General features: G+C 47.6%; 3 protein-coding genes across 10 annotated transcripts; 1 reads left to right on the plus strand and 2 right to left on the minus strand.

Moving 5' to 3' along the window:
* Positions 1 to 14935: 14935 nt before the first annotated feature.
* On the minus strand, positions 14936 to 15886 carry LOC127026520 (olfactory receptor 10A7-like). Its single transcript, XM_050911823.1, has one exon. The coding sequence runs from the start codon at positions 15884 to 15886 to the stop codon at positions 14936 to 14938; it is 951 nt and encodes a 316-aa protein (XP_050767780.1).
* Positions 15887 to 29078: 13192 nt separating this feature from the next.
* On the plus strand, positions 29079 to 55958 carry LOC127026598 (von Willebrand factor A domain-containing protein 5A-like). 8 transcript variants are annotated; one of them, XR_007767763.1, is made up of 19 exons: positions 29086 to 29200; positions 32476 to 32571; positions 32675 to 32743; positions 34140 to 34387; positions 34500 to 34722; positions 35098 to 35240; positions 35373 to 35487; positions 35653 to 35780; positions 35925 to 36013; positions 36271 to 36415; positions 36833 to 36915; positions 37402 to 37873; positions 38166 to 38269; positions 38538 to 38719; positions 38884 to 39090; positions 44363 to 44586; positions 44901 to 45024; positions 45208 to 45399; positions 54892 to 55958. XR_007767763.1 is itself a non-coding variant. In XM_050911933.1 (18 exons), exons 3-18 carry the CDS (start codon positions 32701 to 32703, stop codon positions 45285 to 45287), a joined length of 2610 nt encoding a protein of 869 aa, XP_050767890.1. In that variant the 5' UTR covers positions 29079 to 29115; positions 32476 to 32571; positions 32675 to 32700; the 3' UTR covers positions 45288 to 46726. The 8 variants fall into 8 exon arrangements, 5 of the variants coding, with proteins under 5 accessions (XP_050767890.1, XP_050767888.1, XP_050767887.1 ...); XM_050911933.1 differs by lacking the exon at positions 54892 to 55958 and having other exon boundaries at positions 29079 to 29115; positions 45208 to 46726; XM_050911931.1 differs by lacking the exon at positions 54892 to 55958 and having other exon boundaries at positions 29084 to 29129; positions 45208 to 46726.
* Positions 54632 to 55562, minus strand: LOC127026696 (olfactory receptor 14I1-like). The gene is given in 2 exon segments (XM_050912016.1): positions 54632 to 55406; positions 55408 to 55562. Coding segments are annotated over 2 exon segments (930 nt in total).
* Positions 55959 to 62621: the final 6663 nt, after the last annotated feature.

The raw sequence follows: 62621 nt of genomic DNA on the forward strand, positions 1-62621 counted from the left end.
GGGGAGAAGGAACGACCGTCGCCCTTACGCTCTGCTTTTAACACTGTGGACCGGCGTCGTAAGCAGCGGGTTACGGCTGTCCTAGATACTGGGGCAGACGTTGCCCTAATTCATGGAAATCCGCCTCAGGATTAAAAGTGATGACTGTTAACAAAATCGGGATGGGGGTGGGGGCGGAAGAACTGTCTCGAAAAGCCTGTCTAACCTTGCAGCCGGGAGATGCGGTGCATGATTATGCAGTGCCCTCCCAGGCATGATAACGGAACGCCTTGATAATAGAGCTAGGAGAGCTGTCAGCTCTTGATGATCCCGCTCGGGGTGGGATTGCCAAGGGAATGGCTCTCGGGAACCCTCCCTTTTGTTCCCAGGCGAAGAGGCATCTCCCGCTCCCCTGACTCAGCCAGCATTAACGCAGGCTCTTATTCTATTGCCAGCGCTGCCCCAGACAGACCTTCTGAGTTAATGCCCCTTTTTCTTAACACATGTAAATCTCAAACGACTCCACAAGCATCAGCGTAAGCTTTCGTGTAAGTCCAGGATCTGCGCAGAGCAAAAGCGGAGAGTGAGAAAAGTCAAAGAAAAAAAGAAAGGAAGGAAAGTCGGCAGGTCCAAACCCGACACCAGGACCTGGACTTCATTCACCAACCAAAACGTAAGGACAGGTATAATTCCTGTCGCTTTACTCATATGAGAAAGCACGCGCTCTCTTTCTCTGGTGCTCTCAGACACTTGTATCTTTAGTCAGCCGTCCTTGCCGTCAGTTTTTTAAACTGTACTTGGATAATCCTCCGGATTCTGGAGGACCCCTCGTCAGAGGAATTCCTGGGCAAATAGCCCCTATTTGATGAAACTGGGAGTTGCTAAATTGATAAAAGACTAAAGATATGATTCTTTGTTCGTAGTAGAAATCCTGGTTTACTGGCAACTGCTTTTAAGGATCCCAATAACAGAATTTGTGTGCTTGCACATCCATGTTCCTGTATTTTATTTTCTGTCAGGTAAGAGACCGAATTTACAAATATCATGATCTGTGCGCGTGCCTCATTGTGAATTTGGACTTAGCCTGTTCCTCGACCTTAGAGATCCCAAATGCGTAGGTACCATTTGAACGAAGCGGCCTGGCAGGATGGGGCAGCAAACACAGACAGACACACAGAAGCCTCCAAGCCTTTGCCAGGGTATGGCAAGCGCAGACAGACAAATGCACACATGCATGCAGAACAGGTCTGCAATCCTTCCACGTAGAGGGAAGGAAGGATGGATGCAGACAAACACACTCACCACGGAACGGCAGCCTGCAGCAGGAGCAACGAGCAGACAGACAGAGGGACGCAGACAGACAGAGGGACGACCTCGGGACTGAAACCTGTCAGCTGCAGCATGAAAGGATGTTCACAGACGCGCTCGGAGGAGGAGAAGGAGGAGGGCTGGTCTTTGCAGGAAGCGGCAGGGACGGATGGGAGCTGCGGTCACTGCCGCAGTGCCTGGGCGGATTCCAGGAAAAGGAATGCTGCCAAATGTGCACTCTGGGATATACGGTTGGGAACCAGGGGTGCTGCCAGCCCCGCCTGCTGGGATGAGCTAGGGGCACCGGAGATGCTGCCAGCCCTGCCTGCTGGGGTGGGTGGGAGGCACTGGGTGTACGGGTGCTCCAGGCCTCTGGGCAGCTCGGGGAGGTCAGTGGAGCCGTGAGGAAAGCAGGAGCGATGGGGAACCCGCATGGAGGGTGCTTTTTGGGCCCGGACTGGGGAGCCAGGCCGGAGGAGGGGAGGGGCACTAATAGAGAACATGCTGTGGCTGGCCCCGTCCTGGGGGCTCCGAGCTGGGGATGCTGCCTGGGAAAGGCCTCTTGTGTGTGGCAGGGCGTCCTGGGGAGCGAACTGTAGCAGTGCCGCACGGAGTGGGGAGGGGAGGGGGTGCTGCCCAGTAGTGCCTGCCCGCGGGGGGGTTGGAGGCGGCGGGGAGGGGGGGGAAGGTGGGGGAATCTCCCGTGTTCCCCTGGGAAGCCCCTCCCACCAGAAGCGAAAGTGGCTGCTGGGCAGGGAGCCATCCCATTCCTGCAGCCAAAGTGCACCCACACAGGCACTTCAGCCTGCCTTCCTGACACCCTCCCCTGACTTTTCCTTTTCCAGCGGGCCTCATCGGGTCCAAGAGGATACAGGCAGGAAGCCAGTTTTGGACCCAGTGAGGAAACCTTGGAAGAAGAGATGGGCATCTTGGGTCTTTATTCTAGACGTTACTGAGCTTGCTCGGAGTAATACACCTGAGGAAAAGTGAATGCCAAAGCTCAAGACCTGGAACGGGTGCTGCTATGGTGACCTCTGGAAGCCTACATCCAAAGACAGGGTCCCATTTTCTTGAGGGACACCCGAGACCTCCTTGTTCACCAGAGGACAAACTATTTAGGTCGAGAGCTGGAGTCACCAAAAGTGCACTAGGTAGCTTGTGCACAATCTTGTCAGAGGAGCAGCTGCGGGGTAGCCTGATGTCCATGCGCATGACTGTGGAGTAACAGACATGGTCAAATCCTGATTGCTTCTGGAACAGTGAAATTTTCTTTTCCTTACCTTGCAGCATTTCATTAAGCCAGGTTCATCAGTGTTGCTTTTCAGGAATTTTCTTCTCCCGTGTTGATATTAAAAATGTGCCTTGAAAAACTCTCAGGATTCTTTCGAAGCATCGCTGAGACTTCTGCTGAATATTGAGAGCTTGGTGGTCTGCTTCTGGATATAAACTGTGTTCAGTGCTTGAATGGATGAATGGATGAATTTGATCCTGGGCTCCCTCCTGAACTCAGCCACCTCTTTCCATTCATCAGAGAGACAGTATGGACACCACACTGAGTACGTTTCCATCAGTGCCCCAGCAGTCCCTGCATTTTGAAATGTTCCTTCACAGTGCCCCTCCAATCCTGCAGCGCCACACCCTCAGTGACGTGCTTAAAAAGAAAAAAAAAGAAAGACAGAAGTAGACCCTCTGGCACCCATTGCAACATGACTGTGTCTTAATTTCAGCCTCTTAAACTGGACAGTTCCTTCAAGAGAAAACACCCAGAGGCATGTAATGTTTAAGGGAGACGGTCCCGTGCTGCTATACACAGCTCAACTCATCTTCAAGTATGCCATTAAAAAGCATGTGTTCATCTAGGCTTTGGTCAGATGTCCCAAACAGGCCCTATGAATCCTGCCTCGTAGTTAGGGGAGAAGAATAGAGGCCCAGGCATGAATCCACCCAATTGTTTTAGTTCAGGAGAGTACAATGTTATCCAGCTTGGCCTTAAGAATGTGTTAATATTGACTTTCTTAGAAATTTATCTATTGACACCAACAACAAGAGCATCAAAAGAGGGCTATGATTGTTTGCTGTACCCAGCAATGAATATGCAGTCATTTCAGACACACTTTAATTCCTTTGAGAAAGTAAAAGGAAAATTATGATTAGATACTGGGGGGGGGGGGGGGGCGGTGGGGGGGGGGGGGGGGGGGGGGGGGGGGGGGGGGAGGGGAATAATCTTATGAGAAATGAGGGTGCCCAAACATTGCAAGAAGTTTCCAGAGTGGTGTGAGGAATCTCTGCCTCTGGAGATACTGAAAAATTCAGCTGGGCATTGAACCCCTAAGGCAACTCATTTAAGTTTGAAGTTGAAAGTTGGATCTAACTTGACAGTTGACCCTGTTATGAGCAGGAAGTTGGACCAGATGACCTCTGGATGCCTCTTTCAACCTAATTTATTCTATGATTTTAAAGTCCTCTTTTTTTTTTTTTTTTTTTTTTTAATTTGGAGAATCTGTTCAGACTATGATCCCTGCAGAACTTCCAGCCTGAGACACACCCAGGAGGGATTGCCTCATGTGGCTGCCTGCCTGTGTATGAATGTATTTATGCATGTCTATATGTCTTAGGGTACAGAGTGAAAGAGAAGAAACAGTGGGATTCACCTCACCTAATTTGTAGTATCTGCACAGTAGACCTTAAAAAACAGTTGGTGAAGTTTCACTTCATTTGGTTGCCATGTCAGTAGGCGTCCAATGCCATGAAGAAGCCATAGAGTATCCCAGATACATGTATAAGGTTTGAAGATATGACACAGGACTTGTTGGAGAGACCTACACCATCAGAAGTGGAAGAGGAAGGCCAGGGAGGCTGCTCTTTTGCCTAAAATGATCCTAAATGCTTATACCTGAGAGCTGAGCCTATCTAGTACCTTCCACTTGTTGCCAATATGGAGGAATAAACATGTCTAGACCTAGACAAGACATCTGTATTCAAAGGTGACTCCAACCTTAGAAGTATCCGTTCAGATTGTCTGTAAAGACAACTCAGGTGAGATTCACAGGTAGTTACCAAGAGGACAGACATTTATACCTAGATTAAAAAAAATTAGAAAAATCTCACCTGACTTGCCTCTCATTACCTCAGTTCCCCACATTCTCTTCACGGGCAAACACTTCTTTCCTCAGAATGTTTCTTCACTCAAACAGAAGAACCAAAGGAAAGTGAATTATACTTCTTCCACTGCTTAGAAACTTTTTTTTCTGAAACTTTTCAGAAAAAACAGGTTTTGTTCTGTACCACTGAAAGGGAATTTTACAGATGTGATGTGGCCAATTAGGAAACTTGGATCCTTTCTTCTTTGTTGTGTAATTCTGACCAATGTTCTTTAACTGCGCAAAGCCAGATTCAGTGAGAACATAACAAGAAATGTCTAACCACAGCATGGGGACCCAATTCCTTCTCCTGGATTCTCTGATAGTTGTGAATTGCAAATATTTCATTCTCTGGTGCTTCTCTTTTTTACCTGGCTGCCCTGACTGGGAGCCTTCTCATCATAAACAGTTGTAGTGCTGACCACCAGCTCCACAGCCCCATGTACTTCTTCCCGATGAAACCCCTCCATCTCTGACCTTGGTTCCATCTCTGTCCTGGTCCTCAAATCCATGGCCAACTCCACCCTAAACACAAGGTCTATTCTTACTCTGGATATGTTGCCCAAGTATTTTTCTTTCTTTTCTTCACTCCAGCTGACTTTGCTATCCTCACTGTCATGGTGTATGACCGCTATGTTACCGTAGGCAACCCCCTGCACTGTGAAACAAAAATGGAATAAGAGAGCTTGTCTTCAGATGGCAGTCAGTGTGTGGGCTACTGTGCTTTGTATTTCCACAATGTACACTGGCATCACTTTGCCAGTTAACCTTCTGCCGGGCAATGTCAATCAGTTCTTCTGTGATGTCTCCCAGCTTTTCTGCATGTCCTGCTCTGACAAGTATGTCCATGAGTTTGGGGCTGTTGGTCTTTAGCCTCATGCTTATTTTCCATCTGCTTTATGTCTCTATGGCCTCCTATGTTCAGATTTCACCTGGCAAGTGTTGAGAATCCCTTCTGAGGAAGGCCAACATAAAGCCTCCTCCACCTGCCTCCCCCACCTCACTGTGGCCTCTTTGTTTAGTTGTATGGGTAGTACTGCTTACATGAAGCCCATCTCCACCTTCTCATCAGCCTTGGCACCTGTAATAGCTGTGCTCTATTCTGTGTTGCCTCCAATGATAAGCCCTGCTATCTACAGCATGAAAAACAAGGACATTAAAGGAGCTATGAGGAAACTGATTAAAAGGAAACTTTGAAGGAGAAAGGAAGTGTCCCTCTTATTTGCATGACTGAGATTTTCACTTCTTCAGGCCTTCATCGAAAATAGCATGTGGGCACTTCAGGAGACCCTAAATATCTTTGCGAGCACTACTTGAGATGCTCTGGGTAATTCATTCAAGGCGTTGACGCTTGTTGCACTCTGCATTTTCCCTACGCTTTGAAATATTTCATGTGGCTGGCCCTGATCCTTTCTAGCCAGAGTTAAAACCTGAAGTGTTTTTGCGAGGCACCTTTAACCAGGCACTTTTGGTGACCATACTTAATCTCATGTTCGTGTCTACATTTCCATATCTCAACTGCACGTCTCATCAAAACTCATGAAAATCTTCATTTTTAGAGGTAAAACAAAGGGCATTTGAAAGATTCAGCTGGTTTCATCTTAAGATGTATGTGTAAATCATTTATCAGGAGTCCTGGCTAACCGGGGAGGTCCCAGTTGACTGGAGGTTAGCAAATGTGATGCCCATCTACAAGAAGGGCCAGAAGAGGATCCGAGGAACTACAGGCCTGTCAGTCTGCCCTCAGTGCCAGGGAAGGCTATGGAGCAGATCATCTTGAGTGCCATCACACGGCACGTACAGGATAAGCAGGTGATCAGGCCCAGTCAGCATGGGTTTATGAAAGGCAAGTCCTGCTTGACTAACCTGGTCATCTCCTTCTATGACAAGGTGACCACTTAGTGGATGAGGGAAAGGCTGTGGATGTTGTTTACCTGGACTTTAGTTAAAGCCTTTGACACCGTTTCCCACAGCACTCTCCTGGGGAAACTGGCTGCTCATTGGCGTGGACAGCGTACTCTTTGCTGAGTAAGAACAGGCCCAAAGAGTTGTGGTGAATGGAGTTAAATCCATTTGGCAGCCGTCACAAGTGGTGTTCCCCAGGGCTCAGTATTGGGGCCAGTTCTGTTTAATATCTTTATCATGCTCTGGATGAGGGGATCGAGTACATCCTCAGTAGGTTTGCAGATGACACCAAGCTGGGCGGGAGTGTTGATCTGCTGGAGGGTAGGAAGGCTCTACAGAGGGTTCTGGACAGGCTGGATTGATGGGCCGAGGCCAGCTGTACGAGATTCAACAAGGCAAAGTGCTGGGTCCTGCACTTGGGTCACAACAACCCCATGCAACGCTACAGGCTTGGGGAAGAGTGGCTGGAAAGCTGCCTGGCGGAAAAGGAGCTGGGGGTGTTGGTCGACAGCTGCCTAAATCTGAGCTGGCATGTGCCCAGGTGGCCAAGAAGGCAATAGTATCCTGGCTTGTATCAGAAACAGTGTGGGCCAGCAGGACTAGGGAAGTGATCGTCCCTTTGTACTCGGCACTGGTGAGGCCCGCACCTTGAATACTGTGTTCAGTTTTGGGCCCTCACTACAAGAAAGACATTGAGGTGCTGGAGCATGTCCAGAGAAGGGCAACAAAGCTGGTGAAGGGTCTAGAGAACAAGTCTTACGAGGAGCAGCTGAAGGAACTGAGGTTGTTTAGCCTGGAGAAAAGGAGGCTCAAGGGAGACCTTATCGCTCTCTACAACTGCCTGAAAGGAGGTTGTAGCGAGGTGGGTGTCGGTGATTGAGTCACCATCCCCGGAGGGATTTAAAAGACGTGTAGATGTGGTGCTTAGGGACACGGTTTAGTGATGGACTTGGTAGTGTTAGGTTTACGGTTGGAGTCGATGATCTTAAGGGTCTTTTCCAACCTAAATGATTCTGTGATTCTGTGATAAATGGGCAGACAAATTGCCTGATTCACAGAATCGCAGAATCACACAGAGTCACAGAACGATTGAGGTTGGAGGGACCTCTGGAGGTCATTTGGTCCAACTGCCCTGCTCAAGCAGGACCACCTAGAGCCAGTTGCCCAGGACAGTGTCCAGATGGCTTTTGAATACCTCTGAGGAGGGAGACTCCACGAACTCCCTGGAGAACCTGTTCTGGTGCTCAGTCACCCTCACAGTAAAAAAAGTGTTTCCAGATGTTCAGATAGAACCTCCCGTGTTTCAGTTTGTGCCCACTGCCTGTTGTCCTCTCACTGGGCACCACTGAAAAGAGCCTAGGTCAGGTTGCTCAAAGCTCCATCCAACCTGACCTTGAACACTTCCAGGGATGGGGCATCCACAACATCTCTGGCAACCTGTTCCAGTGTCTCACCACCCTCATCGTAAAAAAATTTCTTCCTTATGTCCAATTTAAATCTACCCTCTTTCAGTTTAAAACCGTTGCCCCTTGTCCTGTCACTACAGTTCCCTGGTAAAAAGTCTTTCTCCACCTTTCTTATAAGCCCCCTTTATATACTGAATGGATGCAAGAAGGTCTCCCCAGAGCCTTCTCTTCTCCAGGCTGAACAACCCCACCTCTCTCAGCCTTTCTTCATAGGAGAGGTGTTCCACCCCTCAGATCATTTTTGTGGCCCTCTTCTGGACCCACTCTAACGGATCTACGTCTTCTTTTACTGGGGACCTCAAAGCTGGACACAGTACTCCAGATGAGGTTGCACGAGAGCGGAGTAGAGGGGAGAAACACCTCCCTCAACCTGCTGGCCACGCTTCTTTTGAAGCAGCCCAGGATACGATTGGCTTTCTGGGCTGTGAGCACACATTACCGGCTCATGTCCAATTTCTCGTCCACCAGTATCCCTAAGTCCTTTTCCACAGGGCTGCTTTCAATCCATTCATTCCCAGTCTGCGCTGATTCTGGTGGTTGCCCCAACCCAGGTGCAGGACCTTGCACTTGGTCTTCTTGAACATCATGAGGTTCACATGAACCCACTGCTCCAGCCTGTCAAGGTCCCTCTGGATGGCATCCCTTCCCTCTAGCGAATCAGCTGCACCACTCAGCTGGGTGTCATCTGCAAACTTGCTGAGGGTGCACTCAATCCCACTGCCTATGTTGCTGATGAAGATATTAAATAGTATTGGTCCCAGTACGGACCCTTGAGGATACCACTCATTACTGGTTTCCACCTGGACATTGAGCCATTGACTGTAACTCTTTGGATGTGGCCATCGAGCGAATTCCTTATCCACCTAACAGTCCAACCATCAAACCCATACCTCTCCAACACAGCGGCAAGAATGTGGTGGGGACTGTACCAAAGGTCTTACAAGAAGTCCAGGTAGATGACATTGGTAGCACTCCCCTTTTCCACTGATGCAGTCACTCCATCGTAGAAGGCCACTAGATTAGTCAAGCACGACTTGCCCTTAGTGAAGCCGTAAGAATCAACATAAGTTTCTTGTGTAAGTCTGGGGTCTGCGCAGAGCAAAAGTAGGAAAAAGAAAAAAAGAAAGGAATAAAAGTCAGCAGGTCCAAAGCTGACACCAAGGATTTGGACTTCACTCACCACCAAACATAAGGACAGTTATAATTCTCCTTGCTTTACTCATATGAGAAAGTGAAGCATGCTGCCTCTCTCCACACCCCCCCTCTTCTCTCTCTCTAGTGCTCTCAGAGACTTCTATCTTTAGTCAGCCATTCTTGCTGTCAGTTTCTTTAACCTGTACTTGGATAATCTTCTGAATTCTGGGGGACCACCTCGTCAGAGGAATTCCTGGGGAGATAGCCCCTATTTGATGAAACTGAGAGTTGCTAAATTACTAAAAGACTAAAGGTATGATTCTTTGTTCGTAGTAGAAATCCTGGTATACCAGCAACTGCTGGCAAGGTACCCAATAACAAAATTCATATGCTTGCACGTCCATGTTCCTGTATTTTATTTTCTGTCAGGTAAGAGACTGAATTTACAAATATCATGATCTGTGCGCGTGCCTCATTGTGAATTTGGACCGTTTTATCTCAGCATCATTAGTGGCTCAGAGAAGACCTTGGCAGTATGCTATGCACAGTGCATGTAGGCTAGCCCGCAACAGGGACCGCAAGCTCTGAACAGAAGTCTGGCCATACACCTACCTCTGGTGGCCTGAAAACACTTCCCGCTGTGTCCCACAAAGACAGGAAAGATAAAAACTCAGTTTTGGCTCATTAGCTAAGGGATTTATAAAGGAGGGTTGCCTTGTGCTCCGACTGGCAATGAATAGGTAGGCTATATTTACAATTCTGTAAGTAACTAACTGTTACAGTGAGTGATCCCTGACACTCAGGCTAAGGGGCTGCAAAGCAGCTGGTGGGGGAGGAGGTAGAGGAATCGGGAGCAAAGCTGAGCCCAGGAAGAAGGGAGGGGTGGGGGGAAGGTGTGTTTTTAAGATAGGGTTCTATTTCTCATCATCCTACTCTGATTTGATTGGTAACAAATTAAATCGATCTATTTTTCCCTAAATCGAGTCTGTTTTGCCTGTGACCATAACTGGTGAGTGATCCCTCGCTGTCCTTGTCTCGAGTCACGAGCCCTTTTGTTGTGTTTTCTCCTCCCCATCCTGCCGGGGGAGGAGGAGTGAGCGAGCGGCTGCGTGGTGCCTTGTTGCCAGCTGGGCTTAAACCACGACAGTCCTCAATGTCTTCTTTGCTTTAGTTTTTGCCATCAGCGTCTGACGGGCCTTTGTGATGCCTCCCAGGGAATCCCTCATTGTAAGGTAGACCCTTAAAAGTCCACCAAGAGGACACTTAGCTTTTTATCAAATTTTTCCAACAGTTTTCTCTTTCTATGCATGTCTGCCTCAACAAAAAGGAACTTTGGGGTTTCCAGGATGACCTGAGTGCACTTAATGGTTTGTGTTGTTCTATCTGTTATCATTCAATGACTTTGGTTTTGTAGGTACGCTTCCTTCTCTATCAATCAGGTCAGCTTCAATGTCTAAAATTTGATGGTGGGAAACCCAGCAGGGACTCTGAAGTCCCCAACTATCTCACTTGGGAGTTTCTTTCATAGTGTACAAATAAGTATGTGTACATCTATACGTATGTATCTCTATATCCTAACTCCTCAATCCCTGGTGCTTTCAGGAGTGGTGCTTGATTCAGGCTGATGTTCCCAGAGCCTGCTACTTCAACCATTTGTGCCTGAAGGCCTACAGCTCCTGCGTGAGGCAGGCCTTCAGGCTCTATTGTGTTCCCTGGGGGACAGGTTACACGGCCCAGAAGTCAGTGGGAGAACTAGCACAAGTGAACTGCACAGAAGTGAGAGCTATAAACAACTATGGCATGCCAGATGCAGCGTGAGTCATTAAGGTCATCTTTCCACTTGCTGTGTGCACCTTCTGCCTGCAGGTCTGAGTCTCTTCCACAAGCATCTGGAAACTATGGAGAGGCTTCAGCACCCTTAGTGGCAGAGACTGAGAAGTGTGCCAACTATGGTCTTTCCAGAGACGGCGGGAGTGAACAGGCTCCTCCAGAGGCGTGGTCAGTCAAACGAGAGAATCCTCTCACATGGGGGAAAAAAAAGCCCTCTGGAAAGACCGTATCCCAGTACACCCCTCTCTCCCCTGCCCCTCATTGACTGTAAAGGGGGCTCACCACATCACGTTTGGATGCCTACACTGCAGGTGCCTAAGAACAGGGGATGGGTGAGCTTCACACGCACAGCTGTAAGTGCCATGGAAATTCATCTGGTCTGTCTTTTCCTTGCTTGCAGTGGATTTTATCTAATCCTAATGGATTTTATTTAATCCTAATAAACAGAGTGGACTTTTTGAACAGCTGCACTGATATTCCTCTCAATGGCAGTATTTGATTTGGTATGTGGTCCTTCCAAAGCCCAAGCAGCTGTGAGGTAGTTTATAATTTCCCTAGCTGGCCTTGTTGGGACAATCACAATCTAGCCCAATGGAAAGCTACACAGTTTAGCATTCTCACTAAGGTGTCTCATATTCCCACGTGAATGAGAGACCAATTTATAGCATAGATACAGCTGAGCAAAAGGACTGGAGGGAACAGAATGCGTTTTCTTTGGAACTGTATTTAGGGAGAAAATAATAGGTGGCCATTAATATTCATGAAAAGCCTTTGTGTTTTAACGGCAGGGGGGAAAGAAAAGAAGTTATAAATGTGTTTAACGTTACGGATGCTGGCGTTAAAGGGTGGGATGAGTGGGTGAAATGCACCTCCCTTATACTAGGGAGAGATTCCCATCATATAGGTTTAGGTGCCTGCTGTGTAGGTATCTGCAAGCAAGCTAGGTTTCTTGGTTTCCCCTGCAGGCAGAGGAGATCTAACTGATAACTCAGTGAAGTCTAGAGGACTGTTTGGCTCACCTTGTGGTCAGCAATGACTCACTTGTCAAGATGTCCATGAGTCCATGGAACCTCACGCAACTAGCTGTTGTGTTAAAACCTCCATGAGAAGACATCTCCATGGAAGGCAGTACAAATCCTATTAGCTTGTGTCCTTTCACAGGTGACAAGAGATCTATGCAGCAGTCCAGGGTAAAAGTGTCTCACCCTGAAGCAGACAGCAACTTCTGGCCTGAAGGATCATGCCCTGCATGTGCCAGGTTCTCTTCACTGAGCAGAGAGGGTCTCAGGAGACCAGCAGGGCTGTAGGCATCTGCACTACGGAGTTTAACTTCACACAGCTGGAGTTTGAGCTTGACAGTAGAGCTTGACCTTGTACCATAGTAAAACAATGCTCTTCAGTCTTCTGGTTACAGAAAGATTCACTATACCTGGAGAGGAACAGTGAAAATATTAATTGGAGGTGAAGCTGGAAAAACTGAAGTGCCATTTGATAATCAGAATTATGGTGAATGGTCTCGTTGGTGACCTTCAATACTGTGTTGACCTTGGCTGGCTGCCAGGTGCCCACCAAGCCGCTGTATCACTCCCCTTCCTCAGCAGGACGGGGGGAGAAAATAAGGACAGGGAGATCACTCACCAGATACCATCGTGGGTAAAAGAGACTCATCTTGGGAAAATTAATTTAATTTATTGCCAATTAATAACAGAGTAGGATACTGAGAAATAAAAACAAAACTAAAACCACCTTCCCACCACCTCTCTTCTTCCTAGGCTCAACTTCATTCCTCACTCTTTTACCTCCTCCCCCCTGAGCGGCCCAGGGAGAATGGGGAACAGGGGTTGCGGTCAGTTCGTAACAGCCTCTGCCGCTCCTTCCTCCTCATGCTCTTCCCCTGCTCCAGCATGGGGTCCTTCCCACAGGATACAGTCCTTCACAAACTTCTCCAATGTGAGTCCTTCCCACAGGCTGCAGTTCTTCAAGAACTGCTCCAGCATGGGTCCTTTCCCTGGGGCACAGTCCGTCAGGAACGGACTGCTCCAGCATTGGTCCCTGACAGGCCACAGTTCCTGCCAGGAGTCTGCTCCTGCATGGGCTCTCCATTGGCTGCAGCTTTCTTCAAGGCATGTCCGCCTGCTCCAGCATGGGGTCCTCGCTGGTCTGCGGTGTGGATATCTGTTCCACCGTGGTCCTCCATGGACTGCAGGGGGACAACCTGCTCCACCATGGTCTTCTCCATGGGCTGCAGGGGACTCTCTGCACCATCACCTGGAGCACCTCCTCCCCCTCCTTCTTCACTGACCTTGGTGTCTGCAGGGCTGTTTCTCTCACATTTTCTCACTCCTCACAGCTGCTGCGCAGCGTAAACATGTTATCAGGGAGGCACCACTAGCGTTGCTGATTGGCTCTGTTTTGGGCAGCGATTGGTCTGTGTTGGAGCCTTGGCTCTGTCTGACATGGGGGCAGCTCTTGGTCTCTTCTCCCTGCAGCTCTGCAGCTCTCCTCCCTGCACCTCTGCATCTCCCCTCCATCCTCAACCCTTGCCACATAAACCCAATACAAATACAATGCGGGACTTCATAGATCTTAAAGAGTGTAATGCAACCCTATCCCAACAGAAACCTGCGCTCATAGCAGGTCACTAAACTACATCCATAAAGAAGAATGCTATGGATTCCTTTCTCGCTTTGGAAAGTCTTGTTTACAATAAGCAGATGCTTCAAGACTGCCTCATTTGCAAAACCAAGCCATGGTGACAGAATTTATTCTCATGGGAGTCACAGATGTGTCGTCTCTGTAGATTCTACTATTCTTTTCCCTTCCCTGTTTCCTAACGATTTACCCTGTCCAGAAACCCCACGATCCCACACCAAGTGATCCGAGTTGAATGTAAGAAATGCAAAATTCAAAATTAAGACCCCATGGCATCTAGAGTGCTTTCACGCAGGGTGAGGTATCAGTGGAAAGGAGCATAAGTTTCCTGTATGCCATGGGTTATACCCGCAAGCCCCATAATTGTATCCAAAACAGCACTATCTTTAGGCAACTACAGAGAATGCTGAAGTTTAGCCCTAGGGGGTACAGCTGCATTAAACCAGTGCTTAGGTTTCTTAAGGTGTATGTTGATTTCTGACAGCCAAAGGCTTACCCTAGTGGAGATGACTCCCAAGAGAGGGCTTTTCTTGCTCCTTGTGGTCTTGTGGAAGCGGAAGCTTCCCCTGTGCCGCGCTGGAGAAGAAACAGAACATAGGAGCTACTTGGGAAATCTGGCCAGGTGCTGGGATTACCAGGTGATATGGCACATACAGAGTAATGCCACACTTTCACAGGGGCACTTATGGACCCACAACTTCCCTTGGCCATGCAGGAGACTAGTTTCAGTTTCCTTCTCTGCCAGAGAAAGCTAGCGCTGTTTTCCTACCCCCTCCCAAATGAATACTCCAAGGTCATAGCATCCCTTTTCTCTGTGTGCTTGTGGAGATCTCAGTACCCCTCTTGAAACTGTCCTGTTATCATGCCTGGATGAATTTCTCCAGCTGAGAGATGCAGAATACTAATTATCCCATGACTCAGACTCCAAGATGCTTGTGGACACTGTACTGTATGAAATCCTTAGTTCTTGCTGGAAACAAGGAATGAGCATTAGTTTCTCTTCCTTTCCTTTGCCTTCCCCACACCTTCAATAAAAAACATGAGTCTCTTAAAGAAATGAAGTAATTTCTTTATCACTTTCATTCAGTGGATCTCTTTTCTGCTGGAAGGAATGGAAACCATGTAACAAGGGAAAAAAAAGTCACAGCAACACGCCTACTCACTATCGATTTGGGTATGCTTAGCCTGTAAGAATATTTCTTAAGTGAGAGGGGCAACTGAGCTCCTGCAATGAAAGTGAGAACTTCTAACCTGAATACCTGAAGAAGATGTGGGAAGTGGGGTGGTCTTTGGCTGCTCTGTTTTAGAAGGAATGTCTGGTATACATTTCTTACTCCCAAGGAAGAAATGGAAATGGAAATTCCAAATAATTTGCTTCTGAAGCCAAGAATAAGGACAAAATATTCTCAAGTATGAAACATCTCTTTGTTTCTGGTGTTTGCAGTGAGCTAGTAAACCTTACACACTCACCAAAAATGGAAATAACATTTTTAAACTACATATTTATGGACAAGAAAAGATTTATTTCTTCATCAGCTCAGCCATCATTCTGATTAGTACTTCTTTCACATCTTTATTCCTCAGGCTGTAAATCAGGGGGTTTAATGTGGGAATTATGGTTGTGTATATGAGAGCTAGGACTTTCTTAGCGTCTTGAGAGTAATTGGCTTTGGGCTGTAAGTAAATCAAGGTCCCACTTCCACAGTACAATGTTACAACAATAAGGTGTGAGGAACAGGTGGAGAAGGTCTTGTGCCTGCCCTCTGCAGAGGAAATCTTCAGGATGCTGGAGATGATGCAGGCATAGGATACCAGGATGAGACAAAATGGTGCAAAGATGACCAGCACTGTGGCTGTAATGATCTGCTTTTCATATGAAGAGGTGTCGGTGCAGGAGAGCATGATGAGTGGGGGAATATCACAGAAGAAGTAGTTAATCTTCTTGGGTCCGCAAAACGGCAATGTGAACACCCAAGCTGTCTGCACCACAGACACAACATTACCACTGCAGCATGACAGCAGGACCAAGGAATGACAAACTCTGCAGTTCATGATGATTGCATATCTAAGGGGGTTGCATATGGCCACGTAACGGTCATAGGCCATGGCTGCCAAAATGTACCATTCAGTGGCTGCTAAGAAAATCACACAGTAGAGCTGCGTGGCACAGCCCATGTAGGAAATGCTCCTGTCCTCTGACAGGAAGTTTACCAGCATCTTGGGAACAACACTCGATGCTGTGGAAATATCCAGGAAGGACAAGACCTGGAGGAAGAAGTACATGGGCATGCGGAGGGTGGGGTGTACTGTGACCATGAAGATGAGAAGGTTCCCAATGATGGTGATGGTGTAAATCAAGCAGAATGTGAAGAACAGCAAGTGCTGCAGTGCTGGGTGGTTGGACAATCCAGAGAGGACAAATTCAGTCAGCAGAGTGTGGTTTCCTAGTTCTGGTCCTTCTGTTGGCTTCATCTGGGAGGAATCAAATGGACAGACTGTCAGACGGGTAGTCACTGCACCAAGGTCTCGGTGCTTCAGCCAGTTACACAAGTGAGGAGTCTCTTGGGAATCTCTGGAGAGCCACTGGATCGAAGGGTGTGACTCTAGAACTGGCTTAGCTGAACAAAGTAAGAAGGCAATGGCTATGCGTGCTGAAAGCGCATGATGTTAGTGCTCTCTAAGTTTCATAGTTTGGGATAGTGACCAAGCATACACTGTGAGGAGTTGGCATTAAAGGGTTGGCTCCGTTATGGGTGTAGGGTTAATTGCTGAGAACATGTGCTCCCCCCGAATGTCAGGCCTGTGGTCCCAACTGGTTCCATAGGAGCTTTCTGCACTGAAGGGAATGCCCAGCTGACAACCGAAACACCCACAGTCCAAAGAAAGCAAAAGCATTTTGCTACCTTGGGGTGCAGTGGGTCCTGCTCCTCTTAGAAGCACCTGCTTACGCTCTGCCAGGACCTAGTTTTTTCTACTGAGTGGACTGGCAGGGCAGACAGCCTTCCTCCAAGACATCTGACGTTAGCTTTAGAGGAACGCAACCTTAGATGAAAGCCAAGGCAGCTCAGGCTGTGGGAGGCTTTGGCTCATATGCACAGCCTTCCTCAGCTGCCAGTGGGACAGAAAGACTTCAAAGAGCCCAACTACAGGGAAAGCACCCCCAAATGGAGCAAGCAGAAGCTAGGAAGGGAAGACCTAAACCAACTCCTGTCACTGGAGGAAAGCCCAGCTGGCAACTGAAACACCCACAGACCAAAGAAAGCAGCAGCAGACTAAGCCAAAACAAAACTCTGTCTGTAGACAGGCAAAGGAAGAAGGAATAATCAGAGAACACTGTGTTATTTGAAGCTCCAGATTTTGAGAGATAGCTCAATACAACCTGTGCATAACAGAATAGAGAATGACATTAAAAATTCCCTGCAGTTTGTAATGGCACACATTCACACTAGTTTTCTTAACTTGTTAGATCCATGTAGCTGAAGTAGAATCTACCTAATTCTGCTCTTTGATCCCTTGTGAAAGTTTTAGACTATTGCTTTGGTCATTAGCTGTTAATTAAAGTCAATAAAACTCACAGCAGTCATTGTTTTACTGCTAGATTAGCATTTTACTCCCTAATGCAGAACACCTCTCAGAAACAACTCTCACTTTGTGTAATTCTTGTTTAGTGGCTATGAGGACCTTTAAGTTCTGGTCTTAGTTCTTCCTTGGATTTGCTTTATGTATTCACAACAAGCATTTTGAAGTAAGTGTCCTACCTTCAGCAGTTCTGCCATCCAGTGCCTCCAAAATGCATCATGTAAATTTCACTACAAGAATTTCCTTTGTTTTCTTACATTAGGGACAGTGTTGGGCTGATGACTCCTACAGTCAGCTTACACTGCAGATTTTAAATTGTAATTTAAATGCAGATGCTCTCCTGCCACAGCTTGAATAATCTGTGACATTAGCACATGAAATATTCCATGGAACGTCAGGCATGTTTTCTCCGAAGCATCATAAATGGAATTTACTTGCCCTTCACACAGATATCATAAATGCCAGTTGCCAAAGACTAGCCTCACAGAGAAGAAGAAAAGGATTCGTTAAAGTTGTTTCAATTTAGTTGAATTGGATACAACTGAAAAGGTAGAGACCTCAATGCATCTTTTTTTTTTTTAGCCAAGAAGAGAACAGCTGAGCTACCTCTGACACACGACTTACTCCAGGTTTAAGTAGTCTCTTGAAATCCCTGTTTCCCCTATGGGTGGGATTGATTTCAGCTGATTTTAGAAATGTCATAGTTGGTTGTTCAGAACTTAATGCTCCCTCTATGGGCAATGGGAGGTAACAAGCTAATTATATACTTACAGCAGATGAAATGCTATTTTGAATGTCAACTTTCCCTCCATTGTCTGTAAAGTGGGAACAGAGTGACTCCTTCAGACTTAGACATGTCTTAGATGTCTAACACTATGAATTGTGCATCCTGAGCCAGCTGATGATCAATTGTTAACCAAAAAGGTCTGAAAAATAGCTGAAAGCATCAAGGGATGTGTGATTCAAAGGACAGAATTAGTCTGATCTAGCCTACTGCCTGTGTCTAATTGGACTGATTGCCTTTAGGGGCAGTGCTGTCTCTTGTAGCAGAGGTTTCATTCAATTCTAGCTACTCACATTTGAATCTTCAGTCTTAACTGACTACTTGTTAACTTTGAATCTTTCATCCCCTTCCCTTCCCTTCCCTTCCCTTCCCTTCCCTTCCCTCATTTCCTTTTTCCCCCTCCTTTTTCCCTTTCCTTCCTTCTTTCCTTGCTTCCTTCCTTTCTTTCATACAACAACAAAAAATCAATACAATTACTGGACATTTCCTATCAATTACAGTAGGAAAACAAACAAAAATCAGATTTGATTGGAATTACTGGAATTAAATTTGTACTTAGTACCAACCTAAAAAAAGTTCTGAGTAGCTATTCCATAGTTATGTTTCACTTAAATTTAGTCAATCTCTCTTTTCCAGATGAGAAGCAAATTCTGTGAAATTAAAAGATTTGGTCATTGAGTACAAAAACTTCTTTTCTTCCCCATTTGAATTGCTTTCATTTCACTTTTCTTGCCTTTGTACCTTATTTTCACAGTTAAAAGATCTGGTTTTCCATTTTTGGCTTTGATTATTTCACATGATCTTTCCCGTCTATTTCCATGAAGAAGATATCAGTTTCAACCAATCGTTGATGGTCCCTTTGGAACAGACTGACAACAAGAAATGTTTAAACACCTCAATTTTTGCTGTCTTAAGGCAAGGTTTCCTCTGAAATGTCCCCCGCTTGCGATGCATGTTCTTTCTCAGTAATTCAGTCGCTAAGGAAGACCAGCCAAAATTTGTTATTCTCTAAGTACACTAAATGCAGTTTCTTCAGCACATGAGTACATGCTTCAGTTGTGCTTTTACATATTTTAGAAACACACAATCAACATTATCATCAATACTGACATCCCATACCTAGAAGACAGAAGAGATCAGAAGGCTATTAGTTTAACACTATTTAGTTTAGACATTTTACTCAGTGTTCAGTATCTGCTTGTCTACGTAGAATAGAAGACAATGACTGCTTTTATCACAGTTATTTTGCCATCTCAGTGTTTTTATGTTCCACACGGCAGTTCAAAACACGGGCAGCCTCTCTCCATAGTTTCCAGATGCTTGCGGAAGAGACTCAGACCTACAGGCAGAAGGTGCACACAGCAAGTGGAAAGATGACTGTCGTGGTTTAACCCCAGCCGGCAGCTAAGCACCACGCAGCCGCTCGCTCACTGCCCCCCCACCCCTGGGATGGGGGAGAGAATCAGGAAAAAAAAAACTCGTGAGTTGAGATAAAGACAGTTTAATAGGACAGAAAGGAATGAAAAACAATGATAATGATAATAATAATAATATGACAATAGCAATACTAAAAGAATTAAACTATACAAAGTAAGTGGTGCACAATGCAATTGCTCACCACTCGTTGACCGATGCCCAGTTAGTTCCCGAGCCGCGATCCCCCCTCCCAGTTAACTCCCCCCAGTTTATATACTGGGCATGATGTCATATGGTATGGAATAGCTCTTTGGCCAGTTTGGGTCAGCTGTCCTGATGGTGTCCCCTCCCAGCTTCTTGTGCCCCTCCAGCCTTCTTGCTGGCTGGGCACGAGAAGCTGAAAAATCCTTGACTTAGTATAAACACTACTTAGCAACAACTAAAAACATCAGTGTGTTATCAACATTCTTCTCCTACTAAATCCAAAACACAGCACTATACCAGCTACTAGGAAGAAAATTAACTCTGTCCTAGCCGAAACCAGGACAATGACCTTAATGACTCACGCTGCATCTGGCATGCCATAGTTGTTTATAGCTCTCACTTCTGTGCAGTTCACTTGTGCTAGTTCTCCCACTGACTTCTGGGCCGTGTAACCTGTCCCCCAGGGAACACAATAGAGCCTGAAGGCCTGCCTCACGCAGGAGCTGTAGGCCTTCAGGCACAAATGGTTGAAGTAGCAGGCTCTGGGAACATCAGCCTGAATCAAGCACCACTCCTGAAAGCACCAGGGATTGAGGAGTTAGGATATAGAGATACATACGTATAGATGTACACATACTTATTTGTACACTATGAAAGAAACTCCCAAGTGAGATAGTTGGGGACTTCAGAGTCCCTGCTGGGTTTCCCACCATCAAATTTTAGACATTGAAGCTGACCTGATTGATAGAGAAGGAAGCGTACCTACAAAACCAAAGTCATTGAATGATAACAGATAGAACAACACAAACCATTAAGTGCACTCAGGTCATCCTGGAAACCCCAAAGTTCCTTTTTGTTGAGGCAGACATGCATAGAAAGAGAAAACTGTTGGAAAAATTTGATAAAAAGCTAAGTGTCCTCTTGGTGGACTTTTAAGGGTCTACCTTACAATGAGGGATTCCCTGGGAGGCATCACAAAGGCCCGTCAGACGCTGATGGCAAAAACTAAAGCAAAGAAGACATTGAGGACTGTCGTGGTTTAAGCCCAGCTGGCAACAAGGCACCACGCAGCCGCTCGCTCACTCCTCCTCCCCCGGCAGGATGGGGAGGAGAAAACACAACAAAAGGGCTCGTGACTCGAGACAAGGACAGCGAGGGATCACTCACCAGTTATGGTCACAGGCAAAACAGACTCGATTTAGGGAAAAATAGATCGATTTAATTTGTTACCAATCAAATCAGAGTAGGATGATGAGAAATAGAACCCTATCTTAAAAACACACCTTCCCCCCACCCCTCCCTTCTTCCTGGGCTCAGCTTTGCTCCCGATTCCTCTACCTCCTCCCCCACCAGCTGCTTTGCAGCCCCTTAGCCTGAGTGTCAGGGATCACTCACTGTAACAGTTAGTTACTTACAGAATTGTAAATATAGCCTACCTATTCATTGCCAGTCGGAGCACAAGGCAACCCTCCTTTATAAATCCCTTAGCTAATGAGCCAAAACTGAGTTTTTATCTTTCCTGTCTTTGTGGGACACAGCGGGAAGTGTTTTCAGGCCACCAGAGGTAGGTGTATGGCCAGACTTCTGTTCAGAGCTTGCGGTCCCTGTTGCGGGCTAGCCTACATGCACTGTGCATAGCATACTGCCAAGGTCTTCTCTGAGCCACTAATGATGCTGAGATAAAACGGTCCAAATTCACAATGAGGCACGCGCACAGATCATGATATTTGTAAATTCAGTCTCTTACCTGACAGAAAATAAAATACAGGAACATGGACGTGCAAGCATATGAATTTTGTTATTGGGTACCTTGCCAGCAGTTGCTGGTATACCAGGATTTCTACTACGAACAAAGAATCATACCTTTAGTCTTTTAGTAATTTAGCAACTCTCAGTTTCATCAAATAGGGGCTATCTCCCCAGGAATTCCTCTGACGAGGTGGTCCCCCAGAATTCAGAAGATTATCCAAGTACAGGTTAAAGAAACTGACAGCAAGAATGGCTGACTAAAGATAGAAGTCTCTGAGAGCACTAGAGAGAGAGAAGAGGGGGGGTGTGGAGAGAGGCAGCATGCTTCACTTTCTCATATGAGTAAAGCAAGGAGAATTATAACTGTCCTTATGTTTGGTGGTGAGTGAAGTCCAAATCCTTGGTGTCAGCTTTGGACCTGCTGACTTTTATTCCTTTCTTTTTTTCTTTTTCCTACTTTTGCTCTGCGCAGACCCCAGACTTACACAAGAAACTTATGTTGATTCTTACGGCTTCACTAAGGGCAAGTCGTGCTTGACTAATCTAGTGGCCTTCTACGATGGAGTGACTGCATCAGTGGAAAAGGGGAGTGCTACCAATGTCATCTACCTGGACTTCTTGTAAGACCTTTGGTACAGTCCCCCACCACATTCTTGCCGCTGTGTTGGAGAGGTATGGGTTTGATGGTTGGACTGTTAGGTGGATAAGGAATTCGCTCGATGGCCACATCCAAAGAGTTACAGTCAATGGCTCAATGTCCAGGTGGAAACCAGTAATGAGTGGTATCCCTCAAGGGTCCGTACTGGGACCAATACTATTTAATATCTTCATCAGCAACATAGGCAGTGGGATTGAGTGCACCCTCAGCAAGTTTGCAGATGACACCCAGCTGAGTGGTGCAGCTGATTCGCTAGAGGGAAGGGATGCCATCCAGAGGGACCTTGACAGGCTGGAGCAGTGGGTTCATGTGAACCTCATGATGTTCAAGAAGACCAAGTGCAAGGTCCTGCACCTGGGTTGGGGCAACCACCAGAATCAGCGCAGACTGGGAATGAATGGATTGAAAGCAGCCCTGTGGAAAAGGACTTAGGGATACTGGTGGACGAGAAATTGGACATGAGCCGGTAATGTGTGCTCACAGCCCAGAAAGCCAATCGTATCCTGGGCTGCTTCAAAAGAAGCGTGGCCAGCAGGTTGAGGGAGGTGTTTCTCCCCCTCTACTCCGCTCTCGTGCAACCTCATCTGGAGTACTGTGTCCAGCTTTGAGGTCCCCAGTAAAAGAAGGACGTAGATCCGTTAGAGTGGGTCCAGAAGAGGGCCACAAAAATGATCTGAGGGGTGGAACACCTCTCCTATGAAGAAAGGCTGAGAGAGGTGGGGTTGTTCAGCCTGGAGAAGAGAAGGCTCTGGGGAGACCTTCTTGCATCCATTCAGTATATAAAGGGGGCTTATAAGAAAGGTGGAGAAAGACTTTTTACCAGGGAACTGTAGTGACAGGACAAGGGGCAACGGTTTTAAACTGAAAGAGGGTAGATTTAAATTGGACATAAGGAAGAAATTTTTTACGATGAGGGTGGTGAGACACTGGAACAGGTTGCCCAGAGATGTTGTGGATGCCCCATCCCTGGAAGTGTTCAAGGTCAGGTTGGATGGAGCTTTGAGCAACCTGACCTAGGCTCTTTTCAGTGGTGCCCAGTGAGAGGACAACAGGCAGTGGGCACAAACTGAAACACGGGAGGTTCTATCTGAACATCTGGAAACACTTTTTTTACTGTGAGGGTGACTGAGCACCAGAACAGGTTCTCCAGGGAGTTCGTGGAGTCTCCCTCCTCAGAGGTATTCAAAAGCCATCTGGACACTGTCCTGGGCAACTGGCTCTAGGTGGTCCTGCTTGAGCAGGGCAGTTGGACCAAATGACCTCCAGAGGTCCCTTCCAACCTCAATCGTTCTGTGACTCTGTGTGATTCTGCGATTCTGTGAATCAGGCAATTTGTCTGCCCATTTATCACAGAATCACAGAATCATTTAGGTTGGAAAAGACCCTTAAGATCATCGACTCCAACCGTAAACCTAACACTACCAAGTCCATCACTAAACCGTGTCCCTAAGCACCACATCTACACGTCTTTTAAATCCCTCCGGGGATGGTGACTCAATCACCGACACCCACCTCGCTACAACCTCCTTTCAGGCAGTTGTAGAGAGCGATAAGGTCTCCCTTGAGCCTCCTTTTCTCCAGGCTAAACAACCTCAGTTCCTTCAGCTGCTCCTCGTAAGACTTGTTCTCTAGACCCTTCACCAGCTTTGTTGCCCTTCTCTGGACATGCTCCAGCACCTCAATGTCTTTCTTGTAGTGAGGGGCCCAAAACTGAACACAGTATTCAAGGTGCGGCCTCACCAGTGCCGAGTACAAAGGGACGATCACTTCCCTAGTCCTGCTGGCCACACTGTTTCTGATACAAGCCAGGATACTATTGGCCTTCTTGGCCACCTGGGCACAATGCCAGCTCAGATTTAGGCAGCTGTCGACCAACACCCCCAGCTCCTTTTCCGCCAGGCAGCTTTCCAGCCACTCTTCCCCAAGCCTGTAGCGTTGCATGGGGTTGTTGTGACCCAAGTGCAGGACCCAGCACTTTGCCTTGTTGAATCTCGTACAGCTGGCCTCGGCCCATCAATCCAGCCTGTCCAGAACCCTCTGTAGAGCCTTCCTACCCTCCAGCAGATCAACACTCCCGCCCAGCTTGGTGTCATCTGCAAACCTACTGAGGATGTACTCGATCCCCTCATCCAGAGCAATGATAAAGATATTAAACAGAACTGGCCCCAATACTGAGCCCTGGGGAACACCACTTGTGACCGGCTGCCAAATGGATTTAACTCCATTCACCACAACTCTTTGGGCCTGTTTCTTACTCAGCAAAGAGTACGCCTGTCCACGCCATGAGCAGCCAGTTTCCCCAGGAGAGTGCTGTGGGAAACGGTGTCAAAGGCTTTACTAAAGTCCAGGTAAACAACATCCACAGCCTTTCCCTCATCCACTAAGTGGGTCACCTTGTCATAGAAGGAGATGACCAGGTTAGTCAAGCAGGACTTGCCTTTCATAAACCCATGCTGACTGGGCCTGATCACCTGCTTATCCTGTACGTGCCGTGTGATGGCACTCAAGATGATCTGCTCCATAGCCTTCCCTGGCACTGAGGGCAGACTGACAGGCCTGTAGTTCCTCGGATCCTCCTTCTGGCCCTTCTTGTAGATGGGCATCACATTTGCTAACCTCCAGTCAACTGGGACCTCCCCGGTTAGCCAGGACTCCTGATAAATGATTTACACATACATCTTAAGATGAAACCAGCTGAATCTTTCAAATGCCCTTTGTTTTACCTCTAAAAATGAAGATTTTCATGAGTTTTGATGAGACGTGCAGTTGAGATATGGAAATGTAGACACGAAACATGAGATTAAGTATGGTCACCAAAAGTGCCTGGTTAAAGGTGCCTCGCAAAAACACTTCAGGTTTTAACTCTGGCTAGAAAGGATCAGGGCCAGCCACATGAAATATTTCAAAGCGTAGGGAAAATGCAGAGTGCAACAAGCGTCAACGCCTTGAATGAATTACCCAGAGCATCTCAAGTAGTGCTCGGCAAAGATATTTAGGGTCTCCTGAAGTGCCCACATGCTATTTTCGATGAAGGCCTGAAGAAGTGAAAATCTCAGTCATGCAAATAAGAGGGACACTTCCTTTCTCCTTCAAAGTTTCCTTTTAATCAGTTTCCTCATAGCTCCTTTAATGTCCTTGTTTTTCATGCTGTAGATAGCAGGGCTTATCATTGGAGGCAACACAGAATAGAGCACAGCTATTACAGGTGCCAAGGCTGATGAGAAGGTGGAGATGGGCTTCATGTAAGCAGTACTACCCATACAACTAAACAAAGAGGCCACAGTGAGGTGGGGGAGGCAGGTGGAGGAGGCTTTATGTTGGCCTTCCTCAGAAGGGATTCTCAACACTGCCAGTGAAATCTGAACATAGGAGGCCAATAGAGACATAAAGCAGATGGAAAATAAGCAGAGGCTAAAGACCACAGCCCCAAACTCATGGACATACTTGTCAGAGCAGGACATGCAGAAAAGCTGGGAGACATCACAGAAGAACTGATTGACATTGCACCGGCAGAAGGTTAACTGGAAAGTGATGCCAGTGTACATTGTGGAATACAAAGCACAGTAGCCCACACACTGACTGCCATCTGAAGACAAGCTCTCTTATTCATTTTTGTTTCACAGTGCAGGGGGTTGCCTACGGTAACATAGCGGTCATACACCATGACAGTGAGGATAGCAAAGTCAGCTGGAGTGAAGAAAAGAAAGAAAAATACTTGGGCAACATATCCAGAGTAAGAAATAGACCTTGTGTTTAGGGTGGAGTTGGCCATGGATTTGAGGACCAGGACAGAGATGGAACCAAGGTCAGAGATGGAGGGGTTCATCGGGAAGAAGTACATGGGGCTGTGGAGCTGGTGGTCAAGCACTACAACTGTTATGATGAGAAGGCTCCCAGTCAGGGCAGCCAGGTAAAAAAGGAGAAGCACCAGAGAATGAAATATTTGCAATTCACAACTATCAGAGAATCCCAGGAGAAGGAATTGGGTCCCCATGCTGTGGTTAGACATTTCTTGTTATGTTCTCACTGAATCTGGCTTGCGCAGTTAAAGAACATTGGTCAGAATTACACACAAAGAAGAAAGGATCCAAGTTTCCTAATTGGCCACATCACATCTGTAAAATTCCCTTTCAGTGGTACAGAACAAAACCTGTTTTTCTGAAAAGTTTCAGAAAAAAAAGTTTCTAAGCAGTGGAAGAAGTATAATTCACTTTCCTTTGGTTCTTCTGTTGAGTGAAGAAACATTCTGAGGAAAGAAGTGTTTGCCCGTGAAGAGAATGTGGGGAAACTGAGGTAATGAGAGGCAAGTCAGGTGAGATTTTCTAATTTTTTTTAATCTAGGTATAAATGTCTGTCCTCTTGGTAACTACCTGTGAATCTCACCTGAGTTGTCTTTACAGACAATCTGAACGGATACTTCTAAGGTTGGAGTCACCTTTGAATACAGATGTCTTGTCTAGGTCTAGACATGTTTATTCCTCCATATTGGCAACAAGTGGAAGGTACTAGATAGGCTCAGCTCTCAGGTATAAGCATTTAGGATCATTTTAGGCAAAAGAGCAGCCTCCCTGGCCTTCCTCTTCCACTTCTGATGGTGTAGGTCTCCCACAAGTCCTGTGTCATATCTTCAAACCTATACATGTATCTGGGATACTCTATGGCTTCTTTCATGGCATTGGACGCCTACTGACAGGCAACCAAATGAAGTGAAACTTCACCAACTGTTTTTAGGTCTACTGTGCAGATACACAAATTAGGTGAGGTGAATCCCACTGTTTCTTCTCTTTCACTCTGTACCCTAAGACATATAGACATGCATAAATACATTCATACACAGGCAGGCAGCCACATGAGGCAAATCCCTCCTGGTGTGTCTCAGGCTGGAAGTTCTGCAGGGATCATAGTCTGACAGATTCTCCAAATTAAAAAAAAAAAAAAAAAAAAAAAAGAGGACTTAAAATCATAGAATAAATTAGGTTGAAAGAGGCATCCAGAGGTCATCTGGTCCAACTTCCTGCTCATAACAGGGTCAACTGTCAAGTTAGATCCAACTTCAACTTCAAACTTAAATGAAGTTGCTTAGGGTCATGCCCAGCTGAATTTTCAGTATCTCCAGAGGCAGAGATTCCTCAACCACTCTGGAAAACCTCTTGCAATGTTTGGGCACCCTCATTTCTCATAAGATTATTCCCCTCCCCCCCCCCCCCCCCCCCCCCCCCCCCAGTATCTAATCATAATTTTCCTTTTTTACTTTCTCAAAGGAAATTAAAGTGTGTCTGAAATGACTGCATATTCATTGCTGGGTACAGCAAACATCATAGCCCTCTTTTGATGCTCTTGTTGTTGGTGTCAATAGATAAATTTCTAAGAAAGTCAATATTAACACCAATTCTTAAGGCCAAGCTGGATACATTGTACTCTCCTGAACTAAAACAATTGGGTGGGATTCATGCCTGGGCCTCTATTCTTCTCCCCTAACTACGAGGCAGGATTCATAGGGCCTGTTTGGGACATCTGACCAAAGCCTAGATGAAACATGCTTTTTAATGGCATACTTGAAGATGAGTTGAGCTGTGTATAGCAGCACGGGACCGTCTCCCTTAAACATACATGCCTCTGGGTGTTTTCTCTTGAAGGAACTGTCCAGTTTAAAGAGGCTGAAATTAAGACACAGTCATGTTGCAAGGTGCCAGAGGGTCTACTTCTGTCTTTCTTTTTTTTCTTTTTAAGCACGTCACTGAGGGTGTGCGCTGCAGGATTGGAGGGGCACTGTGAAGGAACATTTCAAAATGCAGGGACTGCTGGGGCACTGATGGAAACGTACTCAGTGTGGTGTCCATACTGTCTCTCTGATGAATGGAAAGAGGTGGCTGAGTTCAGGAGGGAGCCCAGGATCAAATTCATCCATTCATCCATTCAAGCACTGAACACAGTTTATATCCAGAAGCAGACCACCAAGCTCTCAATATTCAGCAGAAGTCTCAGCGATGCTTCGAAAGAATCCTGAGAGTTTTTCAAGGCACATTTTTAATAATCAACACGGGAGAAGAAAATTCCTGAAAAGCAACACTGATGAAACCTGGCTTAATGAAATGCTGCAAGGTAAGGAAAAGAAAATTTCACTGTTCCAGAAGCAAATCAGGATTTGACCATGTCTGTTACTCCACAGTCATGCGCATGGACATCAGGCTACCCCGCAGCTGCTCCTCTGACAAGATTGTGCACAAGCTACCTAGTGCACTTTGGTGACTCCAGCTCTCGACCTAAATAGTCTGTCCTCTGGTGAACAAGGAGGTCTCGGTGTCCCTCAAGAAAATGGGACCCTGTCTTTGGATGTAGGCTTCCAGAGGTCACCCATAGCAGCACCCGTTCCAGGTCTGGAGCTTTGGCATTCACTTTTCCTCAGGTGTATTACTCCGAGCAAGCTCAGTAACGTCTAGAATAAAGACCCAAGATGCCCATCTCTTCTTCCAAGGTTTCCTCACTGGTCCAAAACTGGCTTCCTGCCTGTATCCTCTTGGACCCGATGAGGCCCGCTGGAAAAGGAAAAGTCAGGGGAGGGTGTCAGGAAGGCAGGCTGAAGTGCCTGTGTGGGTGCACTTTGGCTGCAGGAATGGGATGGCTCCCTGCCCAGCAGCCACTTTCGCTTCTGGTGGGAGGGGCTTCCCTCAGGGGAACACGGGAGATTTCCCCCACCTTCCCCCCCCCCCTCCCCGCCGCCTCCAACCCCCCCGCGGGCAGGCACTACTGGGCAGCACCCCCTCCCCTCCCCACTCCGTGCGGCACTGCTACAGTTCGCTCCCCAGGACGCCCCTGCCACACACAAGAGGCCTTTCCCAGGCAGCATCCCCAGCTCGGAGCCCCCAGGACGGGGCCAGCCCACAGCATGTTCTCTATTAGTGCCCCTCCCCTCCCTCCGGCCTGGCTCCCCAGTCCGGGCCCAAAAAGCACCCTCCATGCGGGTTCCCCATCGCTCCTGCTTTCCTCACGGCTCCACTGACCTCCCCGAGCTGCCCAGAGGCCTGGAGCACCCGTACACCCAGTGCCTCCCACCCACCCCAGCAGGCAGGGCTGGCAGCATCTCCGGTGCCCCTAGCTCATCCCAGCAGGCGGGGCTGGCAGCACCCCTGGTTCCCAACCGTATATCCCAGAGTGCACATTTGGCAGCATTCCTTTTCCTGGAATCCGCCCAGGCACTGCGGCAGTGACCGCAGCTCCCATCCGTCCCTGCCGCTTCCTGCAAAGACCAGCCCTCCTCCTTCTCCTCCTCCGAGCGCGTCTGTGAACATCCTTTCATGCTGCAGCTGACAGGTTTCAGTCCCGAGGTCGTCCCTCTGTCTGTCTGCGTCCCTCTGTCTGTCTGCTCGTTGCTCCTGCTGCAGGCTGCCGTTCCGTGGTGAGTGTGTTTGTCTGCATCCATCCTTCCTTCCCTCTACGTGGAAGGATTGCAGACCTGTTCTGCATGCATGTGTGCATTTGTCTGTCTGCGCTTGCCATACCCTGGCAAAGGCTTGGAGGCTTCTGTGTGTCTGTCTGTGTTTGCTGCCCCATCCTGCCAGGCCGCTTCGTTCAAATGGTACCTACGCATTTGGGATCTCTAAGGTCGAGGATAGCAGGCTAAGGTCCAAATTCACAATGAGGCACGCGCACAGATCATGATATTTGTAAATTCGGTCTCTTACCTGACAGAAAATAAAATACAGGAACATGGATGTGCAAGCACACAAATTCTGTTATTGGGATCCTTAAAAGCAGTTGCCAGTAAACCAGGATTTCTACTACGAACAAAGAATCATATCTTTAGTCTTTTATCAATTTAGCAACTCCCAGTTTCATCAAATAGGGGCTATTTGCCCAGGAATTCCTCTGACGAGGGGGTCCTCCAGAATCCGGAGGATTATCCAAGTACAGTTTAAAGAAACTGACGGCAAGGACGGCTGACTAAAGATACAAGTGTCTGAGAGCACCAGAGAAAGAGAGCGCGTGCTTTCTCATATGAGTAAAGCGACAGGAATTATACCTGTCCTTACGTTTGGTGGTGAATGAAGTCCAGGTCCCTGGTGTCGGGTTTGGACCTGCCGACTTTCCTTCCTTTCTTTTTTTCTTTGACTTTTCTCACTCTCCGCTTTTGCTCTGCGCAGATCCTGGACTTACACGAAAAGCTTACGCTGATGCTTGTGGAGTCGTTTGAGATTTACATGTGTTAAGAAAAAGGGGCCATTAACTCAGAAGGTCTGTCTGGGGCAGCGCTGGCATAGAATAAGAGCCTGCTGTTAATGCTGGGCTGAGTCAGGGGAGCGGGAGATGCCTCTTCGCCTGGGAACAAAAGGGAGGTTCCCGAGAGCCATTCCCTTGGCAATCCCACCCCGAGCGGGATCATCAAGAGCTGACAGCTCCTCCTAGCTCTATTATCAAGGCGTTCCGTTATCATGCCTGGGAGGGCACTGCATAATCATGCACCGCATCCTCCCGGCTGCAAGGTTAGACAGGCTTTTCGAGACAGTTCTTCCGCCCCCCACCCCCATCCCGATTTTGTTAACAGTCATCACTTTAATCCTGAGGCGGATTTCCATGAATTAGGGCAACGTCTGCCCCAGTATCTAGGACAGCCGTAACCCGCTGCTTACGACGCCGGCTCCACAGTGTTAAAAGCAGAGCGTAAGGGCGACGGTCGTTCCTTCCCGTCCCCTTAGCCCCCAGCCTCCCTGGTGAGCCGCCCTGGAGAGGGGCCGCCCCTTCCCTGGGCTTGTCTGCAGGGAGGGGGGCGCAATTAAGGAAGGCGCCTCTTCCCTGTGCCCGAGGGAAGGGGCGGCCGGGGCCGATGCCCCGGGGCTCCGCGCTTCCCTTCGCGCCCTCTCCTTCGCCGCCTCCATCGCCGGCGGCCGCAGAGAGGTGCTGTTGCTGCACTCGTGCCCCATCCCCGCCGGGGTCCCCGAGGTCTCCCACCCGCGTTCCCCCCTCACAAGCGGCTCGTGTCTCAGAGGTGCCCGGGCCGGGCCGGGCCGGCCCGTGCGCCCCCCGCCCCGTGCCCCCGCCCCACCGTTTGCTGCCCGGGACCCCCTTGCGCTGCTGCGCCTGCAGCTCACGTGGGGCCGCTGCTTCAGCTCCAAACGTGCCCGTGACCGCTCCAAGCACGGTAGTAACAACCAAACACAGCACGAGTTTTCCTTGCCTTTCCCTTGCCCTACCCCGTGTTTCTTGAGTCACGTTAATACTTCAGGTGGGCTGGGACATTCAGCTAATTCCTCCTCACTTTCCCAATTCACCGGGAAAACCACCTGGGCCAAGTTTCTTGTGACTGTGTCCCACGGCTGTGCGCAGGGCCAGCCAGGCTCTCGGGCTGTATCTTCCTCATTATCCTTTTTCCAGAAAAGTATTTCTCACTGGGACCCGCCGCCTGTGCCAAATGTTTTGCCCCAGGAGGAAGGTGCTGGTTCGTTATGATCCCAGTAAGAAAGACATTCAGATTCTGCAAAGTATCATCTGAAACGTCATTTCTTAGAGCTGACCCTATAAAGAAAGAGAATAGCACAGATAATCTTACGCCCCCGCAGATGCTGGGAGCCCCGCGTTGTGCAGCATCGAACAGGCCTCTGATCAGCACGCAGCATATTACAATGCGCATGTTCCAGAGCCGGCTCTGTTACAATGAGCTGGCTGAGGTTAATCTGAGGGCATGGGATTTGTGCAGCCCAGCACAGGCCTGAAGGCCAAGCCCTATGTGCAAGCATAACCCCTTGCAGGGGTTTAGAAGTTAATCTGAATGTATCTATTTTAAATACCTACATTTATACATAATAATCCTGCACTGAATCCCGCTATTGAGCTAAGAGGAAGAGGCTCTTCCTCTTACTTAAACTGAGGGGTGAGATTTAGCTGTTGAAACACGGGTGTCTAGTACCATTTTAGATGTCCTGTCATTTCCAAGATAGACACATGATGCCAATATATATAGCGCAGGACCTATGGGAGGCGGCTGGATTGGATTTCCTCACCGTTGCAAGGACCACTCACCCATGCTAGGGCTCCTCGCTGCAAATGGCCCTCCTGTCCAATGTTTTGACAACTGAGTTACGGCTCTATTCAGTATTGGAAGAGTTCAGACCACCAACCTGTACACAGATCTGGTGGTTTTAGGTGCCTGATCGACAGATCAGTCACAAACCAGGCACTTTTTGTCATCCTCTCCCTCACATTCCACACAACTGCATTTGCTCATCGATTCCTCCAACACTCTCCTGCCCCCCACTTCCCTGGGTGTGCATCCATGCGTCCTAACTACAAATTCATTCATCTATTCCCCTCCCCAATTCCCCATACAGTCACCTTTTTCCTGCCATTCACTCCTACTGCCACTAAATACAGCCCTCTCCAACTACCCAACTACACCACTCTCCTCACACAAATCCACACATTCCTCCACCCATCCTCCCAGACAGTGCTTCGCCTGCTCTGTCTGTCCACCCTTCTGCCCATTTCTTCCTCTGTCAACATTGGTACCGGTGTCCTCCAGGTGCAGTTATCACTGCTCAGGCCCAAACTCATGCTGTGCCTTGTGTCGCAGGCTGTGACCCATCATTGCTCCCACCTTCCCCGTACTCTAATCTGAACTAAGCACCACCACCCTATTGAACCAATAGGCATTTTTGACACCTGCAATTCCCGTCCCAGGTCTGACTCCTACTAATCTGCTACCAAGCTGGTGAGAGAGCGGCAAAAAGGATCCTGACGTGGGATGTGAGGAAGCAAAGACTCATCTTGGCCCATGTATGTGGGGGGGAGCTCCATATCTTGGAGGAAGGGAGGATGGAGGTGCCCAGGTTTTTTTCACAAGGTCCTCACAGCTCACTTTATGCTCTTTCCCACACAGAAGCTGTCTTCAACCAAAGAGTCAAGATGAGGACAAGTGGCATCCTGAGCAAACGGTGTATCTATAGGGGTGAGTTGGGGCCAGAAGGGTGGCATCTGTGAGCAGTGGGGAGTATTTTAGCTGGGAGAGTAACGTGGGAAGGAACTGATTTCTTGGGTGGTGGACAGGGAGGCACATCTCACCATGTTCTGGGAACTGAGGGGCATGGCCTGTAGTCAGCCTTCACTTTTTCTGGTTGGCATAGCAAAATATGTTTTTGCAAGTGTGATCCATCTCACCCATAGTGCTGAAGGCTTTCCAGGGAAACCATCACAAAGTGGGAGGGTGATACAGAAGAGATGTCTGCTACTGTGGGATGGGGGGCAACACTCCTCAGTGCTATGATATTGCATCACCTCTACTGTGGTGCTAAATCATCCCCTACTGCGTTGTGATACCTAGGTACATCGCTTGATCGGTGAGTTGCATCATCCCCTCCAGGTGAACTATGCCATCTTCTGTACGCCATTCCCTTCCAAGACATTACAGCAACCCCTATGAAGGTCTTATACCTTCCTTTGCTAAGTGTCACTCTATTCCTACTACAGTGTTACACCGTTCTTGACTAAGACACTACTCCAATGCATTTTACCGTCAGGTTTGATGCACCATTGATGCCAAACCTTGCCCTAAAATGAGATGCTCTTCATCTCAAACCAAAGGCAAAGGTATGGAGAAGGTTGCCTTTCCATGGGCTGCTGTCAGAGCAGGCAGAGAGGTCACCAAAGCCATCTTCCAACCAAATTCAGGTCTACACATTGTTGGCCTCAGATAAACCATACGCTACAAGTATGACAGGTGAGAAAGGGAGGTCAGCGAGAAACATCTCCGCTGCCGACAATGAAAAGGAGATGAGGCGACTTTCCTGTGACTCTACCTTTGATGCCATGCCAAGTGCCCTTGGCATGGTCCCCCTTCCCTTCCAGTAGTCCAAAATGAGTAGTATATCTGCTTAAGTTGAAAATCAAGCTCAACTCTTTGGAGCATTAGTCTCAAAGCAGATGGTGGGACCTGCTCCTATCTCTGAGATACGGTCTGAAGGTTTGAGGAGCTGCAGGGCACCTCCTGCCATTTGCATGAAGCTCTATTGTGGGACTGTCTTACGCTACGTGCTGGGGGACAGACAGACTCCTCTGAATGCCATGGTAGGCCTGAACTAAGATGAACCATGGCGCAGTTAGGCGATCTGAGGGCACAGCTGCCATGTGTATCGGACAGAAAGGGGCTTAGAGAGATGAGGAACTGTGGTCTAAGGGAAACATGTTGGCAGCCTCAGGGAACTCTCATTGCTATTTGTCAGCTTCTGCAACTGGCATTTCTGTGGCAGGTTTGGACACACAACTGTTTCCCACTACAAGCAGACACCTCAAATTTAAAGTTTCCTACGGGCAACCAGGGAGTCTGATAGCCGTTGTGTCTTCCTCAGGCTTATTCCAGAGGGGAATACGGTTCTTTTCTTCCCATCCTGAAGTGGAGCTGGAAACTGTGACAGTCAATGTAACCATCCAGGACTTTGTGGCCAATGTGGTGTCTGAGCTGTTTTACCGCAACACGCAGCAAGTTTCTCAGGAGACCATGTTCATCTTTCCTGTGGACTCTGACACTGTTGTACACAGCTTCTGTGCTACCATGGGGGACACTCGTATTGAAGCAACGCTCTGGGAGAAGGAGGAGGTACTGGGATTGCGGTGGGAAGGGGTGGTCCTCGGATTGGGATGAAGGGTGGAGGTGAGAGAATGAAATCCTGTGGAGACCTCAGTGACACCTTTTTCTCCCTTTGTGGCAGGCCCAGCAGCTGTGCAAAGCCACTTCAGGCATGGAGAATTTAAGATACCTGCAGGATCAGTGGGATCTTTGGGGTCCTGTGTTCGCTTGTTTCTTGGGGACCCTGCCTCCTAACAGGGAGGTGGCCATCAGCCTGTGCTATGTCCAGGAGCTGCCACTGCAGCCTGATGGAGCTGCCCAGTTTTGCTGGCCACACAAGCTGTTCCCCCGGGAAAACTACCTCAGTGAGTGATCCCCCGGCTGCATCCCCCAGGAAGGAACACAGCGCTCCCCAGCATCCATCTTGGGGGGGGGCGGGCCTCGTGTCTGCACACGTGCCTCAGTGAGAGAATCTGAATATTCCCCCTTGCACCTCACAGTCAGGAACCCCACAAGTCTCCCCATATATCCCACAGCAAGAGATCCCCACAGATCCCTCTACAAATCACAGTGTGAGTCTACAGATTCCCCACCGCCGCCACCACTCCACTAAGAACCACAGTGAGGGACGTCTCAGATGCCACATTTCCCCTCTACCAATGAGAGACAGTGCCCCACCATAGCTGTCTGCTGCCCTAGGGTCTCTTCTTTCACTTTCTCACACCTCTTTCTCCCTGCAGGCTGGATCTCTTCTGAGGAGAAGATGTCCAAAAACCTGCACTTCAGCATCTGTCTGAAGTCAGCCCATGGTGTGTCCCATGTAGACATTAACAGCAGCCACACCCCTCTGCAATACACAGCTCCAGATCAGACATCTGCTGAGGTACGGCCCTGCCAGATGCCTGAGTCCCAAAGGGGGAGAGGAGGGAAGGGTCTGCAGCCTGCTGATGCTCCTTAGGACTCCTCAATCCTTTTTTTTGCTTCTCTTGCCTCCCCACACCCTACTTGTCCTCAGGTCTCCTTGAAATCGTCACCCTGGTTGCGGAATAATCTGAACTTGCTGGTGTATTACAGAGGGCCTCACACTCTCAGTGCTGTGGTGGAGGGGAGAGATCCGAAAGCCCCACCTGGTGAGCGAGGAGGGTGGAAGTGGGCATTAGGGAGAGGGTGTCAGGGAGACTAGGGGGATCTGAGGGGCTTTTCAGGCAATAGGTCAGAGCTGAGGACAAAAGCAAAGAGACAGGGAAGGGGGCTCCAATCTAAAAATCCTCCTTGTTTCCCCGCACACACTCCAGGCTCTCTGCTGGGAGACCCCGTGGTGATGGTGACACTGATGCCCAACATTCCTGAGGTGGTGCTCAATCCAGGCCAGCTTGGGGAATTCCTCTTTCTCATGGACCGCAGCCTCTTCCAGGATGCACAGGTACCACCAGACGAGGTCTTCAGGGGGGATTTTCCACACCGGTCGTGCCCAGCTGGTGGCGATAGAGGCACGCTGCTTCACGTGGGCAGATGTTCTGCCTAGCTTCGCCATCTGAGCTCTGCCCATCCCTCCATCTGTCCCCAGAACACACTGCTCTTCCTCCTCAAGAGTTTGCCCCTGGGCTGTTACTTCAACATCTACAGTTTTGGGGCCACTTTCAACGCCTTCTATCCGTGAGTTGGGGGTGATGATGAGGCAGGCCCAAGGGGTAAGTAGAGGACAACTTTTCTAAGCGGAACTATGGGACGAGCTCTTGCTGGAGGGCAGTTATGGGGCAGGATCTGTTGGGGGCAGTGAGAAGGTAAGTCCTCTTTTCAGGGCGCTTCTGCAGCACTGGTAGTGAGGTAGGGCTTTTCTAGGGAGTGGCCATGTAAGGGTAGCCGTGGGCCAGGTTCTCCCCCACTCTGACACTCTGGGTGCCCTCCCACAGGCAGAGTGTGGAATACACGCAGGAAAGCATGGACAACGCAGTGGGGCGCATCTCCTCCATCTGCCCTGATCTGGGGGGCTGTGACCTGTTGGGCCTCCTAAGGTCTATCTACAGCACTCCTCTCCTTCATGGGCACCCCCGCCAGGTATCAGGGGCCAAAGGGTTATGGGGAGGGGGATGGGTGTAAACAATGGCGTAAAGGTAGACTTCAGGGCTCAGGGTGAGATATTCTGCTGCTGTTTGCACTGGGAGTTGGCACGTGGGGGGCATCCTCGTGGCAGAAAGTGACACCATCTTTGGGGTGGGCAGCTTGGGAGGGCTTCTGTGGAACTTGCCTGCACTTGAAGAAGGTGGATCTTCCTTGTGGGGTGCCTCTTTGTGCTAAGAGGTGTCCTGGTGTTAATGAAAGGAGACACACAATCTCTTTTCCTGTTTCAAGGCCAGTGGGCGTGAGAGGGTAAGGCAGCAAACTGGGAAGGCTGCCTGCATTTTAGGAGGGAGCCTTTCCTCTATGGGGGTGCCCAGCCCTGGCAATCTTTGTTTCCCCTCCTCTCTCCCTCAGCTTTTCATCTTCATCCAAAGGAAGATCTCCAGTGAAGAGGAAGCTGTCATGGCTGAGGTCTACCGTTACCGGGACCAGCACCGGTAATGGGGGAGCCCTGTTCCTGTCCCCCAACATGCTAACTCACAACTTTCCTCTCCCCCTGACTGTCAGAGTCCTTCAAACATTCTTCCAGATCCTAGTCTGTCCCAGACCTTCTCTTTACCTCGATGGAACTTCAGTAACAACACCCACACACACTTTCCTTACCTCGCTAAGACTGCCTATACTCTTCATCCAGCGGACCTCCTCTCCCAATCTTTCCCTGCTCTTCTCAGCACTCTTCCTCTTCACCCTCACCATGCAATACCTCAATGCACTCTGCGGGCCCAAAACCCATTCTCTTGGTCTCCCTGCCCATCAGGCAACATCTCCCACCCCAGAGTGAACGGGAAAACTCTTGAGTCACAGTTTCATTTCTGCGGTTAGAAGCATCCTTACCTCTCCAGACTTTGTCCTTTGTACCACTCTTGTCCTTCGTGCCTCTCAGCTTTGTCCCATCTCTAACCTCCCCCTCTTTTCCTGTACAGGTGTTTCTGTTTTCCTACTAACAGATGTGACAACTTCAACCTTTCCCAGGCCATGGCCCTGGAGACAAAAGGTGAATGTGTGTGCATCCACTCTAGGATGGACATGACATCCGAGGTAATGACTCAGGTGCCTGGGCTTCCAGCACCCCCCCTGCTCTATTCAATACCTCCCATGGCTCTCCTAAACATGCAAGGCAATCCAAATACCACCATCCATTCCAATCCAGAGACCCCCCCCAACTTCCCCCCCCGCCCAGAACTGGCAGGGAACCCAAGTGGTCTGTGCTCTCTGCTTCCCCCTCACCAGGCAGTGAAATGCCTGCAGCGGGCTCTGCAACCTGTGGCTAGTGGGATCTCACTACATTGGGACCTTCCACCTGGCCTGGAGGTGTCAACGATCAGAAAAGCTCCTGAGATGATCTTCCAGGGACATCAGAGCTCCATCTATGCCCAGATCCATGGGCAAGCACAGGTGAGAGCGATCCAGGAACCGTATGCACCGGGGCAGGGCTTTCTGGAAGGTAAGGGACCCAATCCCTGTTTCACCTTCCCAGCACTGGGAAGGTGCTTCACCTCCATTAGACCTGGGAGAGACCACTATCAGGGCTCTGTGAACCCTCTTCTTTCCCCCAGAGACACCACTGCCTCTGCTCCAACCATGGACATCTACTACCTTAGTAGAGCAGGGAAGGAATCTAGGTAGCCAGGCTGCCTGTGCCCAGCAGATGAACTTTTCTGTCTGACTCTTTCCCTTGTGTCACCAGGATGCAGAGGTGGATGAGGGAGCCGTGACCCTTCAGTACCATGTGGGCAGCCAGTCTTTCAATTACACACTCAGGTTCTCACTGTCCCCGTCATCAGACGACAGGTGAGAGGGTAACACGCTTGCCCACGAGGCAGAGTGGCATTGGCAGGGTCTGGAGGAGGGACAGCAGGTGTCCTTCGCTTGCATCCTTGCCACTGTAGCCTGAGGTGGGAAGAGAATCTGGGCATCCAGTGCTCCCCCCTTGTCCCCTCTGCCCTGACCTTGGGAGAGGGCCTGGGTGACCATTACCCCGCTGCCCCCTCCTCTTTACTCCATGTGTCCCATGCCCCTGCCCGAGGTGGAACCAAGGACTAACTCCCTGCCCCTGCAGGCTGCCTGTGCACCGCATGGCCATGATGCACCTGCTGTGGAAACTGGCCTGGGAGGGGACAAGCAGGGCAGAGAAGGACATCCGGCACAGCGCAGTTAAGGCCAGCCTCAGCCTGGGGGTTCCATCTCCCTTCGCATCCAGTGTGGCAGTACGCATGAAACAGAGGGATGCCTGGCACCGTGGTAAGGCCTGAAACGGTGGGGACTGGACTGGCAGGGGAAAGCGGGACTTGTTGGTCTGATGCCCCCTCACCATCTGCAGCCCCCTACCCTGCGGGCCTGACCACCCTTTTGCCTATTTCTAATACCCATGTGTCTAACCCCCATCTCCCTGCCTCTCTCGCCAGATTCTTTGCCTCCAGACTCCTCCATGTTGTTCTCTCCCTCTTGCAACCTGGTTCCCTGCCAGCTGCTCTGGTTGCGTGGCTTCAGGCCTGTGTGGTTCAAGTCCACCAAGTTTTGGATGGTCCAGAAGTGCCAGTTCTGCCTTGAGATGCTTGGTCGCAAAGCCCCTGACACTGAGGCACTCGCCCAGCTTTCAGCATCCTGTAAAGGTAAGGAGAAACTTCTTAGCTGAGCATTCTCAAAATGCGTTGGACTCAGGTTGAACTCTCCTTTCAGCGTTTATCTTCTCACCAGGCTTCCTGACTGTCATTGTGCTGGGGATGGATGGAGTGACAGACAAAGCAAACTCCTACCTCTCCACTCTGGGCTGGAAACTAAGAATCAAATGCCTTAATACTTCCCTGAAGTAACCTTATCCTTGTCTCCAACTATCCTTAACTCCATACCCAAACACTGAGTTGGTCACACAATATCTGCACGAATCTTTAGCTTTACCCTCTTACAGTTCAGCAGCAAAGAGCCAGCTGGCAGAGACATAGCCGTTCGCACAGCAGTTTCCAGGCTTCGTCTCCTTCCAGCCTTCTGCTTGTCCAGGGCTCATCTTCTGATCTCCAAGGATCACCTGCTGGGAACTTCTTGTGATTGCTGTTGATGAGGAGAGTTAACTTCTGTAGACTTGTGCTTCAGTCATCTCTAATGGTCAGCTTCTGTTGGCTGTTTCCTAATTAGGGAGTGTCTGTGCTTACTGTCTCCAACAGACTTCTAATGGCGGGAGAAGGTGTCAAGCATTTTTTCAGCTGGTGTTTGGGAAGCAGCTGTGTATCAGGTAGGCAAGAGTGTAGAGCTAGCTAACAAGAGACATAGCAGTTGTCTCAGCAGTTAGCGCAGCAGGGGTGCAGAGGGGTGCAGTAACTGTTCAGGCCTGTGTGGGGCTGAGAGAAGGTTGTGCAGCATGCCACACAACACCCTCTCCAGCACTAACTGCTGCTTTTGCCCTTGGTACATCGGAAGCCTCAGTCCAGACAGAGCATAAAAGGGAGACAGTGCTGTCTAGGTCTTGAGCTGAAGAGAGAGACTGGTGCTTCAAGCCGGGGCCAGGGCCAAAGTGCCCTCCTCTATGGGAGGTATGTTCTGGTCAAGGCTTGGACTTGCTAACTGAAGGAGCTAAAAGGAAGAAGTGAGCACACTGCACACCGTCAGGGTGAATGATGAGGAGATTGTCCTGGTCTTTGTGGAAAGTCTGCAGAGAAAAAAGCCTGAGTTACGTGAAGCAAGGAGGATGGGACCTCTGGAGGCCGTAGTCAAAATGGGGAAAGGTGGAGGCTTGTGGCTTCTGACAATAGGGGGAAGGCTTCTGCTTGACCTGCAGACCTGCAACTTCAGACTAGGTGTAGCCTCACCCTGGGCACTGGTGAGGACAGACAAGGCCTGTCAGGGGAGGCATCCAGAGCCAGCTGAGCCTGAACCTAGTGTCCAAGCAGAGGGGAAAGGCATGTGATGGTTACTGGAAACTCTCCTGCAGGGGATGGAGGCACCCAGCTGCCAACCCAGCCTCACACTTCAGGAGGAGGCGTGTTGCTCATCAGAGGCCAGGACCGAAGAAGCTGCAGAGACTGTCAAGGCTTGTCTGGCCCTTGGACTATTACCCACTGCTGCTCTTCCACGTGGACAGCAATGACACTACCAGGGATCATCTGGAGCATATCATGTGCGATTACGGAGCCCTGGGGGAGAGGCTGAAGGGCGTGGGAGCCCACGTGGTGTTCCTCAGTCCTTCCAGTGAAAGGGAAAGGACTGGTAGAAATGGACTCATCCTGCAGGTCAACAACTGGCTGCATGGCTGGTGTCACAGGCAGGACTTTTACTACTACGACTGCAGGACCCTCTCTGAGGAACAAGGGTTACTGAAAAGGAACAGGATTCATCTGACCATGTGGGTCAAAAGTGCCTTTGCAAACAGGCTTGCAAATCTAGCAAGGAGGGCTGTAAAGTAGGTGTGTAGCCTTGAGGAGGGCTACAATAATCTGAAGAAGAAAAGTGAGGACGCAAGGGGTTGAGCAGATGTGTTTAGGGGACAGGATGACAGGGAAGGTTCTCACTCTTCCCCTGAAAAAGCTGCATGACGTGGGGCCCATCTCAAATGCCTGTACAGAAATGCGTGGAGCATGGGGAGCAGAAAGGAGGAAATCTGCACAGCTGCAGAACCATGATCTCTTTAGGATGATATAGACCTGGTGGGGTAATTCTCAAGCTTGGAGTCCTGCAATGGATGGATACAGGCTTTTCAGGAAAGATAGGGTGGGAAGCTAAGAAGGATGGGTTGCATTTGATGCAAAGGAATGGCTTGAGTGCATGGAGATTTACTGGCTCATCACCTGTCCCAGGGAAGAGGGCTTGTGAGTAAGGATCAGATGACAGGTCAGCACAGGTGATGTTGATGCACTGGATCAAGAAGAGGAGGTAGATGAAGCCATCTTTAGGCAGCTGGAGAACACCTCACAGTCACAGATCTTGATACTCCTGGACAGTTTTAACAAACCCCAATATCTGCTTGAAAGGCGATCTGGCTGAGTGCAAGAAACCCAGGAGGTTGCTGTTAGGTACTGAAGCCTATTTTGTGATGCAGGCGCTTGATGAACCAGCTAGGAGAGATGTTCTGTTTGACCTGCTACTCACAAACAAGGAGGAACTTGCTGAAGATGTGAAGGTCAAGGGCAGCCTTAGCTGCAGCAATCATGAGACTGGAGTGTGCAATCCTGAGAGGAGTGAGCAAGACAAACAGCAGAATTACAACTCATGGACTTCAGAAGAACAGATTTTGCCTTGTTCAGGATCCTGTGGGAAACTGTTGTGGAGGGCAAAGGGTCCAACACAGGTGGTTGATCTTCCAGGACTCAGTCCTCCGTGATCAAGGATGGTCCAGTCCAGTGGCAGAAATTCAAGGAAGTGTGCCAGAAGGCCAGCATAGATGGACATAGAGTTCCTTAGCCAGATCAAACACAAGAAGGAAGTATGCCAAGGTGGAAGTGGAGACAGGCTACTTGAGAGCAGTACAAAGACATTGCCCAGACACGTAGAAATGGAGTTACGAACACCAAAGCTCAGCTGGAGTTGAAATTTGCAAGGGAGGTGAAGGACAACAGGAAAGGCACCTCTAAGCACATTGAGAGCAAAAGGAAGCCTAAGGCGAGTGTGGGCATCTTGCTCAGTGGTGCAGGGGACTCAGTGACAAAGGATGTGGAAAAGGCTGTCATAGTCTCGAACTTTTGGGGCTCAGTTTTAACTGGTAAGGTTTTCCCTCAGGTCTACCACGTCTCTGAGTCTCCCAGCAGAGTCTGTATGTGTGAAGCAGTACCCACAGCAGAAAAAGATAGTTAGGAATCATGTAGGCCGGTTAGACCTACACAAGTCCATGGGATCGAGTGCATCCAAGAGTGCCAAAGGAGTTGGCTGATGCCACTGCAAGGCAGTGACTCTATCATCTTCAAAAGATCATGGCAACTTGGGAGAGGTTCCTGGAAAATAGTCAGACCTCTCACCCATCTTCAAGAAGGGTAAGAAGAAGAGTTCAGGAACCTACAGGCCAGTCAGCCTCCCCTGAGTCCCTAGGAAGGATATGGAGCAAATCCTCTTAGAAGGACCATCCCGTATGGCTTTATCAAAAGGAAGTCATGCCTGACCAACCTCACTGCTTTCTCGGATGAGGTAACTGGCACTGCGGACAAGAGAAGGGCAGTGGGTTCTGTATACCCTGACTTTAGCATGGCCTTTGACAACCTCCCAAAGTCTCCTTATCATCAGATTGATGAGATACTGGCTGGGTTAAGTGAACAATAAGGCTGGTGGAAAATGGCTAGACCGCTGGGCTCAAAGAGCAGTTATCAGCAGTTCAGAGTCCAGCTGGTGGCCAAAACCCAGTGCAATTCCAGAGGGATCTCTCATGGTAACAGTACTGTTTAACATCTTCATTAATGACCTGGACATTAATGAAGAGCGCACTCCCAGCAAGTTTATGAACAATACCAAATTGGGAGCAGTAGGTGCGTGGTCAGTACAGTGGAGGGCAGCGACAGGCTGGAGAAATGGCCTGACAGGAACTGAGTGACATTCAATAAAAACCAGTGCAAAGTCTTGCATCAGGAATGGATCAGGAATGGAATAACCCCATGCAACAATACAGGCCCAGGGCGCACACACTCAAGGAAGCAGCTCTACAGAAAAGGATCTTGGGGTCCTAGCGGACAACTAGTTGAACAGAAGTCAGCAGCGTGCCTTTGCAACAAAGAAAACCAACCGCATCCTGGGCTGCATTAGCAAGAGTGTAGCCACTAGGTTCAGGGGGGTGATCCTTCCTCTCTGTTCAGCACTGTTGGCTAGCCTGCATCGTGTGGTATTGTGTGCAGCTTCTGCTTCCATTACAAGAAAGGCATTGACATACTGGAACGAATCTGGCGGAGGGCCACTAAACTGAGGGGGCTGAGGACATGGCACGTGAGGAGAGGCTGAGCGAGCTGGGTTTGTTCATCTTCAAGAAGAGGATACCTTATTTCTGTCTACAGCTGGCTGACTGGAGGAAAATAGAAAGAAGCCAGAGGCAGACCCTTCTTGGAATTTCGCAGCATTAGGATAAGAAGCAACAGACACAAGTTGGAACATGGGAAATGCTGAATGGGTATGAGGAAAATTTATCTTTTTTTAAATCATAAGGATAATCAAAACCTGGTGGAATCTCCATCCTTAGAGCTATTCAAGACTTGGCTACACATGTACCTGAGCAAGTTGTTCTAATGAGACCTGCTTTGAGTAGGGATTTGGGCGAGGTGACTTCCAGAGCTCCCGTCCAACCTCTGTATACCTTTAGGCCAGCCTTAAATGGCCCCTAGTTCTGCCCCAACTACTCTGTGCCCGAGTGCTGCTTCTTCTGCCCGTAAAAGGTCTTAGATCTGCTCTGGAACTGAGCCATGCCTGGGACTATAATGCCCACGGGCTGTGCTTGACCCTCCTCACCTTCACTCTCTTGTGATCCAGTGCTGCTGTAGCTCCAAAGAAGTCTTATGTCCTGGAATGTGGAAAGGAAGAGCTCATGCCGAGGCTGGTGGGTTTAAGAGCAGATGATGGAGAAGGACTCCTGTGGGGCCCTCAACAGTGAACATGAGCCATAATGGGGGAAGTGGCAGGAAGGAGTAACATTAGTGATGCTCATGGGCGGAATTAAGGGTGTTCAGAGAGAATTGCGCTGGGTAAACTAGAGCGTATAGGACAGATTTTAGGATACTCATGAGGGACTGGGAAGATCTGAGGATGCTCCAGGAGGTCTAGGAAAAGTTCAGGATGCTTGTGGAGGACTGGGAAAAATTGGGAAAGTTCAGAGAGGATGGATGACAGTTAAGTATACTTATAAGTATACTGGAGAAGGCAGAATTTAAGGTTACCAGCTGTTGCCTATCTCATATGAGCTGTGTGAATGTTTCTGTCTTCCAGAGCGGGAGCCTTCTCCTGAAGAGCAGGTGATGGAAAAGCTGCCAGCATTTAACAGCAGTTGGGACTGGACAATTTCACCACTGTCAACAAGACTGTGTGACTTCTCCGGGCTCAGGGTAGTGGTGGCACTCCAGAAAGCAAATGGCTCCTGGGCCCTCACCGCAGCCCTGGTCTCTGCCTTGGGCCTCAGCAAGGCTGATGTTGAGGGACAAAGGCCCAGTGAAGTAAGCAGATCAGGGGCAGGAGTGGGGCACTGTCATGAACTGAACCTTCCTCTGCTCCAAGTTTCCAGTCTGAGCTGAACTGAGCAGAAGAGATCAAAGCAGTTGGGATATAGAGCCTCTCCGCTTGTGGAAGGGGGGCATGGAGGGTGTGGGGTGGAATCAGCAGAGGTACCTGGGAACCTTCCGGTTTTGAGGATATCAGAAGCTTAGAGAGTTTGTGTGTATGTGTAGAGGTCTTCCTTTTTCCACGTGTTGGTTTAGGTCTGATCTTTCTTTTTATTTCTTCCCCTTGATTGTTTTGTTTTCCCCCACAGGATGTGCAGCCAACTGCCTGGGCCACAGTTTTGGTCTTAGTCTGGTTGCACCAGTATAAATGGAAGGTAGCTTGGTCAGAGCTTCTGGAGGCCAAAGCTTGTAGGTGGCTACGGGACCAAGCTGGTAAGAAGATTTTGCTGGGAGGGGTCACGCTCTGGGCCTTTCCCACCAAATCCACAGCTGACACCTGTTGACCCATGTTCCTCTTTCCCAGTGCTCCTGTACGGCAGTCTATGAGACTGTCAATACACACTGTATTCCCTTACTGAGTTGTGGTCCCCCTCCACTTTTTCTCTCTGCTTGCAGACGTCCAGCTGGATGAATGTCTGGAGGCAGCAAATTCCCTGTTAGGCTGCTTTGTGGAGCCCACCATCTTCAGGATTTGAACTTACCCCACTACTGGGGGTGGGCAAGAAGCTGGATGGGAACACAGCCAGGACAGTTGACCCAAACTGGCCAAAGGGATGTACCATGAACATCATGCCCCTGTGGGACTGAGTGAGTGAGTGGCTGGGTGCGTGCTTAGTTGCTGTCCGGGGCCAACCCACCGCAGCTGGCTTGTTCACACATTTGCTCTCTACCATAATATGAGTGTTTCCACTGGGTTCTGAAAAATAACCCTAAATACGTATACTAAACTTTGCTTCATTTTTCCACATTCTGCTTTTCTCTGAGGTTTACCCAAATAGTCATCTGCTCAAAATACCAGATCTCAAGGAGAAAAATCCTGTTCAGATACTACAGAAAAACACCTTCTTCATGTATCTGACAGACATGTCTGTCTGTCTATCTATCTACCTACCTATCTACCTATCTATACAACTCCCTCCCTCCCTCCCTCTGTACCTTTCTTTCTGTTTTTTATAGAAATGTAAGACCAATGCTATTTGGTTTTGCAGGCATTGATTCACTCATCCTCACAAGCTAGAGGACTTTTTTCTTTTTTTTTTTTTTTTTAAAGAAGGGTTTGTCAAATAAAGGGGTGGATTTCATTGCATCACTGCGGTGCCTACCATAGGTGCACAGTGCCATTTCAGCTGTTCTGAAGTATCTGAAACACCTGCCAGATAGGAAGCAGGACATAAAGGACTGATTTTCTGAGGTGACAGCTGGAGAGTGAATGGAATACGATGTGGCATGGGATTCAGTTGCCTAAAGATGGCTGTCTAGTGCCATTTATGATGTTCTAGGGTTTTCAAGTGTGTTGGGTTTACATGCCAAGGTTTTGGTAGTGGGGAGGCTGCAGGGATGACCTCTGTGGGAAAAGATTGCCCCATGCCAGTCATAGGCGGTTCCAAAACAGACCCACTGCCGGCCAAAGCTGAGCCAATCAGCAAAGCTGGTGGCGTCCCTGTGAAAGTATATTGAAGAAAAGGTAAAAAATGCCACACAGGCAGAGCAGGAGGGGAAAAAAAGAGTGAGAACAGCAGTGCAAACACCAAGGTAAGATGATGAGGAGGAGGTATTTCCCTGCAGCCCATGGTAGAGCAGATATTCATGCTGCAGCCCATGGAGGACCCTATGCTGGAGCAGGTGGATGTTTGCTAAAGGAATTGCAGCCCATGGAGAGGACCCATGCTGGAGCAGAAGAAAAGTGTGAGGAGGAAGGAGCGCCAGAGAGAGACTGCTATGTATTGAACATAGCCCCCTATCCTCCATCCCTGCTGCACAAATGGCGGGGGCGGGGTGTAGAGGAAGAGTCAGGAGTGAAGGAGTGAAGTTGAGCCTGGGAATAAGGGGACATGGGGGCAGGGTGTTTTAGTTTTTGTCTTTGTTTCTCACCATCCTACTCTATTTTTAATTGACAATAAATTATATTAATCTTCCCCAAGTCGGGTCTGCTTTGCCCGTTACGGTCACCACTAAGCAATCTCCTTGTCTTTTCCTTGACCCACGAGCTTTTAAATTTATTTTTCTCCCCCTGTCCTATTGAGGAAGCGGAGTGAGAGAGCAGCTGCGTGGGCATCTGGCAGCTAGCCAAGGTCAAACCCTAAGAAAAATTAATCGTATTTTAACAGTGGTTACTTTTCTACATCTACACTTTTTATGGTGATTTTTTTGGGCAGTTGAATCTCACACTTAAGGTTAGATCCAATTTACCCTATATGCAAGGATGGTTACAGCGTCCAGGAATCCCCCCAAATATTAACACAAAGTTGATTTTCTACCCCAGAACCTCTTAATGGCTTCCTGGACCTCCTTGTTTCTCAAGCTGTATATGAGGGGATTTACCATCAGGATCACAATTGTATAGCAGGTGGAGAGCACTTTATTCAGATTTAGGGAATTATTGGCAGGTGGTAATGCATACATGATAGCAAGGATCCCATAGAAAGTAGTGATCACAATGAGGGGAGATGAACACGTAGACATGGCTTTCTGCAGCCCCATTGGGGCCACAGAAAGTCAAATTCAGCATCAATACAACGATCACCAAGGTGACTGCAAAGCCAGTAATTCAGAAAAGAGCTGCCAGCCCTGGAAAAATATTCTGGTTCATTATAGCTGTATAATGAAGAGGATTACAGATAGCTAAATAGCGATCACATGGCATCACGGCTAGTAGGAGACGTTCAGTTCCTCCCAAGGAGCCAAACATACAACTGTGCAGTACAGCCCCTGAAAGAGAGACTTCTTCTCTGTGAGGAAGTTGGTTAGTGCCCTAGGAACAATATTGGTTGTATAGCAGATCTCACGGAAGGAAAGATTACCCAAGAAAAAATAAATGGGGATGTGGAAGCTTCAATCCACGCATACGGTAAAGAGGAGAAGAGTGTTCCCAGAAACAACTACAAGATAAAAGAGCAAGAGCAACAAAGGGAGTCATCTCTGATGAAAATCCCAGTGGACTGCATTCTGTCACAGAAGTTCTATTTCTCGGGTCAGCATGCAGAAGGGATCTAGAGGACAGAGACTCAGTCATACAAATGAAAACTCTAGGAGCATAGGAAGAATTACTACACTGATTTCACTCCAACCTTGGCAAGAGTTTGACATTAAGCAAACCAGATTTATCTTCTTCACTAAGGCAGCATCACTGTAGATGATTTATCCTCCTTCATGGACAGGTTCTCATCATTCAAGTCAGAATTGACCTTTGACTGGTAGTGCCTGGACTTTTCTATAGATAAACTGCACTAGATTAAATTTCCCCTATTCAGTTATGTTTAGCCATTTAAGTAATTTCCCCAAAATGTCACAGAATCACATAATAATTAGGTTGGAAGGGAACTCTTGAGGTCATCTAGTCCAATCTCCCCTTGCTCGAGCACGGTCAGGTAGAACAGGTTCCAAGACTGTGTCTAGTTAGGTTTTGGATATCTCCACAGATAGAAACTCCACAACATCTGTGGGCAAGCTGTTCCACTGTTCGACCACCCTCACGGTAAAAATGCTTTTTGTTGTGTTCAGCAAGTCGCTGTAGGAAAGGCAGTACTCTATTTTTATTTTATTTTTGTAAGACTACCCCTGAACTCAAAGGTCATATTCCTGAAATTCCCCTATTGATGTTTGCTTGCATTTCATTTGCCCTTTCTCCCTCCCTTTGATACCAACAAGCAAACTAACCAGGGCCTTGCCTCAGGATGGACATCAGTATCTGATTTGCCATCTCTACAGACTTTTTAGGGTTTGGAAATTTGGCTTAGAGGAGTTCAAATGCAATGATTCTGACTGTAGATACTGGTGTTTTCATTTGCAACCACATCGAGTTACCAGAACTGCTGAAAAATTTCAAACCTTTTTTTTTTCCTACTCCGTTCAGGACAAAATCTCAGTATGTATAATTTGAAAATGTTTTGATAAAGAAGAAACCAGTCACTCTGAAAGTGATGCTGGAAGTCAAACCCACAAACACACTCCCCCCCCCCGTAGAACTAGCAATATAGAATATACCTAGATTCATGTCTTAGGTGGTGAACAGAGACAGAGTTCACAATAAGTACTTTTTTCATTCATTTCATTTTTTCATTCATTTTTTCATTTTCATGTAATGAGTGTGGCATACCAAAAATGCTTGAAGAAAAAAAACCCACAGATGCCTCCCTCACCACTTCATAGGTTAGCCAGGTTTCACTTGTCTTTATTCGAGAAAGTTTCATTTTACTTCAGCTCATTGTGTGTCTTTTATTTCAAAAGAACAGCATTCCCTGAATGTCCCACCCTAGCAACATTAGAATGGTGTGGTCGTGTGCATGCTAAGATCGCCCATCTCCATCTGCAGTTTCCCTTCAAACAGTAGAAAGCATTGGAGATGGGAATTTGGATGTCAGAGCTACCAGAACCTGATGAAGAGAATATGACTAGAAAATAAGCCTACCACATGGTATCAGGGGAGACATGAAGGATACAAGAGGTATCTCATGTCGCCGGGAAGTCCCTTGAACTTTGAGAAAAAAATAACCAAAAGCCACTTGAGCGTGCGACTGGCAATCCTAGAGCGCACATGGAAGTATATGGGGTGTTCTTACAGCATAAAGAAATCAAAAATTGGAAGTGTGCAGGGAAGGCAGAGTTGACTTGTGGTAATTGCCTGGCATTTATTTAAGGAATCGTTCTGCAGTCCTTTGGCAGCTGGTACTCTTCTTGACGTTTAGCAGAGATTTCTTGGGCTTCCTTGTAAAACCCTTTGTTTCCGAAAGACCCTGGCTTCTTTTTATTCCAGATTTTGCAACAAGATGTAGCTCAGAAGTCCTCATCAGAGAATTAGACACATCTTCAATAAAACTGGAAGTAGTTGAGCTACTGAGGAATGTTTCTTGCTTTCCTCCTTTCCTCCTTCTCAATGGACATTTCACATCTGAACTCCTGGTTCAGCTGATAGGCAAAAACACCACAAGGGAATCAAGGAGTTCTACGTTCAAGAATGAAAGCAAAGAGGTTTGGTGATAATTGGAAGTATTTCTGGTTCATTCTTACTGCCTCGATAAGACTGATACCAAAAACAGAGTGCGGAAATCAACCCAATACCATGGAGTCTACCCTCCTTGCATTTGAGTATCTTCCTGACCAACGGGTTTCCTTTTCCCGTTTTTCTGCATCATCTACAGGGTTACTGTGAGTGGAAACATCCTTATAACTGCTCTGGCTGCAACTGATCAGCACCTTTATGCACCAATGTACTTTTTCTCGGGAAGCTGTCGTCCTTGGAGACTGATTATGCCTCCACCATCCTGCCTAGGATGCTGGCCAGCTTCCTGACAGAGGGCAGGAGAATGTCTGCCTTGCACAAATGTCCTTCTTTGGTTCATTGGGAGCTGTTGAATGTTACCTTCCGGCAGCAATGTCTTGTGATTGATATTTGGCAATAGGTAAGCCATTATGTTATACAGACCAGATGAACCACAAGTCCTGCCTCTGGCTCAGATCTGTTTCCTGGATAAATGTTTTGTGGCTATTGCTGTAATAACGTCCTTCGTGTCTGCACAAACTCTACTCTCGTGAAAGCCCGCCTGGAGTACTGCCTCCACCTTTGAAGTCCCCAGTAAAAGACAGACATGAACCTGTTAGAGCAGGTCCAGAAGAGGGCCACAAAAATGATCTGAGGGGTGGAACACCTCTCCTATGAAGAAAGGCTGAGAGAGGTGGGGTTGTTCAGCCTGGAGAAAAGAATGATCCGGGGAGACCTTCTTGCATCCATTCAATACATAAAGGGGGCTTACAAAAAAGACGCAGAGCAACTTTTTTTCCAGGGCCTGTAGTGACAGGACAAGGGACAACAGTTTTAAACTGAAAGAGGGTAGATTAAATTGGATATAAGGAAGACATTTTTTACGATGAGGGTGGTGAGACACTGGAACAGGTCGCCCAGAGAAGTTGTGGATGCCCCATCCTTCGAAGTGTTCAGAGTCAGGTTGGACAGGGCTTTCAGTAACCTGACCTAGTGAAAGATGTCCCTGCCCATGGCTGGGGGTTTGGACCAGATCTTTCAAGGTCCCTTCCAACCCAAACCATTCCATGATTCTACGAACCTTCTGTGGCCCCAAGGAAAGAGAGGACTTCTTCTCTGATTTCAGCCCTGTGGCAAAACTTTCCTGCAGTGACATCTGACTAGTCCAGCTTCATCTTCACTAGCCATTGTTACTGTAAATTCGGTTGCAAAAGAACCCTCTAAGACTTAGTTTGAAGTTTTAGAAGCCCGGCATTCTTTATTACAGCGCCGGATGCACGGGGGATTGCTCCGCCCAACGTGCATGCCGTGTGTTTCATCAGCTAAAGCTTATACTACCCTATCACATACATATTCATCAAATTTCCCGGAACTGGTTACCATATTCACATAGTCATTATGCGTGCCTGTTGGGTTGGTAAGGGTCTCCTTCAGTGGTCTCTGGGTGGACTCTTGGTCTTTTATTCCTTTTTTGGTAATCCTTGTGCGCGCTTGCCAAATCTCGAGCAACTTCTTGTAGGCTGAGATAACCTAATCCCTGATGCTTCAGGTCTCGCATCGTTCCTATCTTAATGGCCCCATTGTTTCTAGTATTTCATGGTTTCAGGCATTTCACGACTGCTTCTCCGATACTTAATCAACATCATCTTTTCTACTTTGTCTTTGGCATTAAAATAAAGCTTATGGCCTAAGGTATCACCATCACAGGCACTCATACACCCCCACTTCTTCCGGTTGCTGGCACCACAGACTGCTGTACACACATGTGCACACAGAATAAAGAGCCTCTTACTGTAAAATAGTTGGAGGAAGGAAATAAGACAGACTGCAGTGATCAGGGGCAAGGCATGATCGGACAAATGTACCAAGCAAGCAGCCCCTGCTTACCTGTGAATGGACCCTTTTATTCCCTTATGCAACTATTTCCCACACTTGTTGCTCCCCAAGTCACCAAACCCCTCCCTTTTCCCACCTTTTGTTCCTCCCCTAAACTTCCCACAATAAATCCTGTCTAATGCCAAAATGCTCTTCCCCTGCAGGGGGAGGAGTGTCCTTCTCCCCTAATGTGTCCCACACCCCGATGCACCAACCCCCCTTAGTCACAAAGGTGATCTGGAGAGCTCCTCCTGGTGACTTATCTTGATGGGTTTCATGCCTGGACAATGGGGCTGATGACTGTTCTGGGACAGACCTGGGAGGAACCTGGACAAGGTGTTCGTTCCTCAGGAGTCTCTTTGAGTTCCCCTGCCTGCCTTTGTGCCTCTGTGCTCCCCTGGGCTTGTGGAGATGGGCCCTTGATGGGCTGGTGGCTCTCCTGTGATGGGCCTAGGAGCAGCCAGGGCAGGTTATTAATCAAGTTACTCCTCCTGACACTTTTTCTCTGTGCCACCTTCGTGTGTGCAGATGAGCTTCTTATCACTTAACCTAACACAGACATCAGCTTCTGAGACAGAATCCTGAAATTACTTTCTTTGTTAAAGGCAAGCAGTAGGCATTCCAGAGGGAAACACATCTCATGCACTTTTCATATCTGAACTGGAATGAAATACGCGCACTCTGGAAATTCCTGTTTCCTTCCGTTGATTGTAAAGTAGACCTCGGGAACTGCCTTTAGAAATGCATATCTAAGTACAGTTCGTTTCAGCTAATTTCAGTCTTCGGCAAGGTAGATGTTTGCACCTGAACTAGTCATAGAATCGTAGAATTATTGAATATCCTGAGTTGGAAGGCACCCACGAGGATCATCGAGTGCAACTACTGGCTCCACACAGGGCAACCTAAAAGTTAAACCATATATCTAAGAGAGTTGTCCAAGCACTTCTTGAACACTGACAGGCTTGGGGCCATGACCACTTCCCTGGGGAGCTTGTCTCAGTGCTTGGACACCCCCTCAGTGAAGAACTTTTTCCTAATATCCAATCTGAACTTCTCCTGATGCAGCTTTAAGCCGTTCCCTCACGTCCCATCACCAGACACCAGAGAAAAGAGATCAGCACCACCCTCTCCACTCCTTCTCATGAGGAAGTTGTAGACAGCAATGTGGTCACCCCTCAGTCACCTCTTCTCTAAGCTGAACAAACCTAGTATCCTCAGCCACTCCTCATAAGTCCTGCCCTCTAGTCCTTTCACCATCTTTGTTGCCCTTCTTTGGACACATTCAAAGATTTTTATATCCTTCTTACATTGCGGAGCCCAAAACTGCACACAGTACTTGAGTTTCTTGTATCAGAAATAGTGTGGCCAGCAGGACCAGGGAAGTGATTGTCCCCCTGTACTTGGCCCTGGTGAGGCCGCACCTCGAATACTGTGTTCAGTTTTGGGCCCCTCACGACAAGAAAGACATTGAGGTGCTGGAGCATGTCCAAAGAAGAGCAACAAAGCTGGTGAAGGGTCTAGAGAACAAGTCTTATGAGGAGCGACTGAGGGAACTGGAGTTGTTTACCCTGGAGAAAAGGAGGCTCAGGGGAGACCTTAGCGCTCTCCACAACTACCTGAAAGGAGGTTGTAGGGAGGTGGGTGTCGGTCTCTTCTCCCAGGTAACAAGCAATAGGACAAGAGGAAACGGCCTCAAGTTGTGCCAGGGGAGGTTTAGATTGGATATTAGGAAAAATTTCTTCACCAAAAGGGTTGTCAAGCATTGGGACAGGCTGCCCAAGGAAGTGGTGGAGTCACCATCCCTGGAGGGATTTAAAAGCCGTGTAGATGTGGCACTTAGGGACATGGTTTAGTGGTGGACTTGGCAGTGCTAGGTTAACAGTTGGACTCGATGATCTTAAAGGTCTTTTCCAACCTGAACGATTCTATGATTCTGTGATTCTATGAGGTGAGGCCGCCCTAAGGCTGAGTCGAGTCAAGTCACTCCTGCACCTGCGTGGGAATAGAACATAACAGAAAGACAACATGAGAGCCACGCTCGTTAGAAACAGCAACTGCAAGCCTAATACAGCACCCTGCAGAGTTTGAAGCGTAGCTGCTTAGTCACTTGAATCACTCCTCCACACTCCCTACATAGTCAAAGACGATAAATAGGATTTCTTCTCATGGGGCTATCCGATCCGAAAGCCAAAGTAGAATTCTGTGTTTAGAACCACGCACCAAACTTTTGGGATTTCCAACAAATGAAAATGATTCAGCTGCTCAAAATTAGGCCACAGTGATTCCATTCTGTGAGGGTTTGGGTGTGAGGGTGGGAGGAGGTGGAAGGGAGTGATAATTTACTTTGAGAAAGGAAGATGTGCAATTATATAGGTAGTTTAGATGAGTGACAGAGCAGATCTTGTGAACAGTCATTTAGTTAGATTTAAAGTGATGATAAAAAAGATGCACATCTTGCACTCTAGTCACAATAGTACTTGATGTACCTGACGCAATAAAGAAACAACAAACATTCCAGTGGTGACACAACCAAATGGACACCACCAAAACACCTCTCCGGGTTTCTCATCATGTTTGCAAATAAATGTCCCGACCTCTTGGGCGGTCTCTCACACACACCCATTTAGATGCGCCCCTTTTCCACAAGAGCCCGATTATAAATTGTACTCCGTAAGCATATGTAAAGCAGAGGGCAGGTGAGAGAGAGACATAGGCAGGCAGGCATATGTCAAGTGTTTGTGAGCATTACCCTGGATTTGTCCATTACTGATACATCATTCTGCAAAAGCTGCTGCCATCAGCAAGTCAAAATTACATGCATAATGAAATCTTTAAAAAATCTTCCTCAAGAAAAGGTCAATATTTTCCTCTGATCCCAATGATATAAACTGTCTGTTACTGGAAAAAGAAGTGCTCATTACCAAGAACACTAACACCAAGACTAGAAGTCTAATGAAGAAAGACCAATTATTTATTTCTGCATAATAATCTGTGGTCAGTTAATTTTCGCATGGCAGCTTTGATGTCATTGTTCCTCATGGTGTAGATGACTGGATTTATCACTGGCGGCAACACAGAATAGAGAAGAGAAGCTGTGAGATCCAGAGCTGATGGGGAGTTGGAGACAGGCTTAAGATAGGCGAAAGAACCGGTGCTGACAAACATGGAGACCATGATGAGATGAGGAATGCAGGTTGAAAAAGCTTTACGCTGTTTTTCCTTGACAGGAATTCTCAAGACCACGGTGAAAATCTGAATATAGGACATACTTATAAAAGCAAAACAGACGACGACTAAAAGGAAACTAAATGTAAGAACCCCAACTTCACTAAAGTATGAATCAGAGCAGGAAAGCTTGAGAAGCTGTGGAACTTCACAAGAGAACTGGTCAATGATGTTGGACTTGCAGAAGGACAAATGAAAGATGTTCCCAGTGTGGAGAGCAGAGGAAGGGACGCAGCTGAGCCATGCACTGGCTGCCATGTGGATGCAAGTAGTCCCCTTCATGATTGTCTTATAATAAAGAGGCTTGCAGATGGCAATGTAACGGTCATATGCCATGACAGTGAGTAAAGCAAGATCAGCAGCACCAAAGACATGGAAGAAAAAGACTTGGGCAGCACAGCCAGAATAGGAGATGACTGTGGTATTTAACAGAAAATTGGCCATGGACTTCGGGAGGGTGCCAGAGATGGCTGAAAGGTCTAAGATGGACAAATTCATCAAGAAGAAGTACATGGGGGTGATTATTGACAGCTATGACCACAATGATGAGAAAGTTTCCTACCACGGCAGCCAGATAAATCCCCAGAAATACCATTAAGTGGAATATCTGCAGTTCTCAAGTATCAGAGAATCCCAGGAGAAGAAACTCTGTCACAGTGCTTTGGTTGGGCATTTTCTTTCCAGCGTGTTGGTGAAAGTTGTGAAGGGAAAGCCAAGGATTTTGGTTGAGACTTGACGGTCTGCTCCATAGTCTCTCCACCATCTGAATTTCACAGTTGCCCTAAACACATTTTGCTCACTGAAGACAAAATGCATGAATCCCACATGATGGACCAAACTATAACTCAGAAACAAATCCCTCAGTAATCATAGTTCCATATATAAAATACATATGTATGCACATGTATAGATAATATACATGTTTGTGTATACAGGTATAGTATGTATACATTCATAATATATATGCCTGTAGTCTACGCATGTTTTATATATGCATATTATGTATATTATAAATATCCTATGCTTATATATGTATACGTGTTTATATAAACATTGTCCGTGTTTCTTATCCTTATTTCAATATATATTTGTGTTCATATTTATACATTCATACCTATTTTTACATATGCATGAGATCCCATAATCTCCATTATGAAAACCCAGTGTAACCCATTTTTTCCCCCAGAAATATGTCCAGATAGAAACATGAGTCCCAGCAAGTCTGCAGTGATTCAACATGGAGCTTTCAGAGTATTTCTCCTGACCCTGGTTAGAGCTGCTAATACTATCTTTTATGGCGTGTGACTCATCAGCCTTCGGTAGTGAGATCCTGGTGCCTAAATGGAGTCAGAAAGTGCCAGTTGAGACGTCCTGGTATTTCCCCTCCTGGACTCCACTTTTCAGAAAGCGGCAGGTAATGTACAGTCTCATGCAAATGTATCAGTAACCTTAGGGCATCTCAAAACACACCGAACACACACATTTAAGCATCTGCCTCCCCCTGTAGGATGTTTTTAGCAAGAGGCAATCTCCCTTGATTAGTGGAGAGAAAACATCAGAATGGATTCCTGTGACCTCTTGTAAATGTCGTGCCTTAGGATGGACTGCAAAACCCCCTCTCATTGCCCAGCCTCTCCTCTGCTAATAAAAGGAGGGCAACATGATTAGTCTGGATCTAAATGAGCAATTTTAGATGTCAAAGTTAAGTTAGCTAGGTCCATACTTAGATCTTCTACGTCGCCACTTTTCTTCTCAGTCAGTGGTTCACCCATCTCCGCAAGATGACTCATGCTGGTGCTGTGGTGCACATCCAGTCTCAGAGAGAGAAATGATTTATGGTCTCTCACTATTTTTTCCAACATGTTGGAAGTGCCTGCAAAATTAACTACTTAATTGAACATTTTGTAGTAGGAGTGAATACAGAGCAAAATGCTCAAACTTTACTGAATTTGTGTAATATTTCTTCTATTTTACATTAATGGCATTACTGTTATTACCTTGAATTAAAAGAACAAACCTGACATGTTGCTCCTTTTGGATGTGTTTCCAAGATGTGAAGCCTCTGTTCCTCTCAAACGGAGCTTCTTTGTGAACGACTCAGTAATGAATCATTTGAAACGCTAGAAATGCTGCTGTGCTGTGTAGGTATGAAAGATGCAGTCACCACAGTCTCCTTATACCTTAATGTCAGGATGAACTTAAAGAAGTAGATACAAACCAATTTACCTTAGAAAGAGCTGTGTACACCTGCCTCACAGCTCCACTGTAGGAACATGACCAATGCTGTGAGAAAACAGTCCATTAATGTCTCTCTCCAGACTTGTGGGAGTAGCACTCTGGGGGCCTGCACAGAAGCTCAGAAGCACAGATGCAAAGGTAATCCGTGGTGCATTCTTCAACCGCAAAGTCAAAATGGACAACTCGCTAATGGAATGCTTTTCATATAATGGAAAGCCAGCTGTAGTCTCAGGCAGAAATCTAGATGTACCTGCACACATAGTGGGATGTGGATTCATAGTACGCCGGCTGGCAATCAGAGCTGACTGTCTTGTCATTGTAAGAAAGGGAAGAATTGCTTCTTGACATGTTAATGTTATCAGCTTATGGCTAAATTGTAAAGAAATTCTTGGAGGGTTTGCTTTGGGTTTGTTTTGGGGTTTTGGGTTTGTTGTATTTTTTTTTTCTTAGACCACTGAATTTATATTTTTGTTTGTTTGTTTTCAAAATTCTGTCTGACGCTGGATCATAAAGCAATGTCTGGCATTTTCTGCAATGCCCCAGTGTAACTTAGACATAAAACCAGAATTGGTAGACATAGCGAAGGATGCCTGGGATCCTGTCCCTTCCTGGGGAAAGCATTTGGATGTGCAAGCTCTCTGACATGTCTTGACATGCCAGATACTTTTGTCAAGCAACAGAATATCATGTTTACTTCAAGTCAGCTCTGTAGCTCTCAAAGATCCCTTCATTGGCAAACATGGGAGCTCAGACATCTAGGTCCCTTGTAGCTGCATACGCTGTGGACAATTCAGTGAAGGTATCCAAAGACGAGGCTAAACCTTTGTTCTCTTTCCTTTCCCCTCGTCCCCAATAGCTGTCTACTCCCTCCCTTTGACTCAATAGACTTACCACACTTGTCTTTGCAGATTTTACTCTTTGGTTTATGCAGGACTTTTGATTCCGTAGTTGTCTCTATTTATCACATCATTGGCTCAATTCTTTCCCTCTGTCTTTGTTCACTAGGAATCAAAGCAACAGATCTCTGTAATCTGTTGCTCTCCTGAGCTTCTTAGCATTAAGTTAAACCAACAGCCGATGATATAAACCGGTTCCCGCCTGCTCTGCATTTAGCTGGCTTGGAAATTCTGAGGCATGACAAGGCCAAAGCATGGAGGTGTGGATTTATTGCTGACTCCTCCCAAGAAGGATCTCTCAAGGATCTGGTGGGATCCTGTCCCTGGAGCCTTGCACAACTCAGAACTAGAGACATCATACCAAGGGTTTCATGCTGCTTTGGTGGCAAAGATAAAGGGGCCACTGTGACGACCTGATGCGACTCCACAGAGCAAAGGCATTGCAGAATTTTTTTCCGTGGGGGCTAAGTTTCTACCACATGATCTGAGCTGTGCGTAGTCCAAAGAGACAGAAGTATTGAGGAACCTGAGGATGTGGTCAGGCATCTGAGGGAGAGTCAGCCCCAGATTCAGAACACTGCCGCACAGTTCAGCTCAAGATTAAGACACCTAAGCTGGGGCATCTAAGTGTAGGGAACAATCCAGTAGCTGTAACAAGTAGATCTGATGCCTCTGGAGTTGCACTAGAGTCTTTCGGGAATGCACAAACACATGACAAAAAGCACATAGACCATACGGGAGACTCATGCCATTTTCAGAGAAGTCTCTGAAAGGCATATCCATAGGCAGCAGGTCCCTTTCTTTAGCTAACAGAATTGCATGACTGTGCTCTCCTGAATTCAATGGCAGGTTAGTTTGCACCCCAAGCTCCCACTTACGTCAAATTCAAGTATTTTATTCTAGAAATGAGACCCAGACCTGAATATAGGAAACATGTATCTTTCTTTGGCCCTTCCTTGGGAAGAGGGGATGACTGCTTTTCTTGACTGGAATCATTCCTCCAGCAGAGTCAATCTAATCCCAGTTTTGATTGAAAGGAACTTCTGGAGAGCCGCTGGTCCCATATTTCACCTAACACAGGGTCACGTCCAAAGTTGCATTAGGTTGCTCAAGGCCCACTAGTCCCTTTCACCTGCATTATTTGTTTCTCTCCAGCTGATCTTCCTGCATTTTGAACCTGCTGTCTTGGTATAAGCTAGTTATTTCAGGTACCAGGATCAGCCAACCAACTTCACCCGAACCAGCTCAGCTCCATCTTGGCTCGTCCTGTCTCTTCTACTCTCTCTGTTTGTCTTTCATCACACACTTCTCAAGTTTCCACTACTGTCTGTTATGACCAGTCCTATCCCTTCCTCATAACGTCACTTCTTCTATTCTTTCTGTTGTCATCATCTTCCTTTGAATTTCCCTTCCAGTTACTGCCATTCATCTGACCTTCCCCTGGACCCACCCCTCCACAGCCGCATAGCCTAGATGGCTCTCTTTGATGCAGACATCATGACTGCAGTTGTATAAATGTGAGGAAACTGGCCCAACTGGAGTGTTTTGTTACAAAGGAATGACAAAGTGAAAATGGGACTTGATTACGGCTATGAAAACAATACTATTCGCACAGAATACATTACTATGTAGACAAAGAGTAAACCTACCGTGTAGGCAGACCATTGTATTGATCCTGACTGGGAGACCGTTGCACGTTTAGGAGTTAGTGATCCACACACCAGTTAACCTGAGGAGGCTCTGTGCTGTGCTGTGCTGTGCTGCTGCGCTGCGCTGCGCTGCGCTGCGCTGCGCTGCGCTGTGGTGGCTTTCAGGTCTGTGTTGTGCTGCACAAATCCCTTGCCCGCAGGATAAACTCAGGAGCTCATTGCAGCAAAGGAGCCTGCAGGCAGCTCCCGCTCGGTACGGGCCATTGTGCCACCTGCGCGTCCTTGCCTGTATCTGACAGAGTAGCAAGAAGTTCTCGTGTGAACATCCCTTAGGAATAGAGCTGTTTTCTTGTGGGGAAATGACATAATAGCTCGAATGACCAAAAGGGAGAGCCTCTCTCTACGGACAGGATCTGCTCTGTGCAGTGCATCGTGGGAAAATCCATCCAAGCTCCGCCTGATGCTGCATGAAGGCAGGTGCCCAGCTTCTGAAGGGATGTAAGATTTGCTCGCGATCTGTATTCTTCTTCTTACTTTGCCTTATTAAAGCAGTTATCTTATCAGGCCGTTTCTTGTTGGGCCTTTCTTACTGAGATCCAGAAAGAGCCCTGCACCATCTCTCTCTCTCTCTCACCTCACCCCCACCCCCCGGTACAGAACAGCCATCCAGGTCCCAAAGGTGACATTTATATCAGCTTTGTGATCTGCTTAGCAAGCAGCTCCTTGTATTTACCAACTTATTCACCATGATGTGTACCTAAGTTGCTCTTAAGCATTTTGTCATACCACTGTACCCTCTCTGGATACCGCATGGATCAAAGAAGTGTTAGGACTGACCTAGACCAACACTACCAAGGATAACAAGGCATTCCTCATACAAGAGATTGGAATGGCTGATTTCATGTAACTCCTTGCAGCTCCTACACATTGACGTCGTTCTGCAAGCGTACCAGCTCCTTTTTGTGAGGCTTAGGGCAAAAGGGAACTAAGGTGACCTAATATAGGTAGAAGTGGAACAAGGGGCTTGTTAATGTAAAACAAGTTAGTCAGAGTTTACTGACAAGAAATTCTTTTCAAGTAGTCTAAAACTGTAGCAATAAAGGGTAACTTCCAGAACCGAGCAATGTTTCTTTCCTTTTTTAAAGAAGTCATGCGTGGATTTCCATTCATGGAAGAGCTGTTGGACCTTCAGCAGTCACCTCCAGCCGCTTTTTTCTTTAGAAGCTACTACTGACAGTAGACAGCTCCATTTGAACAGCCGCATCGCGTCTTCGGCGTCAGTCTTATCATAAAATAAGTCTCTTCCTGGAGGTGCCAGTTTTTCCGTAGTGATTCAAGGGAGCTAAAGTACTAGCTTAGTTGTAGATTATGGCCATGCTGTTCTGTTAGCCTGTGGCTTGTGCTCAGACTGAAAACCCTTACTCATTCTTCCAATCTGCATGTTGTGTCACATGTCCTTTCACATGGTGTCCCTTCTTAAAGCAGGGACAGATGATCTTCAGCCCAAATTCTGCCACCTAAATTGTTCTACGATTCTCTGCTTTTGTGATTCTAAATGTCTCCCAAGTGAGAAAACAGAGGCCAGTGTTTTATAGTTTGATAACAGACTCATACTTGAACTCTGCCACAGTACGTTGCATGGAAAATCTGAGCTCACATAGTGTAGATGAAAGAGCTTAAGAACAAACTTGATCAAAACTTCCATAGGCAAATATAAATGCTAGTTTATGACAACTGTATTTTAGGCAGGTAAACGGAATGAAATCGGTCCTACCCAAAAGGCAAAGCACATAAGAGTCTGAGTCTGGCACATCTTGCAAGATGCCACACACCACGAGGACAAGCACCGCATATTTGAAAAAGATGGGAAGAGGTGTTTAAATCCCCAGAGGAAATGTAAAACTTGATGAGTGCCTGTGTAATTATGGTAGATTAGACACCCACGCTTTGCAACTTCTTTTAAACCACATTCATTTGCACCTGATTTAGCTATAAAGAAGGTAAACACTCTGGTCAGGGACAGTGCGTAGGTCAGTGCACTCAGCAGCTTCTCGTCTTCATTGGCAAATAAGTATTTTTCCCTGATTAATTGTTTGCCATGACCAATTCATATGAAGATGCCCTACAGTGTGGACTTGCCTTGAGTTGTGGCTGTAGGTAAAAACCAAAATTAAAGGAGGTGTTTTTCTTTGGTGGTGTGTGTGTGGCAGAAGTATAAACCCCTTTTGTTCTTGGCCCGACAAAATCAGTGAACATGCAGCAGAGCACAAAATCAGTGAACATGTAGTAATATACAGTTCCTTTGGAAAACAGCACAGATGATGTTTAGCACGTTACTTATCAAACGCAAAAACATTTGCAAAATGTTTCTATCTTGTTGTGGCAAGCCGCACAGCTCTGTCAGTCTGTGTGTGTAATGGCAGCTCTTTGCCAAGAAAACATTTTTTTCAGGGTGCTTTGGCACTGCACACCACAGATATGGTAAACGTGCTAGAGCCAGGGTCCGTGAAGTAGTAGCTTCAGCACATCCACTGCCCATAACCAAGGTTCCTGAATTCCAGCTGGAATTCCAACGTGAGTATCAGCATTCAAAAGGCATTATTCTGGGTTCAAGGAAATAGCATTTTCCACATAATGCTATTGCTGAGTTAGCAATTTGGTAGCACATAATCACACAGAATCATTGAGGTTTGAAGGGACCTCTTGTGATCATCTAGTCCAACCTCCCCTGCTCAAGCAGGGGTGTGGGTCAACCCCGACAGGCAGCTAAGCACCACACAGCTGCTCGCTGACTTCCCCCTCAGTGGGATGGGAAGTCACACTACAATCGGAAGGGTAGAAGTGCCAAAACTTGTGGGTTGAGATAAAGACAGTTTAATAAGTAAAGCAAAAGCTGCATGTGCAAGCAAAGCAAAACAAGGAATTCTTTCACTACTTCCCATTGGCAGG

The sequence above is a fragment of the Gymnogyps californianus genome, chromosome 28, assembly GCF_018139145.2.
Source record: "Gymnogyps californianus isolate 813 chromosome 28, ASM1813914v2, whole genome shotgun sequence".
Classification (NCBI taxonomy): domain Eukaryota; kingdom Metazoa; phylum Chordata; class Aves; order Accipitriformes; family Cathartidae; genus Gymnogyps; species Gymnogyps californianus.

Bases quoted from the DNA above. Each gene is read 5' to 3' on its own strand.
- LOC127026520 (XM_050911823.1), bottom strand. From the start codon at position 15,886: ATGAAGCCAACAGAAGGACCAGAACTAGGAAACCACACTCTGCTGACT.
- LOC127026598 (XM_050911933.1), top strand. From the start codon at position 32,701: ATGAGGACAAGTGGCATCCTGAGCAAACGGTGTATCTATAGGG. The intron at 35,781-35,924 runs GTACCACCAGAC...ATCTGTCCCCAG, and splicing joins GCCTCTTCCAGGATGCACAG to AACACACTGCTCTTCCTCCT. The intron at 45,025-45,207 runs GTAAGAAGATTT...CTCTGCTTGCAG, and splicing joins GTGGCTACGGGACCAAGCTG to ACGTCCAGCTGGATGAATGT.